The sequence below is a fragment of a genome, unplaced genomic scaffold, assembly GCF_019419815.1.
Source record: "Pyrus x bretschneideri cultivar Hongxiangsu unplaced genomic scaffold, Pyrus_bretschneideri_v1 Contig33, whole genome shotgun sequence".
NCBI classification, from domain to species: Eukaryota; Viridiplantae; Streptophyta; class Magnoliopsida; order Rosales; family Rosaceae; genus Pyrus; species Pyrus x bretschneideri.
In genome coordinates, this window is record NW_025999646.1 from 3,212,169 (window position 1) to 3,283,114 (window position 70,946).

The following is a 70,946-nucleotide window of genomic DNA, read 5'->3' on the forward strand; positions in this document are numbered from 1 at the left end:
ACTTTTTGCTTTGCAATCCGTATGAAACAAAAAGAATGCTTTTATTAGATTGGGGAAACCGCTTTGATATTATGTACCGGGTTGCGAGGGGGATCCTATATCTTCATCAAGGATTCAAGATTAAGAATCATCCATAGAGACTAAAGGCAAGCAATGTTCTATTGGATGCCGCTATGAATCCCAAAATTGCGGATTTTGGTATGGCTAGGATATTCAGAGGAGACGAAATAAAGCAAATACATATCGTGTCGTTGGAACACAGTACGTTTCCTACAAAACAAAGAGCTTTCTATTCGAAGTTGTAATGTCCACATGTTTGTTCTATGTGGTAACTCTAAGCTTGATAATCACTTTCCTTTCTGCTTCTCTTGCAGTGATTATATGTCGCCTGAATATTCAATGGAAAGACTTTTCAGTAAAATCCAATGTGTATAGCATTGACGCGCTACTACTTGAAATCATTGCTAACAGTAAAAATTTTGGTTATTACAGTGAGAGATACCCTGACATAAATTTGGTTGGACATGTAAGTTGGCTAGCGTATTTGCAAAGAATGATCATAAACTTAGTCTCTAATTAATTCATTCTAACTTGAATATATATATATATATATGTTGGAACTGGTGAGAGAAGGCGATGCCTTAGAAATCATTGATTCATTTCTGGGTGAATCGTACCCTGTAAGTTTTGAGATGCATACAAACCGCCCTCTTGTGTGTGCACGAATATGCCAATGACCGGCCAACATTATCCGTGGTCATTTTCATGCTAGGCAACAAGCTAGATAGCAGTTCCTTCCTCAAAACAACTGCAATTTTATTGAGGATGAGTTGTACTACTGGAGAACTCGAGAACAAGACAGCCACTTTCGAGCCGTTTTTCGGTCAAACTACGGTGAGTTAGCCATTGAAAAAGTTACCATTCTATTCATCTCATCGAGAAGTATGATTTTCGTTTTTGAATCACTTGATTTCATTGAGTATTGAAGAAGTTATGAAGGTTTAAAGTTTACCCAGTTTCCAGTGAGTTTTCCAGTTTGTCCTCGGATCAGTCAACTTTAAGGCTATTTTCCGACCATCTCTGGCAACCATTAGGCTTACAAATAGGTATAATCTTATACTACACTTTTCTATTTTCATTTTGATATATTATGAGTCGAATTTGGTTAAGAAACGATTGAGTTATGAAGTTTTGAAAAGTGCCTAAACTTCCGGCCAACAGCTTCGAGACACTTAACGGAATTTTTAACGAAATGACCAAAATGATGGATGGTGGACAATCTCATGGACCATTTCTATTGATTTGAAATCTCAAGGATCAAAGTGATATGTTATGCAAATCTCACGACCATTTTGGCTAAAAAGCCTTCTATAAATGATGTCACATATACAGACGTCGAAGATCGTTAAGCATCATAAATAGACGCTCTAAAGTTGTATTAAACTAGCAAGTAATTACTAATTAATGTATAAAACTATTTTAGCTACTCAATTTAACATTTTATCTCCAAAAACACTACCTAAACTTTGAATGTTTTAATATTAACAATTCAAACACAACCCACTTATTTTTTAAACCCATCTTCCGTCTCTTCCTTTTCTCCTTGATCGTGGATCCACCTTCGAGTTTTATTTTATTTTTAATATTTAGTTGATGAAGAGTTGTTGTAGAGACATTTTATAGAGTCTGTTGGAGATATTATTTTTAATTTAGCTTTTTAAAATAAAATTTTGGTTGTTTAGAAAATCTTTTGAAGGAGAAATTTTTCAGTTTGCCAAAAACACCTAAGTGTCATAGTATAGGTGGTTGAATACATGAAAAGAAAATTTTTCAACCACTTGTATTGCAACATTTTGTGTATTGAACCCTATTCTCGATACACTAAAAAATCTATTCTCTTTGAGAAGCATGTGGTGTCACATCCAGGCTCGGGCTCCACCACATCTCGAGCTCAACTCCACCGTCGGCAAACTCACTTAACTATGGAGTTCCGATGAACTTCAAAGCCATTGAGCTCCCAAAATGCCTCGTGCTAAAGGAGATGAGCATGTACATATAAGGCATAGAGGATCCACTCCCCTGGGTGATGTGGGATCTAACAATCCACCACCTTAAGAGCCCGACGTCCTCGTCGGCACACTTCCAGCCAGAGATTGGTTCTGATACCAAATTGTCACATCCCGGCTCGGGCTCCACCACATCCCCTGTACGATGTGGAATCTCACATGTGGCCTAGGATTTCGAGTTTAGGAATGCACTTTACGCTACAACAACATATACTAGCTAGCGTGGCAGCTTGCAAAACATCATATATTAATCGCATTGTTATTGTGTGAAGAAGGGAGGATCAAATTTTACTTAAACATGCGTTTTAAAATGAAAGTAAAATGAAGCTTATCAATGGTAGAACTCATAAAATATAAAAAAAATAAAAAACTAAAAAAATAAAAACTTAACCCTGTTGTAAAATCGACAGTGTGTGTGCAGTGGAATAAATAAAACAACACACAAAATTTACGAGGTTCCTCTACAGTCAGTGTGATCGGAGTACGTCCTCGGGCAACAGTGGTGCTTTCATTATAATTTGGAATAATAGGAGTACAAAGATAACTCTATGTATTCTCTCTCCTCTCCTCTTCCTCTCTTTCTTTCTCTGCTCTCTATTGAAAGCATACAGAGTGCTTTATTTATAGAGCATCTCCAAGCACACATCTTTGACAATATAATCTTCCTTCATCTCCCAAGTCAAGATTAATTTTATGAGCATTGAAAATCTATCCAATGTCTTCAGTTTCTATGTGGGCATTCATTACCCACTATTATTTTTAACACTCCCCCTTGGATGCCCATATATCAACATTAGTTGCCTCGTTAAGATCTTGATCTATTTTGGATGCTCCCCCTTAATGAGTATCTCCCCCTAATTTCAAATTATTTAAGCTGATCATTGATCATGCTGCTTTAGTCTTTTAGCGGTGATAGTTGCCGAATAAGGTGTTTTACTTGTTGTTAACTTTCCACAGACTTGTTTTTGAACTGGGTTGAAAGGCCTTCTGCTAGACTTTCTCCAAAGGTCTGAATTTACCTATTTCATCTGGAGCTGAATTTGATTTAAGGGTGGTGGACACTTGATCTTGAATCGGACTTGTGATTTCTTCAAAGGCCGTCTAGGCTTAATCTTGAATGAAATTGGACCATGAGGAGCTTCATGTGACAAGTGATTTTAGACTTTGTCGGGGATGAACTGACATGTGTTTGTTGTACTTGTCTCCACATGCTTCAATATATCATTTTCACTTGCCTTACTTGCTCCCTTTGTAGAAGTGGTATGTTCCTTAGTTTTTCCCCATGCATGTGTGTGTAATTTCTCGGAGATATTAATATATAAGCTTTATTTCATTCAGTGTATTGTGTTAAATACAATAAAGCATATATTTCACTAAGATGTGGTACTTCTGAACCAAATATCAATTTATCTTTACCCCTCGCGAAGATAAATGATCATTCCTAGTTTATAAATCATTTGAGTATTCAACTCAAAATCTTCAATCCATATGATTCTTTAATGTCATAAACATCATAGATAAGATTCGTGTTGGCATATTGTTCGATTATGCAGCTCGAGACAATATTTCTCTCAACACTTTATAATCTTTCTTGACTTTTCAGGAGTCCCAATTTAATATCATCAACTCTTGCAAGAGATTTTAGTATGTTGCAACAATACCATAATTGAAAGTACTTACTAAGGCAATTTATATCATCCATTGGTATTGAGTACATATTTTATGTTTTACCCTTCCAGGGCTTTCTTCAAGCAATTTGAATCATTCAGGGATTTTCTACACTTCATGACACATTTTCCTTTAGAATTTATATAGAGCAATTTGCTTCCATGTATATTTGAGGGATTTACTTAAGGAGATATGATGTGGGCGACTCATAACCCTTCGTATATAATTCTTTATTCATATGAACTCCTTTACAACCATGTGTCATATCGTGTAAGTGTATTTCACGGTATTACAAATGCTCATATGTAATCTTTTAGGTTTAACATCTTTTGGTTATTTGTATTGTATCCAAGTATATAAGTTTATTTTTCCACGTTCTTACAAAATTGTAATGGATTTGCCATTATCCATTTTGGCCCATAATTTTGTTGATGGAAAAAGAACGGGACTCAATATCACCACAACTCATTGATGAATTTAGTAGCTACTTGTAAAAACCAAAATTACCATTGGTTATCATCAATCTGTGATCCCATATTTTCATGTACATGCGCATGCATAAAAGTTTTTCATTTCTTTTGGGATATCCATTGCCTCTTCAAGGGCATTATACTATCTCTTCCAGGATAATCATAATTTAGAGAATGCGAATCATAACCTCTCCTTGAGCATTATAGAGCTTGGATTTTAATCTCCACTTTGGGAGTTGAGTCATTAGAACCTATATGTCTATCATACTTCATCCATGAGATATCAATATTCCCATGTCCGCAGATTGACCTTTTCGGGACAAGTATCCTTGCGGCAACTGTCATGCGTCTGGCATGCGATAGTTATGCTTCGAGAATGCAATAGTTTTAGTAGTGCCATATTCTTCTTCTTTTGATGGACTGAACCTTTTGAGTTTGAGGGTCTGCCACGCTTCAGGCGTGCAACAGATAAATCATTTGCTGCCATATTATTTTATCCAACAGGGACATTAATTCTTGTAAGCACATTTACAGCAAGTATATGTGATTTTATCACTTTTGTTGCATCATTAAATGCATCTGGCATTTGATTTGCATATCGTTGCATCATTCAATTATTCTCACTTCCGTTTGTATATTGATTGCTTCATGAATCAAAATAAGACAAATTCTCTTCGTTCTTCTAGAACGGTTTTTTTCTCATCATTCTTCTGGAATGATATTTGCTCATTGTTCTTCTGAAACGAAGTTATTTTCTCCCCCTAACGGTGGGAAAATTGTCTTATCAAAATGACAGTCTGCAAACCACATGGTAAATATATCCTTAATCAAGGGTTTCAAATGTTGAATGATAGATGATGTTCAACATCAATACCTAATCCGCAATGATGCTTCATTTCAGTATGTTGTGGCAATGCAATAGGCACATAGATAACACAACAAAAAACTTGTAAATGTGTAATGTTTGGCTGGTTCCCAAACACGAGTTGTACTGAGAAGTATTGATGGTTGTCAGTAGGTTTCAACCAAATCAATAATGCATCATGCAAAATAGCATGTACCCATGTAAAAACTGGCAATTTTGTTTTCGTGAGCAGAACGCGGGTAATCTATTTCAATCGCTTAATAAATGTTTCTGCTAAACCATTTTTGAGTATGGACATAAGGAACTTATGGTCCTTATTTAATAGTCTGTAGACTAAGACTCTTATAGCTTTTATTGTAATTAAGTTGAGGCACTGCGGTACTTCAAACTTAAGGTACTTATCAAGAAACTTCATGTCCTGATCTTGAGGATCAAGGAACTTCATGCCTTATCTTTTTGTTTGATGGAACTTCAGGTCCAATCATTTTTATTTGATGAGGATCAAGAAACTGCAGGTTTTGATCAGATCAAGGAACTTCGGGTCCAGTATATACTCATCGTAACAAAAAGAAGTACAATAAATAAATTAAAGCAATATGCGGTAATTCCAGACATAATGAATAAATTGCATTTAAGTAAATAAAGCCTGTGACAAGAGCTTTAATTCAGCACCATTCACATAAATCAAAACTTAAAGCAGTAGGTGGTAAAATCGTCCATGATAAATAAATTGCTTTAAAGTAAATAGAACTTGTGAAAGGGTTTTAAACCAACACCAATTCACATAAATAACAAGAAGTATCATACCTCATTTTATTTATTATTTTTCTTTCTTTTGTCAACACTTATTCAAACCTTATTATTGTTACTTTTCTTATTTCTGCAGCATGGTGCCATGCACCAACAGAAACCATTTATATTATGTTGACCAAATGGTGTCATGCACCATTCAAATCCTTTTATATATATTTTTTCTTAGGTTGCAGTCAACATCCTTTTTTTTCTTCTTCACATGTGCCTTGCCATTCCATCAATCCCCCTTTTCTATTATTTTTCTTCCTTCTCTGTCTCTGCCAATCTCGAAACACAAGGCCAGTTGGGTAGTTATGGAGGTTGCCCAAATTCAATTCAATCCAAAAGGCTACTAGAGACTGGTGTTGTTCTTGCATGACCCAGGGAACATGGCATCGTTAAGCAAGAACCTCCTTACAGAGACATAGATGCCAGTGGGGTTGACGGAGGCACAAGAGAAGGAGGCCTGTGTGGATTCATTATTGCCATCACCATCTCAAACATCCAAGTATTCATGGGAGTTCTCAAGATCCATAAAAAACAACGTGATCTGGGTTTCCAAGTTTGATGAGATTCTTATGGATCTCTGGAAACCAGTTGTCAGGTACGAGTTTTCTTATCTCGTGACGACTTCAAGTCGTAAATTTCAATTCTCACCGGAATTCGGTGGGGTGCTTCTGGCGCAGTGGGAGAGACGAAAAATGGGCATACCTTTTATTCTGTGAGATTTTAGATGACAGAGGTGAGAGGTGGATAATGCTTTACCAGATTTATGGCGTTGTACTTTCCACTGACATGAGAGCTTCTCGTGCTGATAACGTGTTGTAAAATCGATGGTGTGTGTGCAGTGGAATAAATAAAGGGATAATTTGATATAGATCTAATTTTGTGAGCCATTACTATAATTAGTCCATTGCATTGAAATAGGTCCAATAATTGATATTCCACGTAAGCGTATTTATAATTTGTACCATATTTATCCCTTAAACTGATAAATTGTAGTAAATATTCAAAATTTCTTAATTATATCATTATTTGTGATTTAACTAATCCCTTAATTGTAGGATTAGTTATAGCAATAAAATCTCAACCCCAAGTCCGTTTCATCCCTCCTTTTTTTTCCTTCTTCTAAACAATTTCCTTTGTTAGATCATGGAATCAATCATCCTCCTTCTTCTATCATATTTCATGGGTGATATTTTGTGTTCCTTCCTCCAAATTCTTTCATGACAATTTCAGTTTTTATATAGCTTTCACAATTTTTTTACATATTCGTTCGGCAATACAGTATCAATTGCAAAAATAATACATTATCATGCTTTTACATTTGCTCTATTATATTTTTGTGCGTATCATAAAGGTAAACTGAAACTTAGTATTTGTTCCTTTTTTTTTTTTGTTTAGTATTTGTTCCTTTAATAGAGGTATATTATATCATATCTCTATTCTAATGTTCTGCCATGGAGGTTCAACATTTTTCTTCCTATACAATAGGTAGTTTATTTTTATTTTGTTGGTAGATTATATCTGTTTTGTAGGTATAAAGCATTTTTCTTCCTATACAATAGGTAGTTTATTTTGTTTTGTAGGTAGATTACATCTGTTTTGTTGGTATAAAGTATTTTTCTTCCTATACAATAGGTAGTTACTAAATTATATCGGTTTTGTAGGTAAACATCATTAGGTGGTTACTAGATAATATTTTAGTTAGTATTTAAATATTCAAAATTAAAAACTGAATAAATGATACAAAAATTAAAGAATTTAAATATTTTTATCTAAAAGGGCAAAATTGGTATAAAACTATGTAATTGGATAACTGAACTTAGTTAAAAAACTACCTTTGTTTTTGGACCTAGATCGAAAAGCCCCATAAATAAAACAAGACACAAAATTTACGAGGTTCCTCTACAGTCAGTGTGACTGGAGTACGTCCTCGGGCAACAGTGGTGCTTTCATTATAATTTGGAATAATAGGAGTACAAAGATAACTCTATTTATTCTCTCATCTCCTCTTCCTCTTTTTCTTTCTCTACTCTCTATTGAAAGCATACGGAGTGCTCTATTTATAAAGCAACTCCAAGCACACATCTTTGACAATATAATCTTCCTTCATCTCCCAAGTCAAGATTAATTTTATGAGCATTGAAAATCTACCCAATGTCCTTAATTTCTATGTGGGCATTCATTACCCACTATTATTTTCAACAAACCCATTTTTTTCCCGATAACTATGAAGCATAGTTGCAGCCGCGGACAGTTTCTTTATCAATTGAAGTGTGGAGGAAGTTAGAATTAGTGGCTTCAAAATATACAAATCGTCACCACCATGTGATCAAACTGCTGCAGAAAAAGAGTTGAAAAGTCTCAAATGCGTTCTGTGGGAAAGGTTTCAACTGCCAAGGTTTCCAATGAGATACTGCCAAAATGGTGGCCCATTTTTGAAGATACATCATCTATTCTCACCCTTTTTATGTTCATATGCCACGTTTGACGTTTTCATAAATCTGCACAAATAAAACTGACTAATAAAAATAAGAATAAAAATACTAAATAGATAATAAGCGGTATATATGTTACACAGTCCGCTACACCTTTGTTGTTTTTCTCGTGTCCTTGTACCATCATAGGTCTATATGCGTAAAGTTGTGCTATCCACATATTTTTTTTAACCTTTTACACTTCTTTCTCACTTTCTAATCGTCGGATCGAATGAATTGCAGAAGATCAAAGAACAGAAATTAACTAAGGATGTTTAAGAAGTAAAAAAAAAAGGTACATAAATAGCATGACATAACCCCAATTGAAATAAGTAGCGGTGTAGAACTTTGTCAATTTTAAAGTTGGATCTCCTTTTGTATTCAGATGATCCTACGCGTTCACGCGTCCTCCGTTAACTTTAAATATTGCATTTTGCAACTCTTTTTACAACTCTCCAGAGGAACAAGAAAACTCTATCCAGTTAGTACACGCCAGTTTAGATTATGGTTGAGATGTTTCTTTCAGGGTATCTTTTTGCAACTACTCCCAGGGTGGACCTAAATCTGATCAAGTCCAGCTTGTAGCATTTAAAATCTCAGCAACCCCAAAAGCATATCAATTTCATCTTATTATACCAAATTATTGCACTTCAAGTCCTCATTGAATTTTTTTTTTTTTTTTTTAAAAAAAAATCGAACCATGAACTCTACTAAATGGGTTGCGAAGATGAAAAATATATTGCTTATCTTCCAGCTATTTGTTCTTCCCTCTTGCATTTTTTCCCTTGACACCATCACCCTAAACAAACCCATCAAGGACGGGGACGTTTTAACCTCCAGCAAGAAATTCTTCGCACTAGGGTTCTTCAGCCCCGGCAATTCTTCGAACCGCTATGTCGGAATTTGGTACAACAAAGTTCAGGAGCAAACCATCGTTTGGGTTGCAAATAGAAACAACCCTGTCACTAATACCTCCGGACTCCTAGCAGTGATTAGTCATGGAGGCCTTGTGATCTATGGGAATGAGAAAAGTACCCCTCTCTGGTCTGCTAATGTCACCGTCTCTTCTCCAAACAATTCCGTGATAGCCAAGCTTTTGGATACGGGAAATCTTGTTGTGGTTGAAAATAATGGTAAGGTGCTTTGGCAAGGTTTTGATTATCCCTCGAATACACTGCTTCCTTTTATGAAAATTGGGCTGGACCGGCGGTCCGGGTTGAACCGGTTCCTCACATCTTGGAAGTCCCAAGATGACCCGGGAATCGGAAACTGCTCGTACCGGATAGAGCCAAGTGAAAGTCCGCAGCTGTTCTTATACAAGGGTCAGGCTCCATTTTGGCGGAGCGGATCTTGGACCGGTGAGAGATGGTCCGGGGTGCCGGTAATGACAAAAAATTTCATCTTCAATGCTACTTTTGTGAACAATGAAGATGAGGTATCCGTCATGTATAGTATTGTTGATGAATCAATCTTCTCAAAAGTGGTGATCGATGAATCAGGAATTGTTGAACGGTCCACGTGGCACGATCAAGTGCATCAATGGGTCAAGTTTTGGTCCGCCCCGGTAGAGCAGTGTGATTTTTACGGAAAGTGTGGTCCGAACAGCAATTGTGACCCATATATTGCGGATGAGTTTGAGTGCAAATGCCTACCTGGATTCGAACCCAAGTTGCAACATGAGTGGTATTTGAGAGACGGTTCGGCCGGGTGCGTGAGGCGAAAAGGATCATCTGTTTGCCAAAACGGGGAAGGGTTCGTGAAGTTTGAACGTGTGAAGGTGCCGTACTCTTCTACGACACGTGTGAACATGAGTATGAGTCTGAAAGCATGTCAAGAAGAATGCCTGAGAAATTGTTCTTGCATGGCATACGCAAATGCAGATGAAAGGCAGGGAGGGAATGGGTGTGTGCATTGGCATGGGGACTTGATGGACACAAGGACTTATTCGGATACGGGCCAAGATTTATATTTGCGAGTTGATGCAATTGTTTTAGGTATATTTCCCTTATCAATTTATTGTCTTTCTTTTCTTTTCGTTATCAATAAATCTTCTCGTACCGTCAAAGTTTTATTAAAAAAAAATCTTCATTCTTTTATTTCAGTGAAAATTTTGAGGAATTATTTAGATTGAGAGCCGTACATTCTAAAATATCATTTGGCACTCATCTCTTACCAAATAAGAAAAGTGAATTGTTCCATCAAGAGTGCAAAATGACTTTTTAAAAATACTAATTTTTCCATAAAAAATTCGGAAATTTCTATAAACACTAAAATTTAGTTCTTATGTTCTTTGGAGCTTTTTATAATGTTTTTTAAATATAAAAAAAAAAATGCTTGTATCTCTGCAGCTCAATATGCAAAGAAGTCAAATGGTTCTTTTGGCAAGAAGAGGAAGCTGGAAGTTTCACTAATAAGTGGTCTAGTGTTCCTTCTCTTGCTTTCCCTTGCATGTTGGTTGGTGATGAGGAAGAGAAAAGGTAAACAAATTTCCTTTGACTAGGTTGCCCTCTTATCATCATAATTATTTAAAAAGCCAGTAGGTAAATTAGATATTGTATTAGTTCTAATAATTTAAGAACTCACCATTATCTGTTTATGTACTTTTTTCACAGTTAGGAGAAGTCGGGATAAGTTTCCATTCAGTGTGACCACAACACCATCCTACTGGGAAGATTCTCCTGCTAGAACAGATATTGATGAAAGCAGAATAAATTCAGACTTACCATTCTTTGAACTAAGTACCATAGCTAAAGCCACAAACAATTTCGCTTTCAACAACAAGCTTGGAACAGGCGGTTTCGGCTCCGTTTATAAGGCAAGTAGTTGCCCTCAGATAATGTCTTAAATAGTATATCATACTTTGGATGGACATTTTGAGACTCATTTTTCAGCCATTTGCACTTCAAACCAATTATTTAAAAAAAAAAAAAAAATTATGCACTCGACGTTGGAGTGCATGATGATATAAAAGGGTGAAAACAAAATATCAAGAGCTCCATGCCAATAAAGACTAAGAAGGTTGACTCCATAATAAATTCCATTAGGGCCTCTGTTGTAAAATCCATACCTAATCATTAATCGAGAAGTTCATTTTAGATACAATTTTTAAATATTGGGATCTTTCTTTATTATAATCGTGTATCTCCTTCATTTGGAATACACTAGCCAAGACATTTTTATGTATATACATTGAGTTTTACTCCTTTGTCAAAGTATAAATGCAATTTCAAGGGGAGGATATATATATATATATATAGAGCTAGGAATATGTTGATAACTTTCTTTGAGAAAAATGCATTATAATTTGAATAATTTGGATTATAATTTCAGGGTGTGCTATATAATGGAAATGAGATAGCAGTGAAAAGACTAGCCAAGAATTCCGGCCAAGGAATTGGAGAGTTTAAGAATGAAGTGCTGCTGATTTCAAAGCTCCAACACAGGAACCTTGTGAGGATTATAGGTTGCTGTGTTCAAGATGAAGAGAAGATCCTGATCTACGAATACTTGCCAAATGGAAGTCTTGACTTTTTCATTTTTGGTATGTCTTCTTTTTACTTTTGTATCTTCATGTTATACGAGAGATATTGGGGGAGAGAGAATCGAACTGTGCATGACTAAATTCTCTTAACCGAATAAATTACAAGCCCTTTTTTGTTTACCTGTGTTTCTAAAATTGTCGGTTAAAACCTTTAACCAAGCAAGAATACAATCTAATTTACTTTGCTTACTTTTCTAGATGAAGCAAAACGGGCGTTTTTGGATTGGACAAGACGCTTTGAGATAATCTGTGGGATTGCTAGAGGGATCTTATACCTTCATCAGGATTCAAGATTAAAAATCATCCATAGAGATCTAAAGGCCAGCAATGTTCTATTGGATTCTGCTATGAATCCCAAGATTTCTGATTTTGGTATGGCTAGGATATTTGGCGCTGAACAAATTGAAGCAAATACAAACCGTGTGGTTGGGACATAGTAAGTTTCCTTCAAAAACTGAAAGTACAACTATTTTTTACAATTTCATTCATCTGTCACAAGGCCACAAACTTGAGTACAACAATTTTGTTGATCAGTACATAAAGAAGTTGTGATAAGTAATCACTATTCTTTGTTGCTTCAGTGGTTATATGTCACCAGAGTATGCAATGGAAGGACTTTTTTCAGTAAAGTCTGATGTGTATAGCTTCGGTGTTTTACTGCTAGAAATTGTTAGCGGCAGAAAGAACACCGGTTACTACCACGATAATCCTGACTCAAACTTAGTTGGACATGTAAGCATAACATTAAGATGTTACCAAATTTCCCTCCTTCTACTTCTATAACTTGATGAACAATTTGTAAATGGTTTTCAGGTTTGGGACTTGTGGAAGGAAAGTAGAGCGTTGAAAATTATTGATTCGTCTCTGGGAGAATCATACCCTGTCAATGAAGTTCTAAGATGCATTCAAATTGCACTCTTGTGCGTGCAAGAACATGCGACAGATCGTCCACTCATGTCAGCAGTGGTTTTCATGTTGGGTAATGATGCAGCACTTCCTTCACCAAGGCAACCTGGATTTTTGTTGAAGAGAACTTATCATGCTAGTGGAGATCCATCAGCCAGTACTGAAGGAGCTTACTCCATAAACGATGTGACCTGCACAGAAGTAGAAGCTCGCTAAGGGGAGAATTAGACGTATAATCGGTAGACTATATCATTCAACTGAGAGCATGATCGCGATGAGTGACATAAATAAAGAGGACATACAAATTATAACTATAAATCTAAGTTCTATATTTACAACACTCATCATCTGTCTTGTTATAAATAAAAACTACAAATGATGTGATTTGTAGTAAGTTGATGCCCTAGGCTCTTCAATTTGAAAAGTCACCACTCATGAAGAGTATTCATCGAAATAAAGTAATTAGTTCTCAAAACGTTCTAAATTTTTTGACAAAAGAATTGCTAAAAAAAAAAAAAATCACATGTTATACTTTCATTGAGAAGCTAAGATATGCAATGTGACGTGCATGTTTTCCTGGTTCAAAACCTAGCCAGCTAACATTTTAATTGAGCGTCTTTGAGCATCACCACCGCATGATATGTCGTTAAATGAATTTAATTTTTCAGATTCGTAAATACTGTAATTAAATCAAGCTCATTTAATGATAATAACGAAGTGGTACCTAAACATGTGGTGAGCAAATCTTCACTCGTCTCTCTCTCTCTCTCTCTCTCTCATGGTCTCTTTTTAACCCCCCAGTGGACTGGGAAGTTAAGCTTTGAACGGAGCATTTAAAACCTCAGCTACCTCCGCCATGTCAAATCTCAGGTCATTTAGTTATTTCTCAAATATTGAACTCACAAAAACTCCTCATAAAACACATATGGACTCTACGAAATGTGTGATTATCCATGTATTGCTTATCTTCCAAATCATTGCTGAATCAAAGACGGCGACGTTTTACTCTCCAGCAAGAAGACCTTCGCCCTAGGGTTCTTCAGCCCGGGCAGTTCTCCGAACCGGTATGTTAGAGTCGGGTACAACAAAGTCCCAGAGAAAACCGTTGGATGGGTTGCCAACAGAGACAACCCTGTCGCTGGGACTGGACAAGTCATGGCGGTTAATGGAGGCCTTGTTATTTATGATAAGGACCAAAATACCCGTATGCTAACTTTACCATCTCTTCTCCCAATAGTTCCATCACAGCCAAGCTTTCGGATACGGGAAATCTTCTTGTGCTTGAAAACAATGGCAGTAGTAGCGAAAGGTTGCTGTGGCTGGGCTTTGGTTATCCCACAAGTACTATGCTTCCGTTTATGAAACTTTGGGTTGAACCGGCGGTCCGGAAAGTTTCGGTTCCTGACACCTTGGAAATCTGAAGATGACCCGGGAATTGGGAGTTGTTCATATCGGATTGACCCAGGCGGTTTTCCTCAAATGTTTTACACGGGTCAAACTCCGTGGTGGCGAGCTGGAACTTGGACCAGTGAGAGATGGGCCGGTTTGCACCAAATGACAATTGATTTCATCTTCAATGCTAGTTTTGTGAACAACGAAGATGAGTTATCCGATGTGTTCGGCTGAAGGATGAATCAATCTACTCTGCAAGAATGGTGATTGATGAATCAGGAACCACTGACGGGTCCATGTGGCACGATCAAGCGCGTCTACGGGACAAGTTTTGGTCCGCCCCGGTTGAGCTGTGTGATTTCTATGGAAGGTGCGGTCCAAACAGCAACTGCGACCATACCAATGCCCATGAGTATGAGTGCACGTGCCTACCCGTGTTCGAACCGAAGTTGCAAAATGAATGGAACTTGAGAGATGGGTCGGGAGGGTGTGTAAGGAGAGAAGGAGTGTCCGTTTGCCAAAATGGGCAACGGTTTGTCAAGGTGGCACGTGTGAAGGTGCCGAATGCTTCTACGGCACGTGTGAACATAAGTATGAACTTGAAAGAGTGTGAAGAAGAGTGTTTGAGGAAATGTTCTTGCATGGCATATTCGAATGCAGATGATAGGTGGGGAGGGAGGGAGTGCGCGACATGGCATGGGGATTTGATGGACACAATGACTTATTTATATGTGCGAGTTGATGCAGTTGTTTTAGGTATTGTTTCCCCTTATCAGTTTACCTTCTTCTTTTGTTTCTGCCAAATATGTGAGGAATTGAAAATTGATTAAGATTGGTTCGATTATTTAAATTACACATAGATGGAACCCGAAAGAAATTTCTTTATTTAAAAAAGAAACTGAAGGAATACTAAACCTACAATAATAAGCCTTCTATAACCCTTGCGGTTTAGTGGCCTTTTGTAACCCTTGGGCCTGAGGGATGTGTGCATGTGTGAAGACCCTTTCTTTGTTTTAAAGCATTGTATTTATATGCCTCTTCATGTCTTGACTGAAACATGATTTGTATTGATTTTGGATTTGATTAATTGACGAAAGAACCAAAACTTAATTTGAACTTGATTAATTGACTCAAGAACCAAGAGTTGATTTGAAATTATTTAATTAACAAAAGAACAAAAGACTTAATTTGAATAAGTAATGCCAAATAGGCTTGTAGTTCAGTTGCTCACGAGTCAAGAGCATTCACCCTAAGTCTCGTGTTCGAATTTGGCCCCCCTCCCCCTAGTTTACACAAATTACTGTAGATTTTCTAGACTCCATAGAATCACTCTACATAATTGGCCTTTATCTTATCTTCTGTGTATAGAATCACTCTACATAATTGCATTAGAATATAGAAGAAAACATTCAACGATCACCCCCAAAGTCTAAAAAATTAAGCACGGATTGCGTCTCATTCTATACAAAAGAATAAATTTGTGTTTTTTAGGTGATAAAACCAAATTATTAATCGCATTTAGACCAGAGCGTTCACATTTCATGATGCATGTGTTTTTTCAAACAAATATGGACGGAGAATTTAAGGTCTACCTAATCACGTTTACTTGAATTTATTAAAAATTTGTTTCAAAAAATTCTTTAAAAATTTCAGTCATTTAAAAATACTTTTCAAACGAATTCTTACAGCATTTTGTTTATGACTAATTTAAGAGATGAAAAAGATATATTTAATTATGGTGGCCCAAAATCCTTTCCAAACGTAATTAGAGGACTTGTCAACGTTAATGTGAGATTTGTTCCTTCAATTATGGTCTGAAAGAGGCGTGGATAATCGGTCACGTGACATAGGAGGAAGGACACACGTATGTTCCAAGTGGCAATTGTTTTTGGCCAGCAATGTTGACTCTGAGAGGGGCATTTAAGTAATTCAAATCAAAGTAAGGGTAGTTGTTGATTCCATTCTTCAACTGTTGGGTAACAGCCTAACAGGTGAGGTTTTCCCGTGATTGTGATTATAAAGAAGAGAACCGTTAAAATAATGAAGAAAAAAAGGGACATAGACTGCTTTTGGCAAGTAACCGACACCACATCATCTTTAAAAACAAAAAGATTGATATTAAATAGATGACGTTTTACGGTAGTGGTAAGAAGAAATAATGTTTATGCATGATTTGATTATTCGTGGTTTTTCTTTCTTAACAATTAATAATTTAATCAATTACAATATCGTTTGTCAAAATAAAAAAAAAAAATTATCAAGGCATTGTGGACATGTGATCTCAAAATCATGTCAATTTTCAATTCAAGGAAAAAAAAAAACTTACATAAAATGACAATGAAACTATTTCCGGTAAAACTCACATGATAGTGCACGATTAGTTTGGCATGTTGATTAATAGTGGAAATCCTTATGCGGTTCAAGAGTTAGCCAATGAGGTAAATCTCGTTCTATAATAGCACCTATCATAACAAAATATTTTAAGCCAATCACGTATTTTAACGTTTTACTTCTTTATGTGACCGTTTAAGGAGATAAATTTACTTACAACATGGATATAGTTGTCCAAATTTACTTACAACATGGATATAGTTGTTCAATAACCTTAACTAATTATCCATCGTTATGCATTTCAAATTTTACTTACACACTATTATCTGTTATAACGCATTTATCAACCCTAAGTAATTGACTTTAGATACGGTCATTATAGGATTGGTATACCCGATTTTCGTCTCTGAACACCCATCAATTTTAGTTAAGGGTAAAAAGACTCTTATACCCATATATAAAATTACTACAAATGGCTTAATGATTTGTTAAGAAAAACAATTATTTTCAATTGGATGGAAGTTGTCGAAGCAAAGAAAAAACGCCTTAGAAGACAGAAATGAGGGAGGGCTTAAGGGTAGTTTCGTTAATTACAATTGTTTTTCCTTTTTGGGCCTGAAAAAAATGGGTATTAATGTGTTTATTTAGATTTGTGAGTGTAGGTAGGATTTGGTGGTGAAAGTCTCTGTTTGTCTCTCTCCTCTGGCTCGAATTCTGGAAGCCTCAAAGACACTTCCATCCCGTAGCACCCGAAAACCTCGTAAACCCTTTTCTTCCATTTCATTTCTTTGCTGATTGACGCGAGCGAGTTGATAAATGGCGACTCAGTTCCCGGTCGATTTCAAGTGCCCGATTTCGCTCGAAATTATGTCCGACCCGGTTATACTCTCTTCGGGTCACACCTTTGATCGGGCCTCCATCCAACGCTGGCTCGACGCCGGCCACCGCACCTGCCCAATTTCCAAACTGCCGCTCCCCGACCACCCTTCCCTAATCCCCAACCACGCCCTCCGCAGCCTGATTTCCACTTATACCCTTCTCTCCCCTGCCAAATTACAACACCAGTACCACCCCCACCACCACCAATACCATCACCACCGCCAGCAGCGCCACTCCCAGCCCCAAACCCCAGTCTCGACGCTTACCTCCCCAGCTTCCACCCTCGAGTCCAAGCTCGACTCGCTCGACCAGCTCACTGGCCTCTCCAAGCGCGACGCCGCCTTCCGCGCCAAGCTCACCGAGTCCGGCGCCGTTTCCGCCGTCCTCAAGTGCGTTGACTCGGAGGAGCCCCGCCTCCAGGAAAAGGCGCTGACTTTGCTGCTCAATGTTAGCTTGGACGACGATAACAAAGTGGGTCTTGTCGCCGAGGGAGCAATCGCTCGAATCGTGGAGGTGCTCCAAGGTGGGTCCCCCAACAGCCGCGCCGTGGCGGCGACGATGTTGACTAGCTTGGCGGTGGTGGAGGTCAACAAGGCCACAATCGGGGCATACCCGTATGCAATTCGGGCTCTGGTTTCGCTTCTCAGGGACGGCAAGAGTCGAGAGCAGAAAGAGGCGGCAACGGCGCTTTACACCATCTGTTTGTTCCCAGATAATCGGCGGCGGGCGGTGGAATGTGGGGCGGTGTCTTTTTTGATCCGAATTGCTGAATCGGGCCTCGAACGGGCGGTTGAAGTTCTCGGTCTTTTGGCGAAGTGCAAGGAAGGTAGAGAAGAGATGGAGAGGTTTAATGGATGTGTGGGGATTTTAGTGAGGGTTTTAGAGAATGGGAGCTCCAGGGGAGTTCAGTATGCCCTGCTTACATTGAATTCGCTTTGTTCTTACAGCGAAAGAATGCGTGTGGATGCGAAAAATGAAGGGGCTTTGGCAATTTGTGTAAGTTTGGTTGAAGATGACAATGAAAGGATTAGAAAAAATGCTTCTAATTTTGTTCAGGTTCTCAGTGGGAACCATTCCATGAGCTGAACTGCGAATGGAAGCCGAAGAAATTATCGATTTTGTGGGTTAGAATGGTTGGCATCAGTGGAGGTGAGTTGCGTTTTTGGTTTATTGTTTCTCCTTCTGTTGGGATAGTTTTATGTACAAAAGAAAAGGGATTAGATTTTTGTTGGGATATGGTTGTTTGTTTCTTGTACATTCGAAATAAAAAATAGTACACAGATGAGCTGGATTTCTGTTGTTTAAGTATGTATTATGAAAGTTTCAAATTGGTTATCTGAATTGTAAGTTGCCTCAGCTTATAGAATTTTTTCGGTTTCCCGGAAATGAATCCTCTGTCCTATCTTTAGATACTTCCGTGCCATCTCATAGTTTCCGAATACTGTCTACTTATGTATCTTTTGTGCTCTTAACTAATAACTCGAGAGTCCGTTTATAGTATGAAATTGTATCCACATGAATTAGATCCAACGGTGATTTGTATTAATTCGATTTATGTTAGGACTGTAGAAAGGTGAGGAAAGTTCGGTCATTGACATCTTTTTAGTAGTGATGAGATCAAGAAGGATACAAAAGGAAAGCATTTTACAAGTTTTCCTATGCAACCTTCATGGTTGTATATTGATGGTAATTGTGATGATAAGAAACTTTTATGTTTCTCATATGTGTTTATGTAAGAACGCTTTCATATTTCCAATCACAGGCCCTTCTGATTGTTCTCGTGCCTTTACTCTTGAGAGCAATAAATGGCCGAGAAGTTATTTCTCTTAGGATGCTTCTTACCTAAGCTCAGTTTCAGTAGCTTCTTAGTTCTTACTCATGCATAAATGAAGAAACTCAGGACTCGGGTCTTTGTATGCTTTACGTCTCACATGATTCTTGATTTCTTATGGGTGTTTATTTGTTAGACGAATTTTTTAATATCGTCAGTTTTTCATTTTGGAGTACTAATCTTATATTGGTAGTCTGTGGCCCAAGGCAGCTCAGTTATGTATCATAAACCGCTGCTTTCATATTCATTCTGAAGACTACCACCAGTTGACTTTAATTCTGGTGTGTATATGACGTAATTAAACGCTGGTTCTAGTTCTTCTTGTTTTTGAGAAACAGTTTTAGAAGGCATATACGTGAAAGTTATCTATGTATTGTGTTGTCTCTTTGTAACTTACCTCTTTCTTTTCAACTTTGTTTCTGAAAAATATAAAGATTTGATGCATAATTTGAGAGATTTGCTCTGCTGTAGGCTTAAGCCATTATATGTGTGCCTAACTCATGGAGATAGGGAGGCTCTTTCGTATTTTGTATGGGGAATACATACTTTGGAATGTAGAAGTACGTGGGTGCGTATTGTAGAAGAGCTACCCGATTTTGAATACTAGGAAACTCCATGCGCTGCATTTTCTTCTAACATCAAGGGTATTTCTTGTTAGGAAGTTTGTATTCGGTCCTTTTACTGTAATGTAACTGTAGTCTTGTTAGCATATGAAAGTTATCGTGTCAAACTTGTTGGGTTCTTTGTTATCGTTTATGGTTGAGGCATAGGCAATGATCTTTTCTTATAGCTGTTACTGTGGTGGGTTAGCTCAAGTAATTCACATCCTGTACCACTTGCTGATATGTGTTTTGATTAATTTTGATGGTTCTGCTCGACTTATGTGTTGCGTTGCAATATTGAAGATTGGTGATTCAGCATGTTTGAGCCTGCATATCTTTCCTGTGAAGTTAAATAGTTAATACACGTCGTTACTTGAATTGTGTTCAGCCTTTTAGGGTACGCAACAATGAAGGCTTCTTGTGTATCCGTCTTGAGCATGGATTCAGTCATGCTGAAATGGAGAGCAAGTATTGAAAAATTTACGTGACCACCTTTTAAGGGTATTTTTGTCAAGCCAACCTCTCTAAATAACGACAGATTTTTCGTAAAATGACGAAAATGATTTACGATGGGCAACATTAAGGACTACTTGGATCGAATTTCATTGTCAAAGATTAAAGTAAAGAGTTATGCTGATCTCATAAACCGTTTTGGCTAAAGAACTATATTTTCGTATTTGTTTTTTTCGATAAAAAAAATTCTTTCTGGTAATTGAAGCAACACATATAAGAATACAATACCGTTAAATTATTGAACTCATGGACAGCCGCCTCTGTTTACTACTCAAAAACATTATAAATATATGTGTGTGTGTGTGTGTGTGTGTGTGATGGGAGCAGCCTGCAGCCGGTGCTTTTCTTTAAAAAAATTAAGAGAGTCGCTGTAGCCGGCCTTCCACTTACTTTGTATGTACTGAGGGATCTCTCTCCCTCTCTCTCTCTCTCTCTCCCTCCTGGATGTTATATGATGAAAGGGGCCATGTCATTTGGTGTGGAGTTGAAATTATTAGAAAAATGCGTGAACTGGATTAAATCGATGAGGGCATGGAAGGAATCATCGATGATTGGGGAACCAAGAGGAGAAGCACGCTTAAAGACAAGAGCCATCGATTCATTCTCCAGAGAGAGAGGGAGAGCAAATTTTACCGCAAAGACCCTCCCTCATCATTTAACCTTTGCCACATTTTCATGCCAAAATCATTTGGTTTAAAAAAAAAGGATTATAGTTAACTAATTAAGATTAAGCATCCTCCATTCTAATAATTCTATCATGTAGATAATTTGGGACCACTTATCTCCCCTCCTAATCTTGATTTGACCTTAAAGCTTGAGGTAACTAACTTCTTGAGACATAAGATAAGATGGAGGAACATTTCTTGTCAAAACTTGCCTTTAGGGCATTCAAATTCAAGCGATCGCGCCACCATCATCATATGTGATTTGACCTGCATATTAATTTGAACTGCAACAAGCATCCACACCTCCTACCTTCTCATTAACTGTTGTATAGTAAACCCTCGTGAAAGGGAGAAACTTGCAAAAGTCTTATGTTCGTCAAGTCAACAAGGGGATTGGGTGATTGTTCGATAAACTTGTAAAAGAACGTTAGGCCATCTCCAACCAAGGGCTGGCTAGAGGGCTCGTTTTAGCCCTGTGGCCCTCCAAGATTCTCCAAAATATTAATATTTTAATGAACAGTATAGGGCCATATTTGCCTTCGTCTCCAACCGAGGGCCAGAGGGCTCGTTTTAGCCCTGCCACAAAAAATCGTCTCCAACGAGGGTCAAAGGGCCATAGGGCCAAACATAATTTATTATTTAAAAACTACAACTTAAATTCAAATCCAACGGCTAAGTAATGTCAGCATGACGTCAGCTAGCCGTTGGATTTGAATTTTTCTTTTGCTATAAATAGGGTGGATATTGAGCTATAATTCACACAACTTTGAATTCAATCTATTTCAATTCAATCTTTTTCAATTCAAGTTTGCAATGAATTCCAACTTTGGATCTTTTTCAGATTCCAACTGGGGGTCCTCATCCAATTCCAAATTGGAAGCAAAATGGGAGCAAATGAGATGAGAAGATGAGGAGTCTGATGAAGAAGTTCAAGTAAGGCGCAACAAACAAAACATAGCAGCAGCCATGGCTGCGGCCATAGTGTGTCGGCCAACCGAGGAACAACATCAATGGGGTGGCTCTATTGCTGGTCGTTCTTACAAACCACGAAACAGAGCGATGTCGCATGCCAATCTGATGAACAACTACTTTAACCCCAACTCGGTGTACACAGAAAAGGATTTCAGATGTCGCTTCCAGATGATGCGTCATGTCTTCGAGCGTTTACTTCGTGATGTCCAAGAAGTCAATCCATACTTTCGACAGAAGCGGGACAGAGCAGGTCGCCCTGGTTTCTCACCTCATCAGAAGGTTACTGTTGCACTTCGAATGATGGCCTATGGGCCTATGGCTCCCCAGCTGATTCGATGGATGAAACCCATGGTATGTCTGAGTCTACAACCCTTGATACTCTTCAATAATTCTGTGACACAATTGTTCAGGTTCACAAAAACCAGTACCTCCGCGAGCCAAATCAAGAAGATCTAAATCGGCTCATTCGCAAAGCTGAAGACCGTGGGTTTCTGGGCATGATAGAGTCATTAGACTGCATGCATTGGGATTGGAAGAACTGTCCCACCAGATGGCAAAGAGGCTTTAGCGGAAGGTCGAGAAAGCCAACTATTGTGTTAGAGGTGGTTGCCTCATATGACACATGGATTTAGCATGCTTTCTTTGGAGTCCCTGGATCCCAAAATGACATTACAGTTATTGGGCGTTCACCCCTCTTCAATAACTTGACGGAAGGTAAAACACCTCAACTTCACTACTACATCAACAACCGTCAATACAATATGGGGTATTACTTGGCAAATGACATCTACCCAAAGTGGGCGACACTTGTCCAAGCAATTCCAAACCCTAGGAATGACGCAGAAAAGTTGTTTACCTTACACCAAGAGGCATATCGGAAAGATGTTGAGAGAGCTTTCGATATTCTACAAGCACGGTGGAAGATTATTAGTGAACTTGCAAAAGGGTGGAGTCGAGAAAATTTGGACTCCGTCATGATGTCTTGCATCATATTACACAATATGATAGTGGAGGATGAGTAGATGGGTATATTGATGAAGAGTCCGATAAAGACCAAGAATATCCAAATAGGTCAAGAAGGGCTCGTGCAAAAATATATGATGGGCCTAATTTGCCTTTCAATCCAAGAACTGGTAGTATCTCTATAAATGAGTACATGAGGTGCTATAGAATGATATGTTCTTGTGCCACAAACAAGTACCTACAACATGATCTTGTTGCACATCTTTGGGCCAAAAGAAGCATGGAGTAGGCGTTTAAATTTTATATTGTTAAATGTTTTTTAAAATGTTGTTTAAGTTTCATGTTGTTAAATGTTTTTTTTTATGTTGTATAATTTGTATGTTGGTTAATGTTATTTAATGTTATTTCATATTGTTTAATGTTATTTCATGTTACTTAATTTAATTTAATGTTGTATAATGGCTTAGGAAGTTATAGAAAAAAATATAATTTAAAAAAAAAAAATATGAAACAAATTTTGTGAAATAGAAGTTATAGGATAAAAATAGAATTTAAAATAAAATAAAGCAACTATGTGAAATAGAAGTTATAGGAAAAAATGGAATTTAAAAAAAATGAAACAAATTTTGTAAAATAAAAGTTATAGGAAAAAATAGAATTTAAAAAAAATATTAAAAATAGAAGTTACAGGAAAAATTTTGTAAATAAAAAATAATAATAAAACTATAAAAAAAAAAATTCAAATGCAACGGCTAGTTGACATCTGTTGCATTTGAATTTTTTTTCTTAAGCATTCCTGTTGGTTATGATCGACAGGAAAACTGAATTTTCCAGCCAGCTGGCCCCAGGCTGGCTGCTTGCAGCCAGCCCTCCACCCTTTCAGCCCTCTCCAATTTCGTGGGGCCCTTTTAAATTCCAGAGCCCTCTGGCCTAACCCTCAGTTGGAGACGGTTTTCGGGCTATTTTCGGCCCTCTGACCCTCTTGACCCTTCGATTGGAGATGACTTTACTTGTTGGAGTTTCAACCTAAACAGATCAAGGGACATTTAAACACAAAGTGGTGTTTATCTTTGAGGATAGATCAAACAACCCACTTGATTTAACTGTCGGACGCAAGAATTTCTCCTGCACCGGAGTGTATACTCCTTTATTCTATTAGAGCGGTGGATCTCATGAAAACTAAATGCCCATTTAGTAATCTTTTTTCTTTTTTTGATTTTTAATTTCTTCTCCATAACAAATAAAAAAATGAAAACTATATAGAACAGAAGAATCAAATGTTAATTTATAACATTATAGTGCAGAATATGTGATATATAAGCCTCCAAACTCCTATCCTCATGCATGCCTCCACCATATATTGCTTGGTCGTTTCCACCGGAGGTCCACGGTTGAGCTCTGAGATTTGACGACGAACTTAAAAAACCACCTACAGATGCTTTACACTCTATCATTTAGGATAACCTTTGTATCCTTTTGTATTACCGCGAGGCATCATCATTAACCTCCACCATATTGAAAGTAGAACAATATATTTTTAAAGTACACAAAATTTAATGAATAATGTTCCAAACCATATATAACAACAAAGGAATCAGAGTTTTAATTTAAGAGTAAATTATATCTATGGTCCCTTAACTTTAACTCAATTGGTGCAATGGTCCCTTAACTAAAAATCCATTACCATTGGTCCCTCAACTCATCAAAACGTCCAGCTATGGTCCCTCAACTAAAAATCTATTACCATTTGTCCCTCAACTTTAATTCAATTGGAGAAATGGTCTTTTAACTTTAACCTAATTGTAGCAATGGTCATTCCAATATAACTCGTTTTGACAAAAATTTTGACATAGTTGACGAAAAGGACCATAATTACACATTTTGATGAGTTGAGAGAACCCTAATTATATAAATGGTTATTCCGGCATAACTTATTTTGACAAAATTTTGACGAAATTGATGAAAATGACTATAGCTACACATTTTGATAAGTTGAGGGAAGAATGGTAATAAATTTTTAGTTAAAGGATCATTGCTCTAATTTGATTAAAGTTGAGGGACTATTGCTACAATTTATTTTTAATTTAATCCTGATTGGGCGGCTCAGACTTTCTGTAACCCTTGAATCTGGGCTGATTCTTCTTCCAATTTGCAAAGGTATTGGTCGCACAATACGGGATATCCATTTTTTTAATTTGTAAATTGAATATTTAATTACTTGAAATATATTTTTCTTCTCGTTTTTTGTATTTTACTATTATTTACAGGAGGCATCTACATCTACAAAGTCAAATATGCCCTAATGGGGATGGTGATTGGTTAATGCAAATCATACCTCGTGGTTTGGCCATAAGCACGTGACTTTCTCTGCAAATTATGTTTAAGTACATTGCACTCTATCTTTAAAATAACAACAATAACAATAATAATAATACATCACCCTATGATCTTTAAATTAATTACACTCAATAACAATACCACGGTTCACACGGTACGTCTTGAGTTCGATTCATAGTGTTGGTGAATCACACAATGGAGGCTAAAAAAAGCTTAAAATGCCTCTGTAAGTTTTCCTGGTTACCATCGAGTCTCCTTTTTAACCAAAGAAAAAAAGAAAAAAGAAAAAATGAAAAATCAATTATGGGATGGATTTGTGCTAGAATGCTTGATATGATCAAATACAAACATTGTATTTTGATCTATATGCTTTCAATCTAGCACAAAACTATGTTGAAAATGAAAATTTGTGTGAAATATATTGACTTTCTATAGTATGAATACAAGTTAAATATGCTGACCTATGAATGACATACGACTTATGTCATGACGATGGAGTATCCATGTGATCGGATTAAATATGTATTTGTACAATAGCTGGAAGCTAAAATGTATAAGAAAAAAAAATCATGTATTTGATACAACAAGGTAGAGAATTGATTTTTGTACGCTTCTTTTCTCTTCCATGCACATCCACGTATCTTTTTTTTCCTTTTTTCTCCAAAAAAAAAAAAAAAAAAATCAATTAGTGATTTAGCTATGACAGTCCATCTTTTCGGAGGTCAGAAAGACATATAAAAACATTTGAAACCCATTAGATCACCATTGTGTGATTCACTAGCGCAGGAATCAAACTTATGCATATTTTTTACCTTTAAAGTGAATAAATCAAAGAATCATATGATGTAAATAAATATAAATGAGCAAAAGGAGAAATGTGCAAATCAATTTCCATAGGTATATTGGAGAAAACAAAGAATATTATGAGGTAGATATGTATGACATCAACAATACCGTATACATTACGTATCAAGGAGACACGATCCACTAATAATGGTTTAACATCTCCATTAACAAAGTCTAATAAATTACATTAAATTAAAATTAAGGTTTTTTATACAAAGAATTAAATTTTACAAAATTAAAATTAAGGCTTATGGTGCGTTATAAATAGGGTCCCCCCCCAAATGGTTGGTGCACCCCTGTCAAAGCGCATACACAAAAAAGAACCAGAGAGAAAGAGATACTCTTCCGTCAATGGCCACCAAAATCTACATTGTGTAAGCCTTTCTCTCTACTCTCTCTCTCTCTCTCTCTCTCTCTCTCTCTCTCTCTATTGCTTAGTGATTTATTAAACTTGTTTGTGTTCTTAAAAGTAGTAATGGTGTTTCTAGTTGCTTCCATTTTATGCTTTTTGGGTTTTTTTTTTTCCATTGACTTAGTGAATGTCAATGATCTTTGATGAATAAAGATGAATCTTTTCTGGGTTGATCAGTGTTTTTATTTGCTCCCATATTAGTATTTCTGGGTCTTGTTTATTTAATTAAATTAAGTAAATGTTTATCATCTTTGATGAATGAAAAATGAAATCTTTTTCTGGGTTTATCAAGTTTGCTTCTTGCGAGGTGATGGATTGTGTTGTGGGTTCGGTAATGCAAAAGATTGGCATTCTGTTGGAGATGGTGTGGAATTTGCATTGGGCATTTTTTGTTGACTTGTTATTTGGAAGAATTTTTTAGCTAAAATGGTCTCTGAGATTGATATAAACCTTCACTCTTATTGAGATTGAAAATCAATAGAAGTGGTCTGATGTTTGTTCACCGCCAATTATTTTGATCCGTCCGTGAAAAATCTTTATTAAATTGATGGTATTTTTGTCAAATCAACATTTCCACTTACTTTTTTTTTATTTATAAACGGAAGATTTTTCATAGAATCAAAATGATTGACGAAAGACAAACTCATAGACCTCTTCTACCGATTGTTAATGTCAGGGACAAAGTGAGGAATTATTCCAATCCCATAACCATTTCGGCTAAAAAGGGTTTAGAAGAACAATATATTGGAACATTTCGTTGTAAATGATTACCTCTAAACATCTGCTAAGGTTAATCTATTTAGTGTTAATTTACTAGGGAGTGCTAATTTGTTTTCTTAATCTGCCTTGGGAAAAAAAAAAAAGAAAAAAAAAGGGAAGCATTTGCTCTTGCTTACTGAAAGTCAAACTTAAAGCATCACAAATAAATTTATATAATTCATATTATTTGCTGGTTGTATTGTGGGATGGAGATCTCTATAGCTACATTTCACTTTCGGTTTTGGGTAGAAAGTATTGCAGTTTTCCTATCGTCCCATCGGTTTCAGTTTAACATCCAGTGCTCAAAAGATTAGGGGAAGTTTTATCTGCTCTCATAGAAAAGTAAGGTTGCAGCTAGTGGCCTAAAGTGTCTAGCTTGTATTCTTGTAGGTATTTTTAATGTTTTGAATTTCCAATCATTTGTGTTCTTCTTCCCGGTCTTGAGTGGGGTGAGGGAGGGTGAGACAGAGGCCTGTTTTTTCTTTGATTTTCATGATCGATTCATGAAATTGAACTTTACACTAACTACCGTGTGTATGTGTCAATATCTAGAAAAGGAGGGACTAGTAATTGGAATAGATTGAAAGTCTTAAGGTTTAAACGACATTGTGCTGTTATCCAGTAACAATTCGAATGTGGTTGTGATATCTGACCTACCTTTTGAAATCATAAACACAGAGAGAGAGAGAGAGAGAGAGAGAGAGAGAGATGCAAGGTCTCTGCTTTCCTGCTTTCCGTGGCCCCAGAATGCGCCATTGTCGAAATTGGTTCTTTCTGTTTATATTGATACGCGTGTGAGTTCCAGTCAATATTTACATTTGCTTCTGAACTGTCTTACATTTCTTCTACACTCTTGTCAAACAATCGAACAGTTAATCATATGGGTGTATTTGATGGCTCCATGAAGGTTATTTGATCATCTTTTATCACTGGCAAGTTAAATTGAAAGTTTTGTTACGTGCTTGGTCTCCCTTTGGTCATTGTCCTACCATATTCTTTTGGCTAGTTGAATGATAACATTTTCTGTTGTAGTACTACAGAAATTTCATTTTTACACCACATTCATTCCCATGTATGGTGTAATGAAAGAATGCGCCAGCAATTTCAGGCACTCTTGTTTTAGCATTCAAAGAAGATTATTACAATAAAGTACTGATATCCAAATGTTATATGCTATTACAAATTTGAGTTAATTTTTAAAATATGCTATGCATTTTACAGGTACTATTCTATGTACGGACATGTTGCCAGGTTGGCTGAAGAGATACTAAAAGGAGTTCAATCTGTCGAAGGAGTAGAAGCCAAACTATGGCAGGTACGAATTGTCGTTGAATCAACACATAAAATTATCACAGCTACAGAAAACATCTGTTGGCCAGAGTATCTGTATGCATAAAATTATGCATGTGTGTCACATGTCCTCGGGTTGGATGTGCTACATTAATTTTGTTCTTAGGCAAGTTCTCTCAGGAAATGGTTTTTTTTTTACCCTTTTGTTAAACATAAATGTTCCTTGCACATTTTGGCAACAACCATGAGGCTGCTATTGCAGATTGTAGACTTGTAGTTTATCCCAAAGCAACGTGTTCTTATAAAATTTCTAGTTTGATCTTTTGATGTTTAGTAACTAAGCTTCTAGAATACATAGATATTTTGAATCGCTAGCTTAAGCTCACATATTGGTTTCCGCAGTTTAAAAGTCGGACAATCATGCAGTTTTGGATATAGGATAAGCTGACTTGAGTTTCTAATCAAAATGTACTAATAGCATTAATTCTTTTGCTGGGATCTTGTGTTCAGAATTTGTCTTTGAAAGGGATATTGGTCTCTCTCCTGCAAAATTTCAACATAATTAACCTGGTTCAGTATACTTGGCGCCTTAACAGGTACCAGAAACACTGCCAGCAGAAGTTCTTGGAAAGATGGGTGCACCACCAAAGAGTGAAGTGCCTGTAATTTCACCTGAGGAACTTGTGGAGGCTGATGGGATAATCTTCGGTTTCCCTACCAGATTTGGAATGATGGCTGCACAGTTTAAAGCCTTTTTTGATTCAACTGGAGGCTTATGGAGAACTCAGGCACTTGCTGGCAAGCCCGCTGGAATTTTCTACAGCACTGGATCTCAAGGTGGTGGACAAGAGACTACCCCGTAAGTTTTCAGCCAACAAGAGTATTTCTTTTCATTAGGTGTACAATGACTCGGTTTTTTTGAACTGTTTCTCGTTCTTTCCCTGTTGCGTTGCACTTTACTGAATTGTTTGCAATGTGATTTTTCATGTCCTGTTTTTGATTTACTTGAAACCGTGCAGCTTGACAACCATTACTCAGCTTGTTCACCACGGAATGATCTTTGTACCTATCGGATACACGAGTGGAGCTGGCATGTTCGAGATGGAGCAGGTCAAGGGTGGCAGCCCCTATGGTGCGGGAACTTTTGCTGGGGATGGCACAAGACAACCTTCTGATCTAGAACTAGAAACAGCTAGCCACCAGGGAAAGTACTTCGCTGGCATTGCAAAGAAGCTTAAGGGATCTGCCTAATTATGATGATCAATTATACAATCACTGTTGAGTGTTGCATACTTTCATTTCTTCTGTTCTTGATTCTCAGTCCGGTTTTCAATTTGCAATTTCGTGTTTTCGTGAAGAATAATTTGCTTTGTCAAATGTATTTGTTGTAACAAGTTTTATTATTGAATAAACAGTTTTTATTACTGAAGATTAACGCTTGTATACAGTATACAATGTAAACTTTACAGGAGATCTCGGTCTCTTACCAGTTGCTACACCTTTCATTGTAACTTGGATATAGCATTGGCTGTGAGAAGTTTCACATTCAGATATCAAATGAGGCCAGTCCTCCCATGTAAAAAAGAAGTTATCCCGCGAATGCTAAGGCCATGCAACATAGCTTTGAATCTGGTGAGCTAGCCAATCCAATCCAATACATCAAACATGGCCTAAGCCTCAGTATTCCACACTGTACAACATAGCTTTGAATATGGTGAGCAATCCAATCCAATCCAATACATCAAACATGGCCTAAGCCTCAGTATTCCACACTGTAACTTTAAAAATTGTAAGCTATCCTATTCTATTCAATCATATGCACCAAACGTGGCCCAAGAGCCCCAATTATCAAAGGCACAAGTGGCTGCCCATAGCTTCATCATCATGCACCTTAACGTTGCTGAATATCTATATGATGAGTGTGGTCCAAGTGATCTTATCACATTCACTTCAGGAGTCTATGTAGTCCATTGGACAAACGCCTTCTGCATATCATGAACTCCATGACCATATGCAGAAGGAGTTTGTCCCATGTTTAAAGGATTTTTTTTTTTTTTTTTTGGTTACATGGGAGGAATCAAATATTGAAGCTATCCTTATCCTAACCCATCGATCCACCTTCTCATCACTTGGCTAACCTCAAAGGCTACTTTCCCAGGAATTTTCATTCTCTCTCTTGGGATGGTCATCTAAAAGTTATGGGGGTAGCTTGAAGAAACTAAAATAGTAAATTAGGCACCCAAAATGAAATAGTGAGCCCATATCCAAGAACTAATGAGGTATCACTTGGGCTCAAAACTAAGGATGTCATGCTAGTAAGTGGGAAAAGATGTAGTTCCACTTATTTTTCTTTAACAACGTGATTCTCTAAATTTTAACTTTCAAGATGAAAGATTCATACCGTGTGCCAAAAATAGAACACGCTACTATAGCAAACTAGTCTAACTTAAGTTTGCGTGTTTCAAACTCATTTAAGAACTCAATTAGAAGCTTTATGTAATGGTAACAGGGGTGGAAGATAAGATTCAAAGTTTTTAAAAGAAATAAGCCTTTTGAAGCTGGAAAACGTCAAGAAGAAGACAGAGATAGAGTCTTCATTGATTAGCCAAAACAAGAAAAAGAGGTATTGATCCATTAAAGTAAAGATTTGTAATTGCTGGAAGTCATAGATTTGCTTTATTTACAACTACAGCATAACACAATGATGCCAAGATGCTTTCCCTTTAAGTATTCGTTTTATGTTTCATCTTTTCAAATGAGTAAACGTAGTAGTACTAAGTACCATGCCAAAGCTTGGAGAAAATAATTACAGATTTCAATATTCCATCGAGTAGTCGAGAGAGAGAGAGAGAGAGGCTAGCTATAGCAAATGGTACTGATCCCAATGCTTCAAAGTGCTTGGTATCACACCCTTCCGCCGATCAATTTCACAAGTCACAAAAAGATGATAAAGTGGGCGCCAAGAGATACCAAACCCCAACAGATTTTGAACCATTAAAGTACCTTTCGTTTGCTTTCTCTCATGATTAGTCATCTTTTATAGGGATTCTTCAATTTTAAGCTTCCTCTTGATTAGGCTCTTTGGTTTTCAAAATTTGGAATTTGTTCAAAGCGACTTTAATTTCAACAAACAATGACTAGTAATATATAACATATACACACCCAAAATATACTCTGGGATTTTCAAAGTAATAAGTATATATACGATGAGGAATGTTAAGGGACTCTTCATAGATTTTCTGTCACCTCATAGTTTAATGTCAATTTTCGTGCCAACATTATAAAATATTATGCCAAAAACATAAGATAACAAAAAATTTATGAAGTGTTCTACTTTGAGAAAGTCTTTTAACATTTCTCTCTCTATACATGGAGTTATGAATATAATTTATGCTTACTAGACAGCACAAGTATGCAAGTTCTACTGGCTATACTTTCGTCAGGAGTTTTGTACATATTAGGTTCTGTTTGGATATGATCACTTCTCTCATTTAGATTGCAAATGATGAGCCATAATTCTGAAAGTAACAATACATATGCAGTGTTCCATCTGCACTGTTCGTGTTGGGAAAAGTGAGGAAAACTTTCACCCCATGCAGTGATGCTTTGATAGAAATTCCAATATATAAATGAACGAGGATCCTCTTTGGATCTTCCAATCACATCCGTTTATAGTACATCGTGCGGTCAGAAATTATTTTAAATTTTTTATTTAAAATTGAATATAAACAGTATATGACGAAAGCTGATCACACAATATACGATAAACGGATGTGATTGGAGGATCTCCAGGATCCTCATAAAGAGGATTGTCATTCTATATAAATAAAGATAATGTTAGGGAGATTAAATTTATAAAAAAAAAAATTGTGAAACTAAAAGATGTAGAAATTGATGATTGACATACTTAAATGTTGATAAACGTGCTCATTCATATTGGAAACTCATAATTTTGTTTACAAATTTTGTTTTCAAATTTAATCTCCCTAGCATTAGCCTATAAACAAACACAAAAAGGCAAAATGAGTAATTAAATTAGGAAAAGGATCCGTGCGATCGTGACCGTTCATCGTACATCATGCGATCAGTTTTCATTAGGTACTATTTATATTTAATTTTTAAAATTTGAAATAATTTATGAGCGCACGACGTACAATGAACGGTTACAATCATAGGATCTCTAAAATCCCTAGGAAAATGATCCGACCATTAAATTAAATTGAGCTGGTTGTAGACTTCTAGCTAGTTGCCACCAAGGATAATATTATGTAGATCATGGAATTGTAGAAGTTAAAAGATAATCAACACTATAGGTGATAAACCAACAGGATTCCTCTCCGGATCCTCTTTGTGAGGATCCTGAGAATTCTTGAATTGTATTCGTTTATCGTACATCGTGCAATCAATTTTTGTTAATTAGGTATTGTTTGTGTTCAATATTAAATAAAAAATTTTAAATAATTTTTTATCACACGATGTACGATGAACATATACGATTCAAGGATTCTTGAGATCCACACAAAGAGAATCCGAATTCTGTGTTATTTTACCAGACATACGTTTATATTGCCAATCAAATAATTGATGACTCAAATTACGATAACGTAATTTACTTCTTCACAAACATAAATATATATAATATAGGGAAATTGACTGAAATAATTATTCTATAAATTTTAATTTCTAAACTCATCAAAATCAAATATTGACGACTTATAGATCATATAATACATATGAATTAAGAGTACTGATAGGTAGAATAATTTTTAAACCCCATTTGCAAATTAACCATGTGATGTGTCACCAATATGAATTAAGCACGTTAATCAACACTTAAATAATAACACAATCATTAGCAACCATGTCATATGCTTTACATAAAATGATTTAAATAGATATTCTCCCTAGCACTACCTATGAATTAAACATAAACATCATATCTGAAGAAAAATTAAGCTTCCACCATAAACCAATTTACAATATGGGGAGTAGCCAACTTATTCATAAGCTCATGCAAGGTCCATCCTCTCATCATTGTGAGACTCATTTTCAACATGCCCTCTCACATGTGGCAAATTTTCAAGCCTAACATGTGGACAACACGAACTGTGTGATATTGGGCACGTGTGGCCGTTGGCTTCAGACATGTGACAACTTGCTCTGATACTAAAAAAAAAGTTGAGATTCCACTATAAAACCAATTAGCAACATGGGGAATAGCCTAACTTAATTATAAGCTCACATAAGGTTCATTATTCATTTAATGTGGGATTCATTCTTAACATTATCTATTGTTAAAAACATATCGGTCAAATATGAATTTTTTTTTTTTTATATTTCAATTATTAGAATTTATAAATTGATTATTTCAGCTAATTTTTCTATAATACATCTTCTTCTTTACAAAAATAAAAAAGCTATTATTAAGCAGAAGGGGAAGGTTTAAGACTATTAGATTAATATAGGGAGAATGGAATTTCGAACTTGGGACACATAGGGAGAAATCCAACATTGTTACATGTTTAATGGACGAACCTTATAATTGCGTGGCCATTTCCATAGGAGGAAATTAAAGGATAAAACATATAATAATGCTAGGTTTAAGACTATTACATTTCCATAGGGAGGAGAATTTCTAACCTAGGACGTATGAAACTTCCTATCCATCTATCCATAAGGATTCTTCAGTTCTTGTTATATGTTTAATGGACGAACCTTATACTTGCGTGGCCATTTCCATAGGAAGAAAATGAAGGATAAAACATATAGTAATGCTAGGGTATAAGACTATTACATTAATATAGGAAAAAGAAAATTTCGAACCTGGAACGACGCATAGGTAGAAATTCAATACCCTATCCATCTATCCATAAGGATTCTTCAGTTCGTGATATATGTTTAATGGGCGAATCTTATAATTTGCGTGGCCATTTCCATAGGAAGAAATATTGAAGGATAAAACATATAGCAAGGCAAGGGTTGTTGGTTTTACACGCGCAAAGACATGTACTCGCGCATGCACATCTTTCTGTCACTCTCGCCCTCTCTTTCTCATGAGTCATGACCAGATTCACCACAAACCCTAAAAGCAGGAACAGTGGGCCGACCTCTGACTTCCCACTACCACATTCCAAACATATAATAAACGAATTCAAAAAGTGAAAACGCCAATCAAATAATCTCCACTCGCTCATCTTTCTCTTCTGTTCTTACAACAATCAACAATATATACAATATATAAATCAATTAACTACAATAAAGATCGCTTTAATTTTTATTTTTCTCTTCTCTGAAGGTGTTGGTGCCAACCCTCAACGTACATGAACAGGAACAAAAGGCAGCTCTTCACACCCCATCTGCTAAATTCAGCTCTTGTCAACAACTTAATATCTCTAAACCCTAATATATTGTCAACTTCCGCTAAATTTAGCACCTGTTCCTGTTCCAAACCCACCTAATAATAATTAGGGTTTTACATAATTATAAAGAAATGGTCACTAGCTAATAATTAATCGCTTCCTCAGCTAGCAGTTGGCCCGGCATGCACCGTATATATATATATTAGGCCTTGGCTCCATCAGCTCTTCTCTGCCGATCACCTGAAAGTTGCTCCGAATGTTGGTGTCCAAAAATCAGCGGTGGTCTCATTAGCAACCGGGAATGTGCTTGAAATTGGAACCAAACACAGCCCTCGGCTTTGTAGATCTTGTTTTGCTCCTTCCGAGGCCTCCTTCATTTTATCAATACCCTGTTGCTGTTGCATGGGAGCTCCATTTTTCATATATGGAGTACTTAAAACCTGAAATATTACATAAAGAAAAAACTTACATCAGAACTAAAACCAGACTTGTATAAAGAATTTCGTTAGGTCTAACTTCTTTTTTAAGTACAAACCAGAAAACAATTTAACCAATTACTTATTTTGTTTCTAGAGGCAACTAGGGTTACCTAATTTTAACAAGTCTAAACTAAAAAAAAAAAAAAAAGGAAGATACTAAACGGAACATACACTGACTTGATCGTGGAGGAATTTGATGTACTCAATAGCTTCGTGGAGGACAGAAGCTGTATCAGTCTGAAAAAGAAAAAGAAAAGAACAAAAAGGATTCAAGGTAAGTTAGATGAATTCCTTTATCTAGCAAATTAGTAAAGTATTTTTTTCTCGAAAAAGTAAAGAAGAAAACAACAAAACTTCACCTTTCCGAAAGGTGAAACCAATTGCTGGAGAGCAGTGATCCGGTCCCCAAGCTTCTCTTTCCGAACCTAATCAATAACAAATTAATCAAGCTTTAATTAAAACTTTAAAAATCACTTTGAGAAAGAAAAAGCTTGCTAGCTGATCAATCGATGTCTGCTGCCAAAAGCTTGATTAGACGTGTGTGTTGTACCTTAAAAGTCGGTAAGGGTGAAGGTGTTTCAATTCGAGCTCTTTTGAATACAGGTTCACAGGCGCTGCTGCTACTTTTCTTTACAACGGATGAGCTTGAGTCTTGAACATCTTCATTAGTATTGGCCTAAAATTTCAACATCTGAATCATTAGCCTCAAACCCTTTTGTCATATATGCTGAATAGGTAAACTGTAAATTTCATGAATTACCTTGGTGGTAAAGTTGTTGGAATTGGGTTTCTTTTCATGAAACGGTGACGGAGAAGGTGTTGTGTACTGTGCTTGTGAGGAGGAAAAAAGATCATTACTAGATCGAACAGTATTGTCTTGATTTAAAGCCGCGGGAGCGGGGGCGTTCCAGAAGGGTGTGTTAATGTTATTGGAAAAGTGCAAGCCGCTGCCTCCGTTGCCACCAGGTTGTAACTGCTTTGGAAGCGACGAGGGTCTTAGGCAACTGTTTGGAGAGTATCTCGGCGGCCAACAATTACTAGTAGGAGAAGGTGATAAGAACAAATCATTTGAAAAGTGATTGTTGTTGAAAAGTGATTGCTGGGGTTGGGTTTGAGGTACTGGTACAGAATCAAATAGAGTTTGCAACATTAAGGCTGAGGAGAAGCCATAAGAATTAGCAGCTGATGATGATGAGCTTATAGGAAAGCCAGAAGATGATGGTGAACCTAATTGGTCTAAAGAGAAATCTTGATTCATGGGCTTGAAACCATTTATGATAGAAGACGATTCTTCATCACCTAGGGCGGCGGTGTTCAACTTGGTATTTAAACCCATATCTTCTTGGAGCATAGGATTATGAAAAGTGCTCTCACCTCTTCCGCTACTACTGCGACTACTGCAAGATAAATAAGATGATAAAGCTAATTAGTATTGTGAATTCAATTTTTCCAATCAAGAAGATCATATCAAATTAGTCTCTTTTTCTAAATCAATGATACAACTAAGACTACAAAGAGATCTTTATATCAAATTAGTCTCTTTTTCTAATTTCAATAATACAACTAAGACTAAAGAAATACAAAGAGATTTTATCTTCTTCTTTTGCTTTCGTGTTCTTGCTCTTTCTCTCTTCTGAAGCTCCTTCTTCTTCCAGATTAATATAATCAAGGATTTTCATGCCTGGGTTTCAACTAATTTAGAGAAGTAGCTATTTAATTAGCTGGCAAATGAATCAAAAGAACTTACACGAGCAAAGCTTGGTTAAAATCTGAGGGTGTTGAAGATAACGATGACGGAAGACCAAAACCTAGCATTTGCAAGGTGGGATCATGATCAGGCTTTTGAACATCTTGATATTGATCAAAATTAGCAATAGATTTACTATGATCACCATCGTCATGATCATCAGAAACCGAGTTATTAATCTCACCGCAGGAAGACCTTGTTGCCTTGATGTCCACCATGTCGTTGGGGTAGCCGAAGCCCCCCATATGATCATTAAAACCCATAGAACACGGAGACGCCGCCAGCACGTGTCTCGATGAATTCCACCATGAGTTGCCGCCACAAATCCCGGCCTGAAACTCCTCCGCCATAGTATTATTCAGCTCAAAAGTAATAATACTTCAACCTTTGTTAATAAATATATCCCTTGCTCTTAATTTGCCTCTTTGTATTTGGGTCTCACGAAGTAGAAGTATTCACCATATAATAGAGAGGGAGGCTATAAGCTATATATAGCACAATTAGGAAATATGAAATATTGTCTTGCGAGCTTTGCAAAGTTGCAATTTACAACTCTATATATCAAACAGTTAGGGCCGTAGCCCGTAGGGTGGGTACGGATATAGTAGTTGCAATTTATTTTACGGGAATCCGGTTGACATTTTTTTAAGGGAGATGATTGGACAAATGAGAGAGAGCATTCCGAATCGAATTTTCTTTGCGTTTTCTTTTAGCTTTGAAATTATTATTGTTTATTATAGTTTATTATAGTCTATCCATATATTTTTTATGCTTCATCTCTTTCTTTTCGGTTTTTAATAGTTATTTTATATTCTATGTTATTTTATATTATTTTTGTGTGGAAAATTCTTATGGTGATGCTTGTGAATAAAGGGATGATGATGATGATGGTGTTTGATCTGACCGCCACCTCACTGTTTTGGAAGAATAACTTACTTCTTTTTAAATTGTCTTTGTTGAAATCAGACGGTTGAAATTTGATCAGGGTCTTAGAATAATAATGGAAAAGTCCAAGTCCTAGTATAAAATCTTCAAGATTAGGACCCATGGGGACTAGATGGACTGCGTATAAATGATTATCGGTTATTAGGTTACGCTTCTATGTTCTGAATTTCCAACCCTACGACATCGCAATTCGCAGGGGCGAGTGACGCTCACTTTTCAGTTCAGAGTCTTCATATATTATTTGATCCTCAACAATTTTAATGTAGCAACCTCAATGTATGATGATGAGTAGCTTATTGCTCAACTAAATTCAAAATATATAAAAGAGCCTTTAGAATAATATCAGAATATCTCAAACTATTCAAGTTAGAAAAAAACTAAGATGGACAAAGCAAACCTAGCTACTGTAATTTGTGCAATACACCATATTTGCCTAACGCTTTGTGGAAGAAAATGGTGTTGTATATGCTTATTTTAAAAAATCATTTCATATTTTTCATGGTATGAAATCATTAAAATATGGCTCCTTTTTATCAAATCTATTTTCCTATTCTGAAGCATTGAATATCATTAGATCAAATCATCATCAGTCTTATCGCTTAAACTTCGATGGTAAATTTGTCATTTTAACTCTGTTTTAAACAGCCCCAACAACGTTCAATCAGAAGTTTACGTAACCACCAAATATACCGAAATCAATCATGCATCCTTATCTAACAAAAGATCAAAAGGGTAAGAATTTTAAGCCAGCAAGTAGACACTTGGTAAGTTACGGAAGAAGATGGCTAGCTCTAACACTAACTAGCTACTCTTTAAAGTCAGCGAGTGGTGATTAATTCAGTAAGCGCGGTTGACTTGACAAGCTGCTGCTCCAATTTTCCACGCAATTGAAGTCTGATATTTCGATCCCTTTGAAAATTCAAGTAAGAAGAGCATAGAATTTGGGGCTGACCATCATATGTACAGTACAAGTAGAAAGAAACACTTGGGCTTTTAAACTAAAACTGACTAGCAAGGACCACATTTTATATATAGAATGAATGAATATTCTTGATGGCGGTCAATTAGGGCAAACGTGCAGGTATGAGTTTTCATTCTCAACTAAGCCAAACGCAATCTTACAGCCCATAATTTTTGACATTTCGTTCAGATGTTAGTGATTATGTATGTTAAAAATAATAAGAAAATGGTTGACTGCAATTATACATAGAACTCAAAAGGAGTGTTAGGTCAGATCCATGAGTTTCTGCAGCAGCTGTCCTTAATAATTATGGTAGGAATTTTTAACAAATCTGTTTTGACACACTGATTATACTGATCATACAACGGTCCACGTGTGTAATACAATTTGTTTTCTTAAATGAAATGATACAAAAATGTGTATTAGTCATCCCAATTTGTGTATATACACATAGTTTCATTGTTTTTGTTTTCAAATTTCCTTTACAAAATAATATTAGCTAGTTATGATGGACAACAACCTAATTTTTCTTTCTTCTGCTTTCTTTTTTCAAATTTGATGGTACATCTTAATACAATGGACCACTACCTAATATTCATATCTATTAATATAAAAAATTAGTGGTTGACTACTAAAATGGTTAATAGTTTATGTAATTGGTTTTATTTAGGTTAAGCTATTACTCAATCTTCTCCAATAAACAAAAAAATCGATTAAAAGCACTAATAAAAAGAAAAAGAGGATACAGCAAGATCTGATCGAACTAACCAGCAGAAAAAATTGATTCAAGTAAATTAAAGATATGACTTCTTGTTTGATTTGGATTAGTTAATTAACTGGTTAAGCATGCTTATGACCTATGTCCTTTGAGAAGCAAAATGAGTCAACCGGGGACCCATTGGGGCAGGCACGCGTGCGTCGACGCTGGGGCCTCTCAAGCTTGGCTGAGCTCAACAACCGTCAAATAGCCCTGAGAATTGAGAGACGGGGTTTTCCTTCAAATGATCATTTCTCGCAGCTAACCCGACGACGTAGCCCACTGTGAGATCTTACGTTCGATTATCGCTAAAGACGACTTTGAATTACATTATTACTAGTTCATTGTGAAGTAAAGCTCTCTCTCTCTCTCTTAATGTAGATAATATCGTTTGTTCAAAAAAAAAAAAAAAAAAAACAACCACGTAGCCCAGCTCCCATTCTCATAACCAAATCATGGGCAGCATACAACTAGGTATGATTACTTTGTTTATTCAATACTTTATATCCAAAACGTGGTATTCCTGCAAAATATATGGAGGGGAAAATAGAAGAAAAACCATGGTCTCCCACTGGATAATTAGAAATGTGACTTAATTAGGAGGTCAGATATAATTTTGAGAGCACTAAGCGATATTGGAAGAGAGAATATTTGAACAAACAACTATGAATATAAAGATAAAACCTTCTAACATTTTAGAACGTTAATGTTCATATGTATGTTAACGTTCTAACATTTTACCATGAATAGTTTTAGTTTTTTTTTTTTTTTTTTTTTTTTGTGAATGAATGAATAGTTTTAGTTTAATCATGAATTTTGGATGTGGTCTCTAGCTATCAATGTTCTTCAACTAAATCCTTATTGATTTTCAGTTTTTGGTTGAAGTTTCCAACATTAATGTGATAATGTGTTTTCAAGTTGGTTGTTAAATTTTTTAGCTTAAAAATTGCAATTTGTATTTGCTTATATTAATGGGATTTTAAATAAAACTATACTCCCCAAGTCCCCATTCTATGGAGAAAATTCAAAATCAATAGAAAATCATGTTTTGCCATAAAAAGTATGTACATTTACATATAACATTTTTATTACTAGGAAAACATCGACGGTTCAAGAGAAATTTTATTGAATCATAAAAAAAGAAGTTATATCTAGTCATAGAGGGACATAATTTTACCCCTCAATAATACAAGAAGAACAAGTAAAGTGAAAAATATAAGAAAAGAGTGACATAAACCTGACCTCTCTTAAGAGAAAAATAAAAATACAGGGGTGGGGGTGAACGTAAAGCCTAAACCCCTCTAAACAAAAATCTAAAAGGTCTAAACCTACAAAATAAGTTGCAAAGCACCAAAAGCAATAGGTTAGGAAGAAAAAAAAAAAGGAGAAACACACATCATGAAGGAGGACAAACCTGTAAACCGGGGATGCACATTAATCTAAAAATCGAAAACCAAACAAACCAAGAAAATCCAAATGTAAAGAAGCACAGACCGCTAGTAGAGGGGAGTCATGCCAAACCATGGTTGAAGAAGACAAGCCCATGCATCGAATTTGTTGGCAACTACATTCCCTTTTCAATAAATGGTGTGAGCACCAAAAAATCATCTCCCGAATTCAATCCAAGCAAGTATAATATTGAGTGCAAAGAGGCCAAGGATGAAAAAAAAATCCTTTGAACGAAGACAAACAAGAGCACTAGTAAAATCACTTTTCAACCAAAGATAATGCCAATCCCGTTGATAAGCCAATTTTACGCTAATAATGATAGTCAATAATTCCGCAAAAAAATATTATAATGACCAATACCTTCACGAAACCACCAAAAATGTACCATGACAATCTCTCAAAAAAAACAAGAATTTTGACCACTAGTCGACTAGTTATGTCAAATTTCTACTGAGTACTAATTACAAAACGTTTGCTTTCTTATGTTTTATTTTTGTGGCACAAGACGTTGGATTAAAAATCCTTTCTCTTATAATTTGAGGCGATTACCCTAATGGCATGGGATAGGAGAAGTGTCGGCTTTGCAATTGAGAGTAAGACACGTTATAGTCACTTTCTTTTTTGTCTTGATTTAAAAGAAAATTAGGTCACAGCGATCCAACTCTAATTGGATCTTCTACTTGTATTTTTGTGCATACAGAAATGTTCCTCCCTCAATAATAAAAACCGACTACTTTGGACCCTCATGCTCATGTCACGCCCTGTGACTCCCTACCAGACCCCGAATGATTTGTTCATATTTTGTTCTTATAATTTTTTTTTTTAGTACCTCGATATTTTACATTACGGGGAGGAAGAGTTCAATTAAGCCACACAATAGGCAACCTAATTTGGTATCGAATTCGCCATCCACGAGATTCGAACCTAAGACTTCTCACTTCCAAGTGAAGAGGAATACCAACAGACCATAGTAGTGAGTGAATGTTCTTATAATTAATTGCTTAATACTAATCCATTAATTATTATGTTATGCAATTAATTACGATCATTGCACAAATTATATATTTGTTAGCTTTAAGAAGAAACCACCTACCCATTAAACTCGGATTAAGGCGCGTGTACTATTTGGGTTATCTCAATTCTCAAAGATAAAAAGAAGCACTCAATTTGTTCAAAAAAAAAAAAAAAAAAAAAAAAGAGAAGTACTCAATTATTTCTACAAATACATAAGTGTATTAAAATCATAATACGTGTATTATCCTCAATATTCTCACATATGCAATAATATGAAAGTGATTATTTAACCCTAGCTAGCACTGATGATCATTTACTATTGAATATTGGCATCGACTATGCAATTATATATACGAAATTATCTTCTTTTTTTTTAATTATTGTAATATTTTTGAATTTTCCATTTTCTTTTGGATATTAATAATAATAATAATTTCCAAAATAAATATAATATATATGGGGGCGGATCTATGAGATCATGTTTTTTTACACAATTTTTGACACGTCTCTAGCTATTAGATTAGTCCATTTTTAATGTTTGAGATGTAGGTTGACAATATGGCAATTAGTTTTATTTCTATGTTCCTAAAAATACTAATCTCTACTAATTAATAAAACACTCATTTTCAACCAAAATCTTATGAAATTACCAATTTAACCCTCTAATTAAAACAGAATATGAATAGGAAATATGAGGCAGAAATGTAATTTCACACAACCAAATTTTGTTGTTTTTTTTCAAAGCCTCACATACATATAATCCTAACATATCTCTAATTAAAAAAAAAAAAAATTCTACTCCCACATTCTCTATCACTCTCTTCCTCTCTCCTTCTATTTCAAAAACAAAAATAAAAAATTTTCTCACACACTTTGTGTGTGCCCATATGCTAGTTAAATATAAATAAAACTTTACAAGTCTCTAGCTATTAAATTAGTCCACTTTTAATGATTGAGATGTAGGTTGACAGTATGACAATTAATTTTATTTCTATTTTTTCTAAACATACATATTAAATATAAAAATAAATAAAATTAGTGACGTCATGCGGAGCAAGTCTTGAGGTGTGCACAAAAAGAACTCACATGTAGTAAGAGTAGCGGCCTTGGAATAGTACCACGTACGGAATCACGTGGCATGCCTAATCAAAATGGTATTAACAAGAAAAACAAAAAGGAAAATTAGATTCACATTCTTCTTTTTATTACTCCATCAGTCCATTGATTAAAATCCTATTCATTTTAATTTTTGATCAAAATTTTTGGGTATTAATAACATCATTAATTATTCGAATAATAAAATATTTTTATTTTAAAATATATTCCTTTAGTGTTAAAAATGTTACAATTAGTATATTTATATTTACGGCTAAATTTTTTTATCATATATTTTTATTTTTAGTTTGTACCTATTTTTAATTTGCAAATATTCTTTAATTTGTACCAATTTTCTTTTCATTTTTAATTTGTACCCATATATGTGATATCCCACATCGCCCAGGGATGATCCTTAAATGTATATTCCCATCCCTACCTAGCACGAGGCCTTTTGGGAGCTCACTGGCTTCGGGTTCCATGGGAACTCCGAAGTTAAGCGAGTAGTGCGCGAGAGTATTCCCAGGATGGGTGACCCATCGGGAAGTTCTCGTGTGAGTTCCTAGAAACAAAACCGTGAGGGCGTGGTCGGGGCCTAAAGCGGACAATATCGTGCTACGGTGGTGGAGCGGGCCGGGGAAGTGGTGCGCCCCGGGCCGGGATGTGACAATTTGGTATCAGAGCCTAACCCTGGCCGCGTGTGTGCCGACGAGGACGTCGGGCCCCTAAGGGGGGTGGATTGTGACATCCCACATCGCCCAGGGGTGATCCTTAAATGTATATTCTCATCCCTACCTAGCACGAGGCCTTTTGGGAGCTCACTGGCTTCGGGTTCCATGGGAACTCCGAAGTTAAGCGAGTAGTGCGCGAGAGCATTCCCAGGATGGGTGACCCATCGGGAAGTTCTCGTGTGAGTTCCCAGAAACAAAACCGTGAGGGCGTGGTCTGGGCCCAAAGCGGACAATATCGTGCTACGGTGGTGGAGCGGGCCCGGGAAGTGGTGCGCCCCGGGCCGGGATGTGACATATATTAGTTTCTTTTTGTGCCCATATTTTTTAAAGTTTTATTTGTGTTTGTACTCATGTGTATACCGTCACATGACATTATATATTTAATCAATTATAGAAAAATTACATATGGTATATTTATGTTTTATGCCTAAACTTTGTATCATATATTTATATTTTTAGTTTATACCCACTTTTAATTTGCAACATTTTTTTTTTAATTTGTAGTATTTTCTTTTTAGTTTTATTTTGTACCAATGTATTAATTTCTTGGGGAAACTTAATATGAATCCAATTTTATGAGTCATTATTAGTTATAGTCCAATTTTGTTTTAAATTTTAGGTTAGGTCCAATGATTTATTATCCACTTAAGCTTATTTGTATTTTCTTGCCATATTTAACCTCAAATTGACTAATTAAGTAATTACTGTTTTTTTAATTTGTTATGAATGTTAATCTTATCCTTAATTATAGGGTTAGGGATTGAAAACTCTTTTTTTCTTCTCATTTCCCCAACCATTAATTTCTCTTTTCTTGTTTCTCCCTCACAATATCTTTCTCTTCTTGTGTTATTTTGCCGAGTAATCTTCTTCCATAATATTCCTCTTCTCCTCCTCTTCCATAAGAATGATCAATATACATTTGATTGGTTAAAAAAAAAAAAATTTTGCTTCTTTTTCCTTTATATATATATATATATATATATTTTTTTTTTTAAAATTTTGAAGTTCTATCGAATTAGCATTTTCTCTAGTGTTTCCTCCCTCAATATCATTTTTCTTCCCGATTTTTTTTGGTTTTATCTACCTATATCACTTGTCCTTTTTTTTATTTTTTTATATTATAATGTACATGTATCATGAATAATTGTATTTATCTACCTGTACCATAGGATTTTTTTTTATAATACTCTACCCATATTAGAGATTAATTGCATATGTATCATGTGTTTTTTTGTTTGCAAATTAACTACATGCATCGCAGATTGATTGCATTGCCTACCTGCATCACAGATTAGTTGCATTATCTACCTACACCATAGTTTAATTAGATATTATTTAAATATATCTTCATGACATATTTTGTATTTATGTACCTATATGATAGGTTTTTTGTGACAACCCGTTCCAAATTTTACATTTTTAATTTATTTTAAAAGCGTGAGTTTACGAAATTGCCCTAGAGGCACGGACTTTGACTTCTGTTGACCATTGACTTGAGAGATGTGGGACTTATTCTTTTAGCATATCCTCGTAGTACTCATTGGTACGAACGTATAGGCGAAAACCGTTTGCGAGTCCGAATTATAACGGTATAGTTACGGACGTTCGAAATTGGTTATTCAAGGTGAGTGTTTATTTAAATTAATGGAAGCCCAATCAGAAAGAAAGAAGAAAAGAAAAAAAAAAAAAAAAAAGGGAAAAAGGCTTCCCGTGCACCCATACCCGCACCACCGCGAGGCCATATTCCAAGGCCGATTCCGGCCAACTCCGGTGGAGTTTTTCGATGCCACCACCACCATTTTGAAGCTCTCATTCCCCTCTACAAAACCCACCCAAGAACCACCTTGATTGACCACGGGATGTGGAGGTTTGAGGCCACGAAAGTTGACGAAAATCAATGGTGCTCCGGCCACCCTTCTCCATTTTCCGGCAAATCGGCAAAGCGATGGCCGATGCCACCACTTGGGCTTTGTAGCCCATCATCCCAGGAGCAAAACCCAACCAACCTTGACCCCGTTGGACCACCGTAGACGACGAATCGACGTCGGGAAGTTTTAGGCACCCGCCGGCTTCGTGGGCAAAATTGACCATCTTCCGTCCACTTTTGGACTTCGTGGCAGGTATGAAAGTTGCTCCACTCACTGAGATCTTCATTTCTGTGAAGTTTGATAATTTTTGGAATTAGTTGGATTTTCCGGCGAGTCGGGGCGGCCGACCGCCACCCGCGGCGGCGCGTGCGGCGGCGCGTGGCCGGTGAGCCGCCAATGCTATTTTTAGGCTATGTCGAATGTTTTGAATTCAGTTTTGTCATTTGAATGACGTAGGTTGATCGTTGGAACCTAAATTCGTTATAAAACGCTACTTGATAAAAATGTGAATCGATGATCCGACCGTTGGATCGTCACCAAAATTGGATACATTATAATACGTAATATTTAAAGATCATAGGAATTTACAGATCGGGAATCCGACTTACGGATCTTCCTGAATTGGATTTGTAAGTTAGTAAAATAAATGTTCACGGCCACTTGTTTTAGGCAATTGGCGAAGATCTGACCGTTGGATCGTAATGAAATTTTAAGATGTTATTCTAGAAACATATTGTGGATCATTGGGAGTTGCAGATTGGAAATCTGATATGCGGATCTTCCGGGTCAGGTTATACAGGGTTGTAAACCCTACCGTCGATCTTTGATCGACGGTTGACTTGTGGTCAATAGGTCTCAACCTATTTTAGAAAGTCGTCGAGGTTGTGTTTTATGTGAATTGCATATTCTTCAGATAAGAGTTCTGAGATGTGATTTGATAATTGACCACAGGGACCGATCATTCAGGATGCCTCGATGCGCGTGCTAGAGTAGTATAGCGTGGACTCCAGGTGAGTGGATCTTTTCCTTTTTATTGTGCATATTATTGAGAGTTCTATCGACACCTTTAAATTGATTAGGCATATTACTTTCATATATAATTATTGTGAATGCTTGACGTACAATGTGAACTACGAATGGCTTGATCCCTGTTTAGGGTACGTAGGCAGTCTAACGAGACGTTAGATGCAGCCATAAAATATTTGAGACAAAAGCCTTGCTTGGGAAATTGTGTAATGCGAAGGAAATTGGTAAAGACAAGTTTTAGTTTTGTGAATTAGTTAGTTAAATTAGAGTTAATTGGATTGTTATGGATAAGTATCCCTGAAAATAAGTAGTTTGGGAGTATGGCGTTATTGATTGTACACTTCACACCATATTGTTTATAATTGAAAATGCTACGACATGGTTGAGTAGTAGATTGCATCATGATATATCCATATGTATATTACTTGCTTATAATTATTGGGAATGCTTTCAAATGCAAAGGTGAACTCAGGACACCCAGGTAAGTTCAGGTGAGTTTATGGTATTAATTGAATCGATTGAGTTATAGCATGACTACAGTTATGAGTTAGGCAACTTCGATACTGTCGTACTGGTTGCCATGTGCTGCACATGATTGATGAGATATGGATAAGTCGTATAGGTCACTATAGGTGACTCCGACTTATATGCTAGCCAGGATTGATGAGATATGGATAAGTCGTATAGGTCACTATAGGTGACTCCGACTTATATGCTAGCCAGGATTGATGAGATATGGATAAGTCGTATAGGTCACTATAGGTGACTCCGACTTACATGCTAGCCAAGATTGACGAGATGTGGATAAGTCGTACAGGTCACTATAGGTGACTCCGACTTATATGCTAGCCAGGATTGATGAGATATGGATAAGTCGTACAGGTCACTATAGGTGACTCCGACTTATATGCTAGCCATGATTGATGAGATATGGATAAGTCGTACAGGTCACTATAGGTGACTCCGACTTACATGCTAGCCAAGATTGACGAGATGTGGATAAGTCGTACAGGTCACTATAGGTGACTCCGACTTATATGCTAGCCAGGATTGATGAGATATGGATAAGTCGTATAGGTCACTATAGGTGACTCCGACTTATATGCTAGCCATGATTGATGAGATATGGATAAGTCGTACAGGTCACTATAGGTGACTCCGACTTACATGCTAGCCAAGATTGACGAGATGTGGATAAGTCGTACAGGTCACTATAGGTGACTCCGACTTATATGCTAGCCAGGATTGATGAGATATGGATAAGTCGTACAGGTCACTATAGGTGACTCCGACTTATATGCTAGCCAGGATTGATGAGATATGGATAAGTCGTATAGGTCACTATAGGTGACTCCGACTTATATGCTAGCCATGATTGATGAGATATGGATAAGTCGTACAGGTCACTATAGGTGACTCCGACTTACATGCTAGCCAAGATTGACGAGATGTGGATAAGTCGTACAGGTCACTATAGGTGACTCCGACTTATATGCTAGCCAGGATTGATGAGATATGGATAAGTCGTATAGGTCACTATAGGTGACTCCGACTTATATGCTAGCCATGATTGATGAGATATGGATAAGTCGTACAGGTCACTATAGGTGACTCCGACTTACATGCTAGCCAAGATTGACGAGATGTGGATAAGTCGTACAGGTCACTATAGGTGACTCCGACTTATATGCTAGCCAGGATTGACGAGATGTGGATAAGTCGTACAGGTCACTATAGGCGACTCCGACTTATATACTAGCCATGATTGATGAGATACAGATAAGTTGTACATGTCATTTTAGCTGACTCTGATTGATATATCATTTTGTATTGATTTAGTTCATTTGGCCTACTTATTGATGTATGGTGGAGTTGATGGCGAACCGTGGTTTTGGTCATTTCCGAGTATGGTTTGGATATATGTATATATGTTGTACTGTCTTACGGAAAACGATACGGGTTGTACATTTAGGGGCATTACTTTTAGAGAGGTAGTAACTTTGGGAAGCTTGGTTTTATTGCTTACTCACACCTTCTCTTTGGTGCCCTCCAGGTTTTAGCTGCTGAGTTTGTATCGACCAAAATCTGTGGCGAATCTTAGTATTGATGGATATTTTTGAGGGTATGATTCTTACTCACATTACTGTACCTTACTTATGCTCTGACATCGCGCGTGAAATGGGTTCGCTCCCACTCGTAGCGCACTCTGGTATTTAGACACTTTTAGTTTCAAATTTAATCACTTTTTATGCACTATCACATTTTATGGCTTCGTCACCTTCCAGGTGTCGGCCAGCACAGCTCGATTCAGGGTCCAAGTGGACTTTCTGGGTTGGGGTGTGTCAGTTTGGTATCAGAGCATATGTTGGGCAGTATTGTGTTCATCACACGCGTGATGTGAGCACTCTTGGTTTTTGTGTTTGACGTTCGAACTTTATCGCCTCGTCGAATATGGAAAAATATGTTAACTTTTCTTCAGTTTTGGACAATTTTGTGGTCTTGACGACATTTTATAAAATCATTTTGGCGGTTGTCCTTAGAATTGAAACGAAGATTTTCCTCGTGGAGGAAAGGTATAAAAGTGAGGCAAGTTGATGGCCTAAGTAAATGTTTTGATAATTATGTATCGCCAGAGATATTACCAAATAATTCTATCATTTTCCTACCGCCGTTAGTATTGATTCTTTAAAGAATGGAAATCTTAGTTAGTCTTAATTTCTTAGTAACATTTCGCGGAAGATCATCTGAGGGATAATTATTGTTCGGTCCCTATTAGCACTAATATCTTCAAGCATACTTGGGTTCATGTTGGATCTTTAGGAGGAAGATCGACTGTCGATGAAGTCTTTTTGAAAGTAGATCTTAGGCAAGGTCTTTTTCTAGCATTGAGATTTTTCAATCAACGCTATTCCAAATTTTTGCTTTCGTAGTTATACTTATTAAATGGGTGAGAATAGGCTTGCGAATGTAAGTTGTTATATCCTGGGAGTTGTAGAAATCCGAAAAGCAATCATTAAATCCTCCTAGGATCAATGAACTACTTCGCTTGAGCCTTAGGATCGTGGAAGCTTAGAAATAAGCTTTGTAATAGAACGGTAAACTCATGATTGTTGTTTTTACCCTATCACTTATATAGGTAAACGAAAACCCTTTGACTAACCACCTCTCGATCACTTCCATAGGTAGACATTAGAATCGAAATGCGGGATGGTAGCTCACTGTTAGATTGTTATGAGTGTCGAGGAAACTGTGAAGACCTTTTTGTTCGTGTCGTAGAGTTGGTTAGTAGTACTGTAAATTTCGAGGACGTATACTTTTGGCGTCATATCTCAAAAATCTTACCGCGGATACCACCACATTGTTAAGTCGGTATGGCAACATGACGGAGTATTGCTTTTATTTTCACGATTAGAACCGTTTGAAACGAACCATCTTATTCATTGACCTAAAGTCAACAGTCATCACCTTATTTCAAGGCTAGATGACACTTCTCGGTGGAGATTTTGATGATGCATAGTGATTGTCGATTGATGTGACAAGTTAATTCGGATTCAGACTTTCTTAGTAGGTTAACGCTTATGTTTCTCGGTGGTAGAACCGCTAAAGATGAACCATCATACTTATGACCTAGAATTAACAATTTCTAATTTTATTGGATTATTGATTGGGACTTTTATGTAGAAGTGTGTCCAAATCTTCATTGATCTTCGAACTTTTTATTACATTTACTTTTTGGAACAAGCTAAGTTTTGTCGGAAGCAATAGTAGAATTAAATTGGCATCTATGAGTGCACTATGGTGTACCTACTCTCACACACTTCCAGCATGTCCTTTTCTATTTGATTGGGAAGTATGAGTATCGATATAGATTTACCTTTAATCTACCAAGAAATGGTTCAAATGATTTTAATCATTTTGTATGAATGGAGTTAGAAAGTATCTTTTTATATGTTCAGTTCGAGAGATGTTGTATATGTGAAGAATGTGAAATTCATTAATCGTGATGCTAAACCAATGATACGCTTATATGATGTTCCAATTGGTGGTGGTTTACTTAAGTAGAAAACAATATTTTTCTTGCTCTAAAAATTGAAGTATTGGCAATAATTGTTTCGTAAAAAAAAAAAAAAAAAAAAAAAAAATGGGTGTTGAAATTTCAACAACTAGACACTTGTGAAGACCACTAAGATAGAAGTGGGATGTAGTCAACCTCTTCGGGGGATGTGATCTAGAAATTATCTTTGTGACGTGATCAAATGTGGAAGTAGGAAAGAGATAAAATCGAGGCTCCCGTTGATGTGTTCTAAATGAATCCTCACTCTAGATGTACCCTGCTTTTGATTAATGTTGTGAGGATGTTGAGGATATAGAGTTCAAACTTCCTTGGGTAACTACGGTTACATTCCTGTTTAAGAGTATGGTATCCTTCGAAATATAATACAAATATTGTATGTGCAGCTTGTGATTTACAGCAGATTATTGCGAACGAATATTTAATTGAGATGGTGATGTAGAAAATTTATGTTATTGACGATGTTGCCTCATAAGGTAGTGAATGAGTACGATCGAGGTTGGTATGTATATTTCCCATTGAGGGGCAAGATGGTAATATTGCACCCTCGGGAATTGTTACTTGCTTATCAAGACATCAGTGAATTGTCGGTTTTGTGGTGTACAGACCATAATATTAATAACTTATTCGTTGGGTTGTTAAGCAAGTAAACAAGTAGATTATTTTACGTTAATATTTGTATTTACTTATTTGATTCGTTAATGGTTGCTTGGGCTGGACCCAAAAATACTACATGCTAAATTTCGAAGTGCGTTACGCTTTGAACACGTTTATGTAAAAGAGAAGGAAAATAGGTTTGGAGGCATGAAAGAAAAGTCATAACACTCCGATAATGACGGAATGTCATCCTCTTTTATGTAGTCGCTATAACTTGATGTCTTCCTTGTGTATGTATTTACAGGTATATCTCTTTAATTTTGAGTATTCTACATTGGACTAATGATTTTAAATTTCGAGGACGAAATTTTCTTAAGGTGGGTAGATTGTGACAACCCGTTCCAAATTTTACATTTTTAATTTATTTTAAAAGCGTGAGTTTACGAAATTGCCCTAGAGGCACGGACTTTGACTTCTGTTGACCATTGACTTGAGAGATGTGGGACTTATTCTTTTAGCATATCCTCGTAGTACTCATTGGTACGAACGTATAGGCGAAAACCGTTTGCGAGTCCGAATTATAACGGTATAGTTACGGACGTTCGAAATTGGTTATTCAAGGTGAGTGTTTATTTAAATTAATGGAAGCCCAATCAGAAAGAAAGAAGAAAAGAAAAAAAAAAAAAAAAAAGGGAAAAAGGCTTCCCGTGCACCCATACCCGCACCACCGCGAGGCCATATTCCAAGGCCGATTCCGGCCAACTCCGGTGGAGTTTTTCGATGCCACCACCACCATTTTGAAGCTCTCATTCCCCTCTACAAAACCCACCCAAGAACCACCTTGATTGACCACGGGATGTGGAGGTTTGAGGCCACGAAAGTTGACGAAAATCAATGGTGCTCCGGCCACCCTTCTCCATTTTCCGGCAAATCGGCAAAGCGATGGCCGATGCCACCACTTGGGCTTTGTAGCCCATCATCCCAGGAGCAAAACCCAACCAACCTTGACCCCGTTGGACCACCGTAGACGACGAATCGACGTCGGGAAGTTTTAGGCACCCGCCGGCTTCGTGGGCAAAATTGACCATCTTCCGTCCACTTTTGGACTTCGTGGCAGGTATGAAAGTTGCTCCACTCACTGAGATCTTCATTTCTGTGAAGTTTGATAATTTTTGGAATTAGTTGGATTTTCCGGCGAGTCGGGGCGGCCGACCGCCACCCGCGGCGGCGCGTGCGGCGGCGCGTGGCCGGTGAGCCGCCAATGCTATTTTTAGGCTATGTCGAATGTTTTGAATTCAGTTTTGTCATTTGAATGACGTAGGTTGATCGTTGGAACCTAAATTCGTTATAAAACGCTACTTGATAAAAATGTGAATCGATGATCCGACCGTTGGATCGTCACCAAAATTGGATACATTATAATACGTAATATTTAAAGATCATAGGAATTTACAGATCGGGAATCCGACTTACGGATCTTCCTGAATTGGATTTGTAAGTTAGTAAAATAAATGTTCACGGCCACTTGTTTTAGGCAATTGGCGAAGATCTGACCGTTGGATCGTAATGAAATTTTAAGATGTTATTCTAGAAACATATTGTGGATCATTGGGAGTTGCAGATTGGAAATCTGATATGCGGATCTTCCGGGTCAGGTTATACAGGGTTGTAAACCCTACCGTCGATCTTTGATCGACGGTTGACTTGTGGTCAATAGGTCTCAACCTATTTTAGAAAGTCGTCGAGGTTGTGTTTTATGTGAATTGCATATTCTTCAGATAAGAGTTCTGAGATGTGATTTGATAATTGACCACAGGGACCGATCATTCAGGATGCCTCGATGCGCGTGCTAGAGTAGTATAGCGTGGACTCCAGGTGAGTGGATCTTTTCCTTTTTATTGTGCATATTATTGAGAGTTCTATCGACACCTTTAAATTGATTAGGCATATTACTTTCATATATAATTATTGTGAATGCTTGACGTACAATGTGAACTACGAATGGCTTGATCCCTGTTTAGGGTACGTAGGCAGTCTAACGAGACGTTAGATGCAGCCATAAAATATTTGAGACAAAAGCCTTGCTTGGGAAATTGTGTAATGCGAAGGAAATTGGTAAAGACAAGTTTTAGTTTTGTGAATTAGTTAGTTAAATTAGAGTTAATTGGATTGTTATGGATAAGTATCCCTGAAAATAAGTAGTTTGGGAGTATGGCGTTATTGATTGTACACTTCACACCATATTGTTTATAATTGAAAATGCTACGACATGGTTGAGTAGTAGATTGCATCATGATATATCCATATGTATATTACTTGCTTATAATTATTGGGAATGCTTTCAAATGCAAAGGTGAACTCAGGACACCCAGGTAAGTTCAGGTGAGTTTATGGTATTAATTGAATCGATTGAGTTATAGCATGACTACAGTTATGAGTTAGGCAACTTCGATACTGTCGTACTGGTTGCCATGTGCTGCACATGATTGATGAGATATGGATAAGTCGTATAGGTCACTATAGGTGACTCCGACTTATATGCTAGCCAGGATTGATGAGATATGGATAAGTCGTATAGGTCACTATAGGTGACTCCGACTTATATGCTAGCCAGGATTGATGAGATATGGATAAGTCGTATAGGTCACTATAGGTGACTCCGACTTACATGCTAGCCAAGATTGACGAGATGTGGATAAGTCGTACAGGTCACTATAGGTGACTCCGACTTATATGCTAGCCAGGATTGATGAGATATGGATAAGTCGTACAGGTCACTATAGGTGACTCCGACTTATATGCTAGCCATGATTGATGAGATATGGATAAGTCGTACAGGTCACTATAGGTGACTCCGACTTACATGCTAGCCAAGATTGACGAGATGTGGATAAGTCGTACAGGTCACTATAGGTGACTCCGACTTATATGCTAGCCAGGATTGATGAGATATGGATAAGTCGTATAGGTCACTATAGGTGACTCCGACTTATATGCTAGCCATGATTGATGAGATATGGATAAGTCGTACAGGTCACTATAGGTGACTCCGACTTACATGCTAGCCAAGATTGACGAGATGTGGATAAGTCGTACAGGTCACTATAGGTGACTCCGACTTATATGCTAGCCAGGATTGATGAGATATGGATAAGTCGTACAGGTCACTATAGGTGACTCCGACTTATATGCTAGCCAGGATTGATGAGATATGGATAAGTCGTATAGGTCACTATAGGTGACTCCGACTTATATGCTAGCCATGATTGATGAGATATGGATAAGTCGTACAGGTCACTATAGGTGACTCCGACTTACATGCTAGCCAAGATTGACGAGATGTGGATAAGTCGTACAGGTCACTATAGGTGACTCCGACTTATATGCTAGCCAGGATTGATGAGATATGGATAAGTCGTATAGGTCACTATAGGTGACTCCGACTTATATGCTAGCCATGATTGATGAGATATGGATAAGTCGTACAGGTCACTATAGGTGACTCCGACTTACATGCTAGCCAAGATTGACGAGATGTGGATAAGTCGTACAGGTCACTATAGGTGACTCCGACTTATATGCTAGCCAGGATTGACGAGATGTGGATAAGTCGTACAGGTCACTATAGGCGACTCCGACTTATATACTAGCCATGATTGATGAGATACAGATAAGTTGTACATGTCATTTTAGCTGACTCTGATTGATATATCATTTTGTATTGATTTAGTTCATTTGGCCTACTTATTGATGTATGGTGGAGTTGATGGCGAACCGTGGTTTTGGTCATTTCCGAGTATGGTTTGGATATATGTATATATGTTGTACTGTCTTACGGAAAACGATACGGGTTGTACATTTAGGGGCATTACTTTTAGAGAGGTAGTAACTTTGGGAAGCTTGGTTTTATTGCTTACTCACACCTTCTCTTTGGTGCCCTCCAGGTTTTAGCTGCTGAGTTTGTATCGACCAAAATCTGTGGCGAATCTTAGTATTGATGGATATTTTTGAGGGTATGATTCTTACTCACATTACTGTACCTTACTTATGCTCTGACATCGCGCGTGAAATGGGTTCGCTCCCACTCGTAGCGCACTCTGGTATTTAGACACTTTTAGTTTCAAATTTAATCACTTTTTATGCACTATCACATTTTATGGCTTCGTCACCTTCCAGGTGTCGGCCAGCACAGCTCGATTCAGGGTCCAAGTGGACTTTCTGGGTTGGGGTGTGTCATTTTTTCTTTTTGTAATCTACTTTTATCAAGAATGTATATCACAGTAGATTTTGTTGTTGATAAACATGCCATGAATTTTAATTTTAATTTTTTTCCTTGGATATTGAATAGATTAAAGGCTTTAATATTCAAAATTTGGATAAATCAAGAAATTTAAATATATTTTCATTTAGATTATAAAAGGGCAAAATAGACATAAAAAAGATCAGTTGAACCTAAACTGATAAGGCACATGGAATTGGACTCAATTGGAAAGTAGCTCAATTTTTTGGACTCGGATCTAAATGCCCCTAATTTCTTTTAGCGCCTATATTTTTAAAAATTCATTTGTACTCATAATTTTTAATCTTTTATCTGCACCCTAATTTATTTATAATGTACCCATTCTTCTTTATTAATGTACCACTTTGTTATATGTGAAATGTACCAATTTTTTTTAACACTATGGATACATTCTTTTGCCATTTATTATTTCTTATTTTTACATAGTTTTTATCCATTTATTCAATCAAAATGTTTGAATTTTTTTTTATTGTAACCATTTCTAATAGTATTATAATGAGGGATTTTAAATTTATAGGATTATAAATCTCATAAAATATCAAATAATTAATGTCAAAATTATAAAAATATTAATATTAATAGTAATATAATGAGGTGTACAAGGTCAAGGGACCTTGATTAAACTTTGAATACTATTAAGGTTTTAATTAAATAATGTTAAAGATTAGAGACCGCATCCAAAGTATCCCAAAACAAAAACAACATGGAAAATTTTGAGAAATTCTATGATGATTTTTTTTTTTATAAATAAAATAAAATAAAAATAACAAAACAAAACGAGTTTGAGTGGTCACCAGTTGACCATGTGTTTTTTAAGTCCAATCTAAGGTAGTGGACCATCTGTAGTGTAAATCAAACGTGTTTGTCTAGCTATGCATCCTTAGTCTACCCCAAACTAAGTTAAGCACGCACCAAAGTGAGAGCCGTCCATTCTTTTATTTTCTCTTGTTCGCATTTATCCTATCTTCTTGTTTTTTATTTTTGCGAGGACTTCTACAGTAATGATATATCGTTACTGAGGCATTTCTTGCTAACGATAAAAATATAAATATATGTTTTGTTCATATGTTCTTAAAATCAAATTTATTTAAATGTTCCTGCTATTCTATAGTTCTTTGAAAAAGATGAACAAAACGACATTACAACAATATAATCGTGATGTGTCTTGTAAGTTGGTCTCGGTTTTTATTGCAACTATTAGTTAAAAAGAATTCAATTAATTGTGATATGAAAAGCAAGGCAATTGCAGTGGTTAGAGTAGTTTAATGGGAATTGTATCAGTTAATGGTTTTTATAGACAGGCAATAATATATTATGTTTACCTTAGTGAGCAACTAAGCATATTGTATTGATTTGTGGGGATAAGGCATGCATGTTCAATTGAAAAATGATTAAAGTGCGAAAATAAAGCTCTAAACTTTGCTTTTTCGTGCAGTCCTACTTCTTTAATTTATCATCTTGATTGATCGAGCAGCTGTTGGTGTCTACTTGTTCTAATCTTTTTAGTCTTCACCTACTCTCTCTCTCTCTCTCTCCCTCCCTCCCTCTCTCTCTCCCCCCTCCAAATAAAAGGAAAATTAATGAAAAGAACTTAAAAATTTTAAGTTTTAACGATAAGGACAAAATAAAGGGTAAAGTAAATAATACCATAATTGATTTTTTAGTGTAAAAATGTGATTTTTTGTTAAAGTAAATAGTATCGGAAACTTTTCGTTAAAGTTGTTTCCCTCTAAATAGCCATCCCTCTCAAGATTGACTTCCAGGAGTCTAATTCAATTAATTTCCAATACATTTTCCACCAAAGAGGAGGCTCCAATATTCCAAAGAACGACAAGTCATTAATCATTAGCTTTGTTGACCTAAATATGAAACGTCACCAAGTTAGTCTCCTTTGGCCCTCCTTCGTGTGGGGTGATGAGGTTGACATGGTTGTCCCATGTTATACAAAAACATTCCTTCGGTCATCGATCATTAGGTCCCACATCTATTAAACCATTTAATTAAGAGAACTTCTTAAGTCTTAACAAATATACAAGTGTTTAATTAACTGGGACATTGATTGAATTATGTGTCATGCTCTGTCTCGTGCTCTTCACGCAAATCTTTCAATATCTTTAGCTCATCATTCTTGATGGTTGTCATGATGTGTCCTAGGTTTCTCAAAATGACAATGACAAAATGTATCCTATATGGTTCAGTGTTTTTTAGATTAGTAGTAGGAATTTTAATAAAATATTCAACGTATTTCTAATAAAAATTCTAGCATAAGTGTTTATGAGTAGAAATAATTTTTAAATCGAGTACATGTTCACAAATAATACCGAATATTCTAAATTCACAAGACTGGTTACAAACTGTTGGTCAATAGATGACCTCTCGCAAGTATGATATACATTGTGCATAATAGATAAAATTCTTAAGCAAGTCAACTTTCTTGTAATTGATCAAAGGACTTGGAATATATAAAGAGTTGCATAACAAAGTAATTTTTGTTGGTTTCATGATGGTAATTAAAATGGAGTTGAAAGTTGGGTTGGACCTTCTTTTTCTGTTTCTTTCGCTAATGTCATAATCATTAATCAAATATTTTGGCACAATGAATGAAAATTTTCTCCTCTCTTTTCTTTCTTCAAAAGCAACAAAAAAAAAAAAACAAAAATACAGTGATCTTCTTGATTTCCTCTTTCTTGTCCCTTATCTGAGGTCATGCATGGTTTCTCAAATCTATGTTTTATGTATACTTTGTGTAACCCACATCACAAGCATGACCGTGAGAGCTGACAAAATTAATCCTAGATTAGGTAGCTCTAAACTAATAATACAGGAAGATTCACAATAATACAGGTTGCTCTAAACTTTTGACAAACTATGTAACTCTCTTTAATATTTAGTACTTTTTAATGTACGCAGCTGGTAAAGAATAAAACAAGTTGGATGGTTAAGTACTTGTAAAAGTTGAAGCTTCTGTACGTAGCTGGTAAAGAACAAAAGAAGTTGGATGGTTAAGTTACTTGCCCTCCAACTTAATATCATGATATAAAAGTACTAAATATCAAAGAGAGTTACATATATATACAACAGCTAAGAGACAATTATGCATGGGGAACAAGACGAGACAACATTGTCATTTATGTTGCCAGTTGATTTAAATCAATATATGTGAGATACCCTTGTCCTAAATGGATCAGTGACTTTTTTATACGAATTGTAAAATCGCATACACTATAATTCAACACTAATATTATCTTCAACTTGATCATTATTAGTCCAATAGGAGTGAGAATTTATTCTAATAAACCTCAATTTATTTAAAAATAGACAAGTATTATATATTGAAATTTGTTCTGTTAATTTTCCCTTTCAGATTTGAAATCTTTAACACAAAGTGCTATTAGTATTAATTTAGTGTGACTTATTTTTTTACCTTTAAATTAGGTCATAAATCCGAATCAACATCTCCAAAAATGTTCAGAATAATAACCATTTTTTTAATAGACACATAAACTAGAAAAACAAACCCAATCTTATAAACAAATAGTTTTTGTTGTGTTCCTGTACTTCTATAAAAAAAAAAAAAAAGAAGTTCTGTTGAACTACTATTATTTATAAGATTTGGTCAAATAATAATCAATAAAAGTAGAGGCCATTTGTTTTGATTTTAAATATCACAATATCCCGTAGACTCGGTGTTTTAGGAGAAAAAATTATCATTGACGTATCCGGTTTTTCTTCAACTGGCTTCGACAACCTTAGTGATGTAATATGCACCTAATCTTGTAAGTACTCAGAAAATCAAGTGTCAAATACGTAAAGGCAGTTGCAATTGTTGATAATTCATACTTGTTTCATGCACAAAGATCCTCTGAGATTTTGAACCATTTTTTACATTAAGTCAATTATAAAGAAGAAATGAAGAAACATAGGTCAAAACGTACACGGTTGACTTCAATGCCTTGGGCTCCCTTAGGGTTTTAGGCCACAATCTGGAACCTGATTCGGGTCAATCCAAAATGAGTTGGGGGTTTAATAGTTGAGTTGACTTTTCATTTTTCTGATCCAGTTCATATTATGTGGGTATATGGTTTTTAAATTGGGCCATTGTCTTGTCCAGCTTCCTAAAATTGCACAAATTAATGTCTGCTATTAACCTTGGCAAATACTAGAGTTCGCTAAAAACACTTTGACATGTTTGCTTACCTGAAAATTAGAATGAGTATGATAATAAATGAAATTAACCCAATTTCCTAACTTTTCAAACGTTTCTGACTATACGAAATCAAAAAGTATGCTAAGGCTCACATTACTTTTTTAATCCAATACATGAGTCTCCCATAATCTTTGACATCTCCACCTCTCTATCACTTTTCCTAATTTAAGTTAGTAAACATTCTGTAAGTGAGAGATCTTAGATTTGATTATTGTCAAAGGCAAATTTGAACCACATTATTGTTAAGCCCATTGTGAGGCTATTCTGTAAGTGTTTTGCGATGAATCATGTATGAACATAATTAACCCTAATCTAAAAATCCAGAAAAGCGTGGTTGGCTAAACAACATGCGGATGATAGTTCAAATGACATCATTGTGAGAAGATAGGAAAACTTTGCATCTACCTCTTTAATGTATGACTGGCACATTTTCTTGTTTGTTATTCTCAAAGGTGAAATTTGAACTTGGACTTCCTTAAATTTTGAGATAGAAGTATTACTAAACAAATAGCTAATTTTGAATGAACTAAAAATTGAATCAAAACTAGTAAGTCGTTCCCTAATTAATTGCACTTGCTATTATTCTGGCAACCATGCCATCATCCAATCCAAGGGTTTCGGTGTCAAACGCTAAACACAAGTAGTGTCTAAAGTGCCAAATTTTTCTGCAATCTGTACATGCTGCCATGATTTATACAACTACCATCTTACTAAGCAAAGGAAATTAGGCAACCAAAAAAATACAAAAAGCGCAGAAATTTTTTTGAATCTCATCATCTTTCAAGCGAAATTTCTCAGGATTCCTTTTCAGAAACATCTCAATCCACTTTCTGGCAAAGGTAATTCTCTCCAATCACATGTTTATGAAATGCTTAATCCTTTGGCCTCTCATCAGTCTGTTATATGTGTTGACATTTAGCGAACCCACCTTTCCTATTTCTTGCACATGAGTTGGTGAGGCACACATTTTCTTCCCAACTGGATAGATTTGTGTGTATGGGAATTTAGTTAGAAGATAGAGAGATATATAGGAATCACAGGCAGTTGTAAATTAGGGTCCATTTTGATGTTATAGAATTCAATGTAATTCCTCTGACGTTGTGGAAAATACCAATCCTAGAACATCTGGAATCTAACAGAAAGGAGATAAAATCGTCTATGAATCATGTCGGTTGATTCATAGATGGAATTCTACAGCTCCAACTACTATGAGGCTGGTGATCTTGGTGAGTATAAGTTAACCCTTATGCTGATACTCATGATCATCATGCTTCTCTAGATCAGGGACCAATATCTTATAATTATTCTAGCTATGAGCCCCCTACCCAAAATTTCTTTCTGTATGATACAACTCCATCTCAATACTATCATGCTTGTCATAATTCTTACACCAAACCTCTTTCCACTATTACAACCCAAATGTTTATAACCCGAGTTATGATAATGAAGTGACTCAGTTTATGATCTTTTATTCCATTTCTTTCGAGTTTAATGAGCCCGAATTTGAAGAATATGATCCTACAACTTATGATGGTGGATTTGATATCACCCAAAAACCTACGGAAAGCCCCTTTTGCCTTCACTTGAAACTTGTTATCCACGTTCTTCTGGGCCTGCTGCCTTAAATCCCTCCTCTTCCGATGGCGTCACTGATGGCTCTATCGTGCCGTTGAGTGGTAAGCAAGAAACTGCTGAGCAAGCACCAAAACCCATAAATGGAAGTGAACTGATATGGGTGGTTGAAGAAGAGAAGCAGCACCAAGAGAGGATAGAAGATCAGCCAAGCCAAGTAGATGAAAACCATAATTGAGTAGAAGAAAACCCTAATCAAGTTGAGAAAAGTGAAGAAGTTGTGCAGGGTAGTTATGAGCATGAGAAGGAAGTGTATAATCAAGTTCCTAGTGGGTATGGATTGGAAGCCATGGATATTTGTGAGAGTTTGTTTGGGTACTGGCCTTGCCTTGCTCGTGCTTTCAAGAGAGGCAATGGAAATGGTGATTGTTGCTATGAATTTGGTAGTGATGAAGGAAGATAGGGAAATACATGGAACGGAACTGCAGATTGTCTTTTCGGAAGCCCAAATTCGTATGGAGAAATAAGGGATGATGGAAGCAACTATTTACAATAGGCAGGGTTGAGCATGAGGAGGATTTACTGATGGGTAAATTGAAGGTTTTGGAGATTGTAAGAACTCTGGCTCGTGGTTGTCCACAACTTTTTCAAGTCAGAGGCTTTGATTGTAACTTTGTACGGATGAATAATTATGTTGGACAAAACCTTCTTAATCAATACTTGGTATAAATTGTTCAAAAAAAAAAAGAAAAACTTGGTATAAATTGTTGTTATAAGGGGACGGATATATTGTGCTAACTAATTGATCTAAACCTAATTTTAAGTGACAAACACATTACTCTAACCAACTAATCTAACCCACATGCTATTGATTGCTTTTTGTTAAGGCGATAACACAGCAGGTGGCATCAGTGGACAAATTAACTTAGGAAAGGACCATTGGCATGAATCAAAATCATCGAATGAATTTGTCTGCCTCATGAAGGCACAATGATAAAGCTCTTTAAGAAAGCAAACCTTAGATTTGATGGTTAATAGACTTGATTATGCTGCCTGATGCATCAACAAAATCATCTTCCTTAAATATTTGCCAAGAATAATGAAGTTTATCTGTTTATGTACGGAAATATCATTTTAATACACCCATTTTCACTGATTTACTTAAGAAAACGAACTTGAACAGTAGGGAAAATGCTGACTGAGTAGGGGTTAATCCTAAATGGATAAAGTTATATAGTCCTGATATATAATATATAAATCCAACAAAACGAATAGCATCACTGACTGTACAAGTAGGCAAAGTGTTATGCTGTTTTCTGCTGTAAGCAAAACTTTTGTATTTATCAATACCCTTCGGGCATTCTGAACTGAAGCAATTACCCTTCTCATTCAGTTCCAATCCACAACTAAGTTGCTTCGCTTAATCAAAATACCTAGAAATCGATCACTGGTTTCATTTGAGTACCTCTCCACGGTAGACCTCCAGTATTTTTTTGGTCAAAACTAACTTGAAAAATCAAATACTTTAAAAAGAAATACTAAAATAAAATAAAAAATAAAAAGTCTCAATCGTACCCATAAATGAAATAAAAAGTAAATTCAAGAAGAAGGAGGAGAGAGAAAGAGGCAAGAAAAAAATGAGAAGATAACAACTCACATATATGAGTGAATTGTATATGCAAAGATAATTAAAAAAACAACTATGACATCATCTGTCACGTGAATAAATTTTGTTTCTTTATGAAATAAATAAAAAACTATGTCTCTCTTCCAAATATAGTCTTGTAATTTGACTCTATGTGTAATTATTTTTAAATAAATGTACTCTTTTTTCCAACTTATATACTAATATCTTCTCATGTTAGCTTTTCCCAAAACGAAACCTCAAATAAAACCCTCCTTGAAACCTCAGACATTCAGCTTTTGTCTGTCCTTCCTTCACACAATGTCTCTGACACCAGTATCTTTGCTCACTCTCTGTATCCTTCTCCTTCTCCTTCTTCCTCCCACCGCCACCTTAACCCTCCACAACCTCCTCCAAAGCCAAGGCCTTCCTGCCGGGCTCTTCCCGGACAATGTGAAGTCCTACAATCTCGATCAGATGGGCCACCTGGAGGTGCATCTGGACCGTTCTTGCATGACCAAGTTCGAGACAAGAGTCTACTTTGAGAGCATAGTCAGAGCTAATCTCAGCTATGGCGTGCTCAGAGGCTTGGAGGGTTTGACTCAGGAGGAGCTTTTTCTTTGGCTGCCGGTGAAGGGAATCTCAGTGAGCGATCCGTCTTCTGGGTTGATTTTGTTTGACATTGGTGTTGCCCATAAGCAGCTTTCTCTCTCTCTATTTGAAGACCCCCCTGTCTGCAAGCCTCAATCTCAAGGTACTAAAAAAATCCCATCTTTTTATTCTCTTTTCTCTCTACAAATTCAGTAGACTTGTACTAATCTTTGAAATGAAATGTAAATTTGGGAATTTTTATTCTCCACAATTAAATTCCAATTGTCTATTTGAGCCTTAGGCAGCGGAAAGATTGTTCCTCTGTGATCTTGAGTCATGAGAATAATCTCTTTACAAAACAAGAGTAAAGTTGAGTGCGATACACGTTTCTCCCGACCTTTGTAAAGTAGGGAGCTTGGTTAATTTGGGGTCGCGCCTTTTGTCTATTTGATATTTTGATCCAATGTATTAGTGAAAAGAAGTGAGTTCCGCACGCGCTTTTTCTCCAATGTACATCCTGGATTTTATGTGGCGTTTGAATAAATCTTAGAAGGGAGCGCTGGATGAGAAAATGGTTGTGTGAAAATCGTTGCATTATTGCAATTTTTAGCATTAAGGGTTGGTAAAATTGATATTAGAATCATGGAATGCAGGCATTTCATTGAAGAGTGAAGGAGGAAGGAAGATTGGATTTCAGGCCCAGAGATGAAGATTTGATCTTTTGTCACTTGGATAATTTTTCTCCTTTTTTGGTTTTTGGGTATTTTTCTCTCTTAATTTTGAGCAAAAAAGATTGAATGTTCATAGAAGCTTGTTAGGATTGTAAAAAAAACAAAGGAAAGCAAAAGTGAGTGTAAGATTTTGAATCAAATGGTGCAATTTTGGAAGTTTGCTCAATTGGAAATTTTCTGGTTTTATATATTTTTGTCTTAGTCCTCGCAATGCAAGGAGCTTTGTTGGCTTGGGTTGCCCTTTAGCTGCTTGGTTCCTATCCCTAAGCCTGCAATATTGGAATATTGGTTAGCTGTCTTGTGGCTTTTTCTTGCTTGTGATTTTTGTTCATTGACACGTTTGTGGGATGGTGCAGCCCCTTTTGTTCTTTTATGTTGCCAAGCTAGCCAAACAACTTTCCATTTCTTTAATCAAATGCCTTTATTTAAATTAAACTAGAATATCACTCAGATAAAACATGACTGTAATAACTTTGTGGATTGCCATATGCCAGGTGAAATTAACAAGAAATCAAAACAGAAAACTCTGTTTTTTTTTTTCAAGTTGTTTGTGTTGTGTTGTGTTGTGTTGTAATTGAATATGTTTGTATGATCCGATCCTTCCCTTTTGCTATATGCCATTGATGATCTCCAGCATCAATTCCCGGGTTTGCTCAACTTCGAGCTTATCACAGCAGAATCCCTGAAATTCATTAGAATTTATATTAACTTCTGGTGCAGGTAGAATTTCAGAGCTTTCTTTGTTTTTACCGTGACGTACCGTTATACAGGATGAAACCATCATTACTCCGTTGGAGGTAGTGACGCTGGTGTCAGTGAGTTCGAAGCCAAAGCCGGTCATGGCTTCCATCAGTTTTGTGAACCCGCCTCGTTTCTTCTCGAGGACTGTCTTCACCCAAAGTTTGTTCCCATCAATCTTAGTCACATTCACCTCTGTCTGCCCATACCAGCAACAACATTGAAATATATGAGCAGAAAAAAAAAAAACTCCTATATTGTTTCAAAGAGATTGAATATGATGAGTTGTTAGCTGGTTGTCAAAACCTGAATCCCGAATTTCTTCATCTCTTCTGCAGCATGAGTTTCTTCTTTGTTCGGCTGCAGTGTTTCTTCTGATGATGCTTCCATCTCAAAAAGCTGGTCTTTGAGGAAGTCTACTTTCTGCTGCAGCTCCTGGATGTAAGTGATGGCATCCTCAACAATGGTTGCTTTGTTCATCTGAAACACGAAAAACCATAGTTGAGATACTCTCGTGTTAATAATGGAAACTGGAAAAATTTAAGGGAGGCTTTGAGGACTTGCATTTGTGATATTCGGGACCAATGCGCGTAGTGCAAGGAGCCTTCCACTGAGCTTCTCCCTTCTCTTCCTCTCAGCAACGAGATTTTTGGATTTGAATTCGCCACCATTGTTGTGTCTCCTTCGACCCATCCTTCCCCCTCGGCTGCCTCCTTCTACTAAGCATAATTCATCCAACACACAACTCACAGAGTCCATATTTCTTGATATATTTTGGATCAAAGTTAGTTTAAACAAGTGGGAGAGAGTAGTTTCTGTTATGAAATTATATAGATGGCCCTCACAAGGGTATCATTCCATTGCGTGTGAGGGAGAGGAATGCAAGATAAATTTATCACGATTGTTTAGAGAGAGAGAGAGATGTTCTAGCCATTCAGTTTAGTCCTTCGAATTATATGTTTACTGAAATAATCTTGGTCGTTAAATTTAATCAATGGATGAGATTAAAGAGAGGAACAAGAAGCAGCTTCAACAGCAATGCATATATGTGTGTGTTTTGCTTTTGGGAAGTGATTTTTACGTTCTCATTTTCTTCTTCTACGCTCTCTTCTTCTTTTTCCAACTCTCGATTTCAAGGTAGGAGTGGATAGGGAGGAAAATGGTATGCAAAAATCGCGACTGTTGTTTTTGTGTTTGAATATGTTCATGCATGTCATACATGTTGGTCTTATTGACTGGAAAAAAAGTACATAAACGAATGAAGGTTTGTTTTTTTTTTTTTTTTTGGGTACAATGAAGGTTTGTTAGGGCAGACTATATTCCTTTCTTGTAGACCGTAGAGTACACTTATTTTATAAGGCCATTTAATAAATACCTTCGCGGTATTTGTACCATAATAGAAATATCTCCAAATGTTTTTCGTAATGGTCACACAAGAAATTTGCATTGTAGGTAAAAAGCTCAGTTTAATAAATCAAGTGTTGTAACCAATCACGTGACCAGGCCTGGCCTAGGTCCAGTGCTGGTAGGGGGACCGTCTGGGGCTAAAAAAAGTTTGGGGCATCAAAATTATTAGGGTGGTATATTTATATAAGTTTTTATAAGAGTATAAATTTATAAAATTTGGTTCAATGACAAAGAAATTTAACTAGAAGTCGTGGTTTTGTCGTTTGAAAATAATGAAGAGGTCTTGAGTTCAAAACACTACATGTGCTTATTTACTTTCCAATTTTTACAATTTTTTTTTTCATAAGAGAATAAATTTATAAAATTTGGTTAAATGATCAAGAAGTTTAATTAGAAGCAATGATTTTTGTTGTTTAAAATTAACAAGATTTCCTAAGTTCGAAATGCTATATGCGTGTTTATTCTTTTCAATTTTTACGAATATTTGTTTGGTTGTTAATTTATTTTTAGTTACTAGCTAGTAGCTATGTGGGTTGCTATTTCTAAATATTCGTTTGAATTCAAGTCTAATCTTCTACAAAGAGTAATACGTAGACCAAATTTTTGGAGCAAATTTGCAAATCATATGACGTGTTATCAAAAGTTTCATTTAGTGCCCATTTATTACTTATACATACTAATTAAAGACTCAAAAACATCATTATTTTTTTAGTCTCATATTGACAAGGTTAATAAATAAGAAAAAACACCTCATGATTTCTACAAAAACACTTCAAAAGTTCAGATGGAAAACAAAACTTATCGTCTATCTATATGTAAGCTCGGAATTTTTTGGTTTCCTTCTCTGGATACAAAATATATTAGTCTTTCTGTGTTTCTAAATTATTAAGTTTGAACTGCTTTTATAAGTATAATTTTATCGATGTCTTACGTGTGAAAATAAATAATTTTCTTATATGAAGTTAGGGCACATTTTTTTATATTGCCCCGGACCTAAAAAACCTCTAGACCGACCCTACATGTGACTGACGAAACAATTAGTAGATAATTGGAGTAATTTCTGAGCGTATGGCCACCTAAAGTGTGCGTTAGTTTTGGAGAGAATCTCTCCATAAAACTACTGAATGTTGGGGCCACAAGATATTTGCCCCAAATTCATGAGGATAAGCTAGTCATGATCCAGCTGGTTGATTATGTTAAGAGTATGAATTTGATATCAAAGAATTAATGTCTCACTTAATATGTACATAGTTGATATAATCTTGTATCTTTTCATCCAGTCAATCAATTTTAGTTGAATAGTCAAAATTTAACTGACATAAAAGTTCAGTTGGTAATAAGTTTGGTAAAAAATCTCGGCCATTCAACAATTAGGATATTTTCTTTAGGGAGAAAAGAACTAGGATATTTCGTTTCTTCAGAAAATAAAATACTACAGGAGCATCAAATTAAGATTTCTTATTTTTACATTCTCTCTTGCGGTAGCAATTCATGTGCCTTGCACTTATGTTCTAATTGTTTATTTCTTGTTTTTACTCTATACCTCCATAAGATAATATACTATGGTATTTTTATTTGGACCCATTGCACGTATGAAATCGGAATCAAATCAACTTCATGCATGAAGCATCGATTCCACGTACTCGTCAAGATATGGAAGGCGCTGGTTGTTGTCGTAACTATACATTAATGGCACCATTCTTGCAAGATTTAGGGAAGCCTTTGTGAATGCTGCTGGAAATGGATTAGGAGACACCAATACTTTGTTCAGTTTCTTCCATTCTTGTGAAATCATATTCGTAACATGTTCTTGTGCTTCCTCCATGGTTTTGCCTTGATGTTCATTTAAATAGTAGTTTATGTATGACCCGTTGTCCCCATCTTGATTCTCATCCTACAATTAGAATCACGATAAGAAAATCTGACATGTTCTATGTGCATACATGCATGCTACAAATTTTGATGGACAAATATTTGTGTGATGGAGCCGGCTAAGACATCCGCCACACATAATATAGAACCTTAGATGCAGGGATGAATATGCATTTAGTTACTATGGTGCTTGATATAAATGGTGCTATAAATATGTAGTTACCTTGGCACTTCCCAAGTCGTCCCAAAGCCGAAGAATTGCTGCTGTTGAAGATATAATGGCTGGAGTGCCATTCAAGCGCTCCACACTTTGTTTGGTTATACCTTCACCCATGAGAAAGAAAATGTGGACCAACATCACATTCACCCCAGAAGAAATAATTCCATTCTTCAAGTACTCTTCAGCCCTAGGCAAGTGCCCGGATTTGAACCATTTTGCTTCCACTAAAAATGCATTGCACAGACTCGCCCACTGCATGCATGCATGCAAATAGAATGAACAATCTGTTAATTAAGCCTTTCTTAATTATGCTAGTACTTAATTGTCACGACACTAAACCAGTTAGATAAATATACTTAATAATAAGCCAATACTACGGTTTGTATATATACCGTCTTCTTTAGGGAATGCAACGGGTTCCATCCGTGCTTTTCATAAACCTTACAGCTGATTTCATCCGTCATATCATAAAGAGCTTTGAAGCATATCTTCATGTAGTCCGGTAAGTGTTCTATAGCACCAATTTCCCATCTGCAGCATAACGATTTACTGGTCAGTTAACTGTAAAAATTGGTGAAGTTAATTAAGTTGTTATTACCTATTAACAACCTCCGTGAAGAGAATGAGATCATCAAGCGTCCCGTAAACATCAAAAATGTCATCAATCAAATAGATAAATGATACAGATTTTGTGAACTCAATCATCTCATCTGACAAGTTTGGGTTTGTTAGGCCTGCCATGGACCAATTGTACCATTTAATAGGTTGGTCTCTTGCAAACTTCAACTCCTTAGACAATCCCAGCTCTTCCCACCATCTAATTAAGTTAATTGAAACAAATAAGTTAACATTGATTAATAATTGGTTAATGAATTAGATGTAGAGACAACAATTAAAGATTAGGGTGGTATTTTCCAATAAAGTTATTAACTTACTTGGAAACTTGAACAACTTCCTTCTGGTGAAGGGACTGGACCATATATAAATCTGTTTTTGCTACAGTTTGTAATATATTTAACCACCTATTGTATGTTCCTTGGAAACCAGAGACAAAAAAGTTCTTGGCCATGAATGGGGCCAAGCTTTTGTGATGAGCATTTCTCAATGTGTTTTCAACAACTCTGGCCTGGTGATGGTCGAGATGTAACAGGGATGAATTTAGGAAATGGCCACTAAACTTTCCAGCTTCTTCAAGTACAACTTCACCCTCTATACTTAGCTGTGAAGCTTCATACAGACTCATCAACCCCTTGATGTCTGCACTTAACATTTGATTGAAATTTCCTTCTCTTTCCTTGAAATTGTTAAACACATCTATATTCACATGATAAACACAAATTTTGGATTAGCTAGTTATCACATATTGAAATTATACGAGTGTGGGTTGAGCTAATTTACTAGTACCGAATACCAACCTACAATATTGAATTATATATAGATGGTACTCACCATCAGAGACGAAGTAACCATGCTGCCTGAGTAGTCGAAAGCGGAGAGCAACTTCGTGCAGGTCGGTGGGATCATGAGCACCGTGAGCAGTAGTACTAGATATTATATGTTGCTTTTGGAGAATTTGGTCAATTTCATCTTCAAAGTGGTAGTCTATACCTAGACGTTGAACTGCATCGATCATGTCCAAACCTACAACTGCTTGTCCTCCCACTTTTTTTAATGCATGCCTTAAGTCGTCCAATTTTTGTTCATGCTGGAAACAAATTATGCCATCCTGCGCACAAGGATGCTCCATTTTTCTTACCTTAGATGTGTGTGTGTGTTTGTGTGAGAAAGAGAGGATTTTTCTTACCTTAGATGAAGTATACTTCGTTTTGGAGTTAAGTGGTTTTAAGGGAGTAGAAAGCAAGCTGTGATCTTCGGGGATGCTCCATTTTTTAGAACTAGGGTTTTTCAGAGCAATTGGAGGAGTACAAGACGAGGTCGCAAGGGAGGACAGAAATTTAGAAAATTCCATATTTCTGTATATCTAATCAACTCCCAAAGAAGTAG

At 36.3% G+C, this 70,946-nt stretch overlaps 7 protein-coding genes across 12 annotated transcripts in view; 4 read left to right on the plus strand and 3 right to left on the minus strand.

Annotated features, from left to right (window-relative positions):
* Positions 1-8,830: 8,830 nt before the first annotated feature.
* On the plus strand, positions 8,831-13,232 carry LOC103959738 (G-type lectin S-receptor-like serine/threonine-protein kinase At1g11410). Of its 2 annotated transcripts, XM_048591271.1 has the most exons (7): positions 8,837-10,335; positions 10,690-10,818; positions 10,954-11,156; positions 11,672-11,882; positions 12,081-12,318; positions 12,464-12,614; positions 12,696-13,232. In XM_048591271.1, the coding sequence occupies exons 1-7, from the start codon at positions 9,042-9,044 to the stop codon at positions 13,002-13,004; spliced, it is 2,535 nt and encodes an 844-aa protein (XP_048447228.1). In that variant the 5' UTR covers positions 8,837-9,041; the 3' UTR covers positions 13,005-13,232. The 2 variants fall into 2 exon arrangements, with proteins under 2 accessions (XP_048447230.1, XP_048447228.1); XM_048591273.1 differs by lacking the exon at positions 12,464-12,614 and having other exon boundaries at positions 8,831-10,335; positions 12,696-12,838.
* Positions 13,233-17,251: 4,019 nt separating this feature from the next.
* Positions 17,252-18,798, plus strand: LOC125480487 (U-box domain-containing protein 8-like). The gene has a single exon (XM_048591412.1). The coding sequence runs from the start codon at positions 17,328-17,330 to the stop codon at positions 18,474-18,476; it is 1,149 nt and encodes a 382-aa protein (XP_048447369.1). The 5' UTR covers positions 17,252-17,327; the 3' UTR covers positions 18,477-18,798.
* A 7,544-nt stretch (positions 18,799-26,342) lies between these two features.
* LOC125480302 (NAD(P)H dehydrogenase (quinone) FQR1-like) lies at positions 26,343-30,009 on the plus strand. The gene is made up of 4 exons (XM_048590943.1): positions 26,343-26,493; positions 28,512-28,605; positions 29,177-29,439; positions 29,600-30,009. Exons 1-4 carry the CDS (start codon positions 26,471-26,473, stop codon positions 29,829-29,831), a joined length of 612 nt encoding a protein of 203 aa, XP_048446900.1. The 5' UTR covers positions 26,343-26,470; the 3' UTR covers positions 29,832-30,009.
* Positions 30,010-34,761: 4,752 nt separating this feature from the next.
* Positions 34,762-37,776, minus strand: LOC125480328 (transcription factor bHLH112-like). Of its 3 annotated transcripts, XM_048591006.1 has the most exons (7): positions 37,350-37,770; positions 37,166-37,226; positions 36,179-36,815; positions 35,969-36,094; positions 35,778-35,843; positions 35,590-35,655; positions 34,762-35,379 (listed from the first exon to the last, which is right to left on the minus strand). In XM_048591006.1, exons 1-7 carry the CDS (start codon positions 37,513-37,515, stop codon positions 35,176-35,178), a joined length of 1,326 nt encoding a protein of 441 aa, XP_048446963.1. In that variant the 5' UTR covers positions 37,516-37,770; the 3' UTR covers positions 34,762-35,175. The 3 variants fall into 3 exon arrangements, with proteins under 3 accessions (XP_048446963.1, XP_048446962.1, XP_048446961.1); XM_048591005.1 differs by having other exon boundaries at positions 35,596-35,655; positions 37,166-37,776; XM_048591004.1 differs by having other exon boundaries at positions 37,166-37,772.
* A 25,805-nt stretch (positions 37,777-63,581) lies between these two features.
* On the plus strand, positions 63,582-65,558 carry LOC125480361. 2 transcript variants are annotated; one of them, XM_048591106.1, is made up of 2 exons: positions 63,582-64,137; positions 65,426-65,558. In XM_048591106.1, the coding sequence occupies exons 1-2, from the start codon at positions 63,618-63,620 to the stop codon at positions 65,458-65,460; spliced, it is 555 nt and encodes a 184-aa protein (XP_048447063.1). In that variant the 5' UTR covers positions 63,582-63,617; the 3' UTR covers positions 65,461-65,558. The 2 variants fall into 2 exon arrangements, with proteins under 2 accessions (XP_048447063.1, XP_048447062.1); XM_048591105.1 differs by lacking the exon at positions 65,426-65,558 and adding an exon at positions 64,628-64,891 and having other exon boundaries at positions 63,592-64,137.
* LOC103958394 (transcription factor DYT1) lies at positions 65,028-66,936 on the minus strand. Of its 2 annotated transcripts, XM_048591108.1 has the most exons (3): positions 65,750-66,936; positions 65,466-65,642; positions 65,028-65,387 (listed from the first exon to the last, which is right to left on the minus strand). In XM_048591108.1, the coding sequence occupies exons 1-3, from the start codon at positions 65,921-65,923 to the stop codon at positions 65,316-65,318; spliced, it is 423 nt and encodes a 140-aa protein (XP_048447065.1). In that variant the 5' UTR covers positions 65,924-66,936; the 3' UTR covers positions 65,028-65,315. The 2 variants fall into 2 exon arrangements, with proteins under 2 accessions (XP_048447065.1, XP_048447064.1); XM_048591107.1 differs by having other exon boundaries at positions 65,028-65,642.
* A 1,286-nt stretch (positions 66,937-68,222) lies between these two features.
* The window catches only part of LOC125480472 ((3S,6E)-nerolidol synthase 1-like), a 2,726-nt gene continuing 2 nt past the window's right edge, over positions 68,223-70,946 (minus strand). Inside the window, exons 1-6 of the mRNA XM_048591361.1 lie at positions 70,392-70,946; positions 69,878-70,256; positions 69,541-69,759; positions 69,335-69,473; positions 68,946-69,194; positions 68,223-68,744 (exon numbers count right to left, since the gene is read on the minus strand). The exon at positions 70,392-70,946 is cut by the window's right edge and continues 2 nt beyond it. Of these exons, the coding sequence (XP_048447318.1) occupies positions 68,466-68,744; positions 68,946-69,194; positions 69,335-69,473; positions 69,541-69,759; positions 69,878-70,256; positions 70,392-70,911 (1,785 nt within the window). The 5' untranslated portion in view covers positions 70,912-70,946 and the 3' untranslated portion in view covers positions 68,223-68,465. The remainder of the gene's footprint in view (positions 68,745-68,945; positions 69,195-69,334; positions 69,474-69,540; positions 69,760-69,877; positions 70,257-70,391) is intronic.

Coding starts and splice junctions, on each gene's coding strand:
- LOC103959738 (XM_048591271.1), top strand. CDS start 9,042: ATGAACTCTACTAAATGGGTTGCGAAGATGAAAAATATATTGCTTATC. Junction 10,819..10,953: donor GGTGATGAGGAAGAGAAAAG/GTAAACAAATTT, acceptor CTTTTTTCACAG/TTAGGAGAAGTCGGGATAAG. Junction 12,319..12,463: donor AACCGTGTGGTTGGGACATA/GTAAGTTTCCTT, acceptor TTGTTGCTTCAG/TGGTTATATGTCACCAGAGT.
- LOC125480487 (XM_048591412.1), top strand. CDS start 17,328: ATGGCGACTCAGTTCCCGGTCGATTTCAAGTGCCCGATTTCGCTCGAA.
- LOC125480302 (XM_048590943.1), top strand. CDS start 26,471: ATGGCCACCAAAATCTACATTGT. Junction 28,606..29,176: donor TAGAAGCCAAACTATGGCAG/GTACGAATTGTC, acceptor GCGCCTTAACAG/GTACCAGAAACACTGCCAGC. Junction 29,440..29,599: donor GGTGGACAAGAGACTACCCC/GTAAGTTTTCAG, acceptor GAAACCGTGCAG/CTTGACAACCATTACTCAGC.
- LOC125480328 (XM_048591004.1), bottom strand. CDS start 37,515: ATGGCGGAGGAGTTTCAGGCCGGGATTTGTGGCGGCAACTCATGGTGG. Junction 35,844..35,968: donor CACCCTTACCGACTTTTAAG/GTACAACACACA, acceptor GTTATTGATTAG/GTTCGGAAAGAGAAGCTTGG. Junction 35,380..35,589: donor TCCTCCACGATCAAGTCAGT/GTATGTTCCGTT, acceptor GTAATATTTCAG/GTTTTAAGTACTCCATATAT.
- LOC125480361 (XM_048591105.1), top strand. CDS start 63,618: ATGTTAGCTTTTCCCAAAACGAAACCTCAAATAAAACCCTCCTTGAAA. Junction 64,138..64,627: donor CTGCAAGCCTCAATCTCAAG/GTACTAAAAAAA, acceptor CATGGAATGCAG/GCATTTCATTGAAGAGTGAA.
- LOC103958394 (XM_048591107.1), bottom strand. CDS start 65,923: ATGAACAAAGCAACCATTGTTGAGGATGCCATCACTTACATCCAGGAG. Junction 65,643..65,749: donor TGAAGAAATTCGGGATTCAG/GTTTTGACAACC, acceptor TGGTATGGGCAG/ACAGAGGTGAATGTGACTAA.